This window comes from Rhipicephalus microplus, unplaced genomic scaffold (assembly GCF_043290135.1).
Source record: "Rhipicephalus microplus isolate Deutch F79 unplaced genomic scaffold, USDA_Rmic scaffold_36, whole genome shotgun sequence".
Classification (NCBI taxonomy): domain Eukaryota; kingdom Metazoa; phylum Arthropoda; class Arachnida; order Ixodida; family Ixodidae; genus Rhipicephalus; species Rhipicephalus microplus.
Window position 1 is genome coordinate 4,041,778 of NW_027464609.1, and position 72,089 is coordinate 4,113,866.

A 72,089-nucleotide genomic window follows, 5' to 3' on the forward strand; every position below is an offset into this window, starting at 1 on the left:
GCCACGTTAAAAAGAAAGGGGGATAGGACTAAGCCTTGCGGCATACCTCTGCTGCCCAGACTAAACTCTTGGGATTCTAATTCGCCTAGTATTATTCTTGCAGTCCGGTCAGTTAAAAAGTCTTTTATATAATCGTATACTCTTTTTCTTACCCCTAACGCTTGAAGATTGGCAAGGATGAGGCTACCTCGCTGAGCTAGCGGGACCTCTGTTCCCATTCAGCCTCTGTCACTTTTGAATTATCAAGTTTTTACTAACTCGAGAATGAGCAGAGTTATGCGTTTGTGTTAGCATGGAACCATACAAAAGCAGCATATACCAAGGTGAGAAGCAATATTGCATCTTCACCATTCTCAAAATAATCATTTCTTTTTGTGACTGATTTCTCCTGTCACTCTTCAGCATGTGGGTTTGCGAGGCAATCTTATGATGTAAAATAGTGCCAAAATATTCTGTGTAAAGATAGCGCTGTGTTTTTTGAGCACATTTAGCTAGTGTGTAGGCTGCATTGGATTGGATTAAGTTGTGCATTACTTGATGGAGAAGATATTTAACAGCGCCATAAAGAAAAGGTGCGTGAAAATGACAGACACAACATACGTGTCTTTAGCCTTCTATTTCATCTACTGTGTTTGATAACTTCCTAAAATCTGTATTCAGTAGTAAACTTGCAGTGTGGCTTGCCATGCACAGTCTAAACAAGTGCTCCACAAAATTTGGGATGGGAGAGTTATTCATTTCAGAGTACGAGGGGTAGATTGATTGATATGTGGACTTTAACGTCCCAAAACCACCACACGATTATGAGAGTCGCCGTAGTGGTGGGCTCCATAAATTTCGACCACATGCGGTTCTTTAACCTGCACTAAAATCTGAGCACACAGGCCCTACAACATTTCCACCTCCATTGGAAATGCAGCGGCCGCAGACGGGATTCGATCCCGCGACCCGCGGGTCAGCAGCCGAGTACCTTCCACTAGAACACCGCGGCAGGGAATTACGGGAGTTGAGGCACCACATCTGGCATGTATGAGTTATCTCATTGAAAAAGAAAATGAGTATACTACACTTGCGAGAAAGTTAAAATATTGTCAGCAATTCTAATCTTGGAAAGAAAGGACAAAGGTTCCCGTGCTATATATGCATTGGTGAGAAACATTAAACACACCTTTCTGAGAGAAACGGATTTTCGGGAACTGCAGGATTATAGGCACTTTTCAATTTGTACTACGGATGATCTGAAAGTATGGTACGTCACAAATATCTCGGCCGGTCTTTATATTGCGCATGCACATCTGCACTTCACATCAGAAGTTATTGCAATGAATTGAGCCAATGAAGTTTTTTTTAATAATTGTTGCAGCTTCAGTACCCCGGCTTGCCGGGTTTCCTGTTTGAGCCTAGAAATAAGTTACATAAGATGTAGACTCCCACTGCAAGTAAAACAAGTTGTGTCAAGTCATTATTGGCGTTCACGTGAACGCGTCAACGAAGACTGAACAACCATAGCTTCCAAGGCATACAGGCGATAACTCACAGCATAATATATTCCAAATCCCAGAGCCGGCCCACGTGAGAGCCACGACTGTAGTTTATAACAACCAAGGTAATTGTATAACTTTTATTATTGCTTTTGCTGCAAGAGCCGGGCGCGCTCATGGATGGATGGATGCTATGAGCGTCCCCTTTATAACGGGGTGGTGGCAAGTATGCCACCAAGCTCGAAAAAAAAAACCCTTTTTTCTTTTTTTTATGTTGGCCTAATGCCTCTACTTCGATAAATTCTATCTTAATGGAAAAAAGGTAAATTTTCAGCTTAAGTTATCTGCCATTTACGGCACACTGTCCATATTTTATTTTTCCAATATTTATTTTTGTCCTTCCTCTCTAATTTTCTGCCACCAATACTCTAACCGTCTCTTACTTATTTCAATCGCGGATGTGTTCAGCTTTCCATTGTTGTCCCTAAAACCCAAGGCTTCCTGTAGGCTCGTGCCCAAACGTACACCTGGGTGGATATCTCCACATTCAATCAGAACATGCTCCGCCGTTTCCTTATCTTTCCCGCAGCATGTGCATTGTTCTTCTTCTTTACTGAATCTTGCTTTATAACTACGCGTTCTAAGGCAACCCGATCTCGCTTCAAACAGTAAAGCGCTTCCCCTTGAATTATCGTAAAATGCCTCCCTCCTTATTTTTAGGCCTTTGACCGCCATGGCCGTACCAGAATCTTTGAGAAACTTCTACTAAATTGTTTTAGACTATTTGCGCCCACGGCACGGCTAGTCTAAGCATGAGCCTCCGCGATAAGGACGTGTATTCCATAGGGTCCCAACCAGTCAACTTTGTTGACTAGGGATTGTATGAAACATTGTACTGTGAGTGGACGCGTTGGCAGGCTAGCTTGTTTATCATACTTATATGTGCAATAGATCGAGGTAACGACGTTATCATACTTATATGTGCAATAGATCGAGGTAACGACGTCACATCACCACAAATTTGTTTTCTAAAGATAACGCTGACTGATCTAGGGGCTGGAGTCAAAACTACACTAATTTGACCCGAGGTGAAAGCGGCGAATACGAAAGTATGTGCGTTACTTAGCCTTAAACTGTCCTGTTTCAATCCGACGGAGTGCTGTACATGCAACTATCTTTATGTGGATTCACACTTGAATAAGCACATGAAAATATCACTTTGATGAAAATCTCAATCATTTTTCCTCGAATTTATTAAAAAATTCACTTATTGTCACAATGTTTCACAATTAATTTTGAATGTGCACAGATACATGCATAATTAGAATTTGTAATTGTGCACATATATATAATTTTTGTTCACTAGCACAGTGGTGCTGTGCACTTATTATTTTAATTAATGGGTATATATGATCTATATATCATATTAACCCAACATATGTGTGCATCAGTTCGGTTTATCAGAGTACTCTTTCATTTCCATATAGAAATTATCAAGTTTTTTTTGCGTATATCCGCGCACCTTTTTATCCTCCTGCACATGTTACCTTTGTTGTTCTAATTGATACTCTAAGGATCAACACTGACTTTTGTCTCGACGTCGTCATGTTAAAATTACCTATATTATTTCTTGCCATTCCTTGGTAGAGGAACTGTCATGTCAATCACCTGTGGCACATATAACCGCATACCTGCAATGTGTGCCACACATCTGTAAGAAAGGCCTTGATGACATACACGATGAGACTGCGGCATTATTCACGACCTGGCGGGCAATCATATTCGTCAAACCATCTTACCGTCCCGAGTGATCACGAGAGCAACCAGACGTAGGCGGCTCGGGAGATAGACCATTGAAGTCAATTCTTTCTTCTTAGTCAATTGAATTCTTTATAACGTTGTCTACTCACTGTCGAGCCCTGATTGGTTATAGGTGTACATATAAATTAATAAAACAGCAGTCATCATTTAGGCGCTGAAAGGTGCAAACGTAAAATATCTCTTAATTCAAAATAAACTTCCCTTATCGAGATAGAAAACGAAGCTGGAGCGACAGATGTCACAATCATAGAATACCACCGTGGTCATTACAAACATACATATCCACACATGGGGAAGGGCCGATCGTACATGCGTTCAAAGACAACGTAGCATTTGTTTGGCTTCACTGCAGGATGAATTTGTCACACGGTGAAGCATATTTGATTTGCGGTAAAGCATATTATTTGTGAGCATACCGAAAGCGGCGCTCTCTGATGTATACAACTTGTAGGAGCTTCTTGAGCAAGCTCCCACTAAGTTTGAACAGCACGATTGAATGCGGACAGAAGAGAACAAGCACATACACCCACACAGAATAAACATCCTTGCTGCACGATCATTGATTGAAGGTGTGCCTGTCGAAAGTCTTGCTATATATGTAGCGAAAGGCATTGGACCTCTTGGGTTGCTCATAGCAAGGACACTAATAAGAGTTAACATCTCTTGCGCATCAAATTGATATCTACATGCGCTTTCAGAGGTTTGAATACACAGATGCACGGATTGTAACCTGACAATTCAGAGCTAAGTAACGCACATGTTTTCAGTTTCCACCGTTTTCAACTCTAGTCACAACGGTGCAATTTTGACTCGAACGAGTAGATCAAAGTCAACATTATCTCTGGAGCCCAGATTCGTAACGAAATGACGTGATTACCTCAAGCTATTGCGCGTACAAGTATGATGAACAAACTAGCCCGCCTACGCACTTCAGCTAGCTCACATGTATGATGTAGATGTACATCATTTGCCAGAAATTCAGAACCGCTTCTCATCTGACGATCTAACTCGTGCAGTATCGATTGTCATGTGTGTTAATGACGACACTCCGTTTTATAAGAAAGGTGGCCATATCAGCTAGCTAGAAGAAACGAGCGTTATCACGGAGGCTCACGTTGGGAGCACTGCTATAAAAACTCAGTATGTATGCTCTGTTCTTTCTCCAAATAACCCAAATAGCAATTAGTCACTAAATCCATACTCGTTCCTGGGACGAACTTATAGTGTAGAGAACAAAGTGTTTTTCTTTGCTGTGGCTACAGCAGTACAAGGGCAATGCATACACCCTTCGCATCAACAAAGCCAGAAAAAACCAGGGTATCAATATTGTTTTATTTTAAACGCACAAGATTATAATATCCTATTACATATGAGTACTAGGCCTTCCGAATCATTTGTCCTTTCTTGATCTTTAGAATTTCTGGCATGTTTGCAACTTCCTGCAAGAGTGGTATACTCATTTCCTGTTTTTTTGTTATAGAACCTATGCATACCAAAGTCGAGCTTCTGCTCCTATACTAGACTCTGAAACGAATAACTCTCTCATTTATTGTGTGGAGCACTTTTTCACTATGTGCTTCATAGCAAATACTGAGGGTGTACTACTGAATATGTCTTTTTTAGGGGAGAATCTTGCAGCACTGTGGATAATTTAGAGAGAAGGCAACACACACAACATGAGTCTGCCATTTTCACCTTATCTTTTAATTATGGCGCTGTTTGATTTCTTTCTCATAAAGAAACTGCATGGCAGAATTCAGTCTTGGCAAATGCAGCCCAGTCCCATCTTGAAACAGGCAACTGTACAGAATTTTTGTAGAACAGGCAGTGCTGTAAAAAAAAAGCTTGATTGAAGCTGAAGATGCAGGATGTTTTTGCCCCAGTGTGTATCAGAAGATGCTCAGCATAGACACATAATAAAAAATGACTGGAGAATTTAGTTATACCAATAGAAAATAAGTATACTCTGCAGGGCATAAATGCAGTATTGTATATTACTTTGGAACTGGTTTTTATCCGTTTCTTTATTGATGCAATTACGTAATTCTGTATAACGTGGAAAAAGCATCGCTAGCAAATTGTCACCTATGTTATAATTCGCACAGAGATTGCTTCATCGAACATTTACCATACAGCAGAAAGTTTGTTTTTATTTGCTGCATTGCATAAAACATGAATAGAACTGTACATAGACTGTGCATGCATGTGCAGCATCGACAAAACCGCACACAGAATCAAGAACGTCAATTTGTTTTGAGGCACGCAAAATGTCACATTCTTCTATGGTACTGACAAGAGATGGAACATGGTAATCATATGAAATAAGACACACTGATTAGAGGCTCGTTACAAGCCATTTCATGGTTGTTTACCAGGAACACATGTTTTCTTAGCCGCTTTGCCATAGCAAGAATGCAGTTCCAGACAAGGCACCCAACAAGTGAGGCTTTAAATGTACGAGTGTTTTTTGGGTGCATTGAAGACCACTTTATACAGAAGTGGGCAATAAATCTATCTGCAGTAGAATACAGTGTATACCATTGTATAAATGAGAATGCACCTTCTCCTGCTCCCTGTAGCAATGTGAAGCACGATAAAAATAAGGCACATCTTTCCTTTAAAGTTGAATACACAATAAATCTTTCAGAATTGAGACATTGTTAGGCACTGATTTCATACAATAAGCACCCTCTTGCAAAGCAAATAGTATGTACCGGAGCAAAGCAGTACCATCTATGTGCCAGTGTGAAAGAAGACGATGTTCGTGTTGTTCGTACTTGCAAAGTTTCTGCCTGAACCAGATCGCTGTGGCTAACACTTTGTGAATAATAATAACTCTTCGTAGGCGTACCTGCTTGTTGCATTGTAACAAGTTGTAGAGATGTAACTGCCGTGGCCGGTATCAAACTCCCGAACTTTGGGTCGGCAGGTGAGCACCGTAGCCCCTGATTCGCCGTGGGGGACGCAACTTTAAGTATACGTGTGACTCTGGGGTAGAAAAATTGGCTACTTCACAAAATGCCTGGGTTCACTTTTGGCTTCAACTGTGATTTTTATTCTGTATGGTCTAGAAATATTTTACTCTCCGGCATTGCCACTGAAACAGACAGCAGTTTTTTTTACATAATCTTTTAAAAGTTATCATGGTAAGATTTCCAATGTCTGTTTTAGCAATACTTGAGAATAAAGCCTTACTGTGGGCTTAGAACCTGCAGGACACGACCTAATTTCATGGGTCATGGGTATGCACGAGATGTGTACAAGAAAAGGTTTCATGGTTTACCCGACAGGTATTTCACGTCGTTCAAGCCACAACGCGTCAGTCATGTTTGTCTTACACTCATACTGTTATATGCCAGTTTTGGAATGTACTAGTAAAGGAGGTGATCACCCGAGCACCCTGACACAGGCAGCTAGATAGATGAACAGATCGAAACGGTCAAAATACTTTCATTTCGCTAAAAAATGCGTTGATATTGAGGATGTGCACACACACTTAAAACAAATTGGAAGATCATTTGGAACATAGTAAAAGATTGGGCATGTGAAAACTTCTTTCAGATATTAACAATGAAGCTATTTCAGCAGAGAATTGGTTTGCAATGGGAGAACAGAAGTAACTATCACCATAAATGGGCACATGCTCTCTTTGGCCTCTTGTTCATTTTTGTACTGCTGTGCTTCGCTCCCAAAACACATGCGCCGATACGTCTGGCATGGGATGCATTAAGACTGATGGACTTGAGAATGAGTGCAAAGAGAACGAAATGTTGGCATAAAAAAAATCTCAACGAGACGGCATTCAAACCTATGTACTGACAATCTACGTACTGACAATAAACAGTCTAGAGCAGTTGCAGTTATTTCCGGAGTTCCCCAGGGGAGCGTGCTGGTTCCCCTTTTATTTTTGTTATATATAAATGACCTACCAAACCAGGTTACGGTCCCGATAAGGTTGTTTGCCGACGACTGTGTTGTTTATAGCAGAATCGAGACTGAACATGACCAAGTTAATCTAAACAACAATCTTCAAAGAATAAAGGATTGGTGCAAAGAATGGCAAATGAGTTTGAACACAGAAAAACAGTCTTTATGACTATAACTAGAAAGAAAGCACTTCTAGATTACAACTACCAGATTGGCAATGCTTTCCTTAAGCGTGTACAAAACTATAAATATCTTGGGTTATAGTTCATGCCCGACCTCCGGTGGAACACTCATATTGATAATGTATGCTCCAGGGCTACACCAAGGCACTGTATAGCCTTAGACGTAACCTTTATACCGCCCCATCTGATATAAAGTGTCTTGCTTACAAAGCCCTTGTCAGACCTATTATCGAATATTCTAAAATTGTCTGGGACCCTTACACAAAGACAAACTGCAATAAAATAGCAAAATTACAGCGACTTCGTGCGAGATTTATTTTTAATAAATATCGCCGATATCATTCTCCTGCTGAACTTTAGTAAAAAGCTGGACTGGATAGTCTTGAACTTAGGACGACGATTGAGCGTCTGAAATTCCTCTTCCAGTTAATTCATAATCATTTTAAACTAAATTATTCAGATTGCTTTCAGGTCAACACACAAGAACACTCCAGACATCGCCATAATATGTACATACCACCCCTAGTCCCACGTAACGATTGCTTCAAATTTAGTTACTTTCCACGTGCTATTGAAGATTGGAATATGCTGCCAGAGTCTATAATTGGTTGCTCCTCGCTTACATCATTTGAACAGAATCTAAAACGTTTATTTTCTGAATAACAGTGGTGTGAGTGTGTACTTTTTGTTGGTTGCATGAGACTGTAGTAGTTGTCTTTCAAATCTTCAGCGCAGTGCAAAAGTGCCGCCTCAAATGCGTCATGTGCTGTTTTGCGCGTATGTATTGCATTGCATGTGTGTTCCATTTCTTGTTATGTATAACTTCGAGTTGCTGCTCACAATAATACCGAGAAATTATCTCGAGACCTGTATGGTACTTCTTTTTCGCAAATTGTTTTTACTTCCACCCTGTAACGGCCCACTTCTGGGCTAACAGTATAAATAAATGAAATGAAATGGAATGAAATGAAAATCTGAAAACAACCACTCAGCTATCCAGGCACGCTAGCAACATTTATCATAGCTTTTTATAGTATAGAGTGCAGAGAGGTTGGAAAGATAAGCGAGAGTGAGGAAAAGGGAAAAAGTTGGAGAGGAGGTGTCCCATAGCAAGAATGAGGAAGGAACAAAATAAAAAAAGTGAGGGAGAAAGGTGAAAAAGAGAAATAGAATAGAATCTAAAATAAGACAAAAATAAATTGTAGGAAAGAAGACAGAAATAACACATAAAAAGAATAAGAGGAAGAAAGAAGACTAATAACACAAAAACAAAGAAGTTTGTTCAGTATCATTTCTTTGAAACTTGGCACCACTATTGCAAATCTGCCTCAATTTTTTTGTCCCATTGCTATCACGAGAGAACAACACTCAGCACTTGTTGCAGATTAAATCAAAAGCCTGAAAAACGTGTCCCACCGACCTTTCTTGAGTGACCAAGCTTGCACAGAACACTCGGAAGCCGATATTCTTACCCTAATGATGAGGCCCTGCGATCGACCATGAGGATCGTCTCTGCAGAAGAATACAAACATTTCTCTCTTGTCGCTGCTAAATTTCGCAAGGCATCAAGCGAGCATGTTCAGAAGTTCTGCTGCTGTTTTGTACTTTACAAGGAAGAAAGTTGGGTCATTTTGCTAAATAGCACTCGCACTTATTTCTTGCCTCTTGCTCTTGATAACGTGTTCAGGCAAATCACACAGATGTAATTAATCTCACGCTTTTGTTCCACAAGCACCCCATGCAGCCAGAACATACCAACGAAGTAAATGTTCTTTATTTTGTAATCAGCACCCATATTTTAGTGATTGTGAATGTCGGTATCATCATCTCTCTCGAATTTTAACGGCAAATCTCTCTAGGAAACGTCCCATATATAAGATACGGTAAAAGGCTTTTTAAATTGCATTACTTGACGTTCTTCATGCCCTCCTCCACATCAAATTTCTGCACCATGCTAGCCTTTTCAGGACTAAACTTTTCAGGGCTAAACTAAAAAAGACAGATAGGAAATATGGAAACACAGTCACAGGAGTCCAAAGACGGGGCTTGCGAAAGCTCTTGTCCTCTTGTCGGCGACAGGAGATGGCGTAGGGCTAGACGTTGTCTAGCTCTACGCTAATCCAGTCGGCCAGAGCTGCGCTGTTGTCGGAGATCGCGAGGGCACAACCGGTAGGCATGAAATCCAGCGAGCGAGTCTGACTATGTCGATTTCAACATGCATACAATGAATCTGTGCAGAGATTTGAAAATGGTCAACACAACTGCAGATAAAGCAACACTAGTGACAGGAGGACAAGCACAGGCTTCCAATTGAAATTTTATAGAACATAGAATCTATAGTCCACATCTAAAATATCAACATGCTCATGGTAAGAAGAAATGACTTAAGTGAAATTGCACTGAAAGAAACTAAAAAAAAAACTAAGGCAAAATAGCACATGACGATGAATACAGGTAAGCCAGTTCTTTAGCAGATAGGCACCAGCTTCCTTTAGCTGTTCGTGCAGCCTCAATGATAATCCTGGTGCTATCATAAGGATGAGCTGCAATACTTTTGTTTTCTCAAACAGAGTCTGGCAACCACATTCTCAACAATCAGAAGCCAAAGAACCATCTCTATCTATAGTTTTTACCTTCAGACAGTATTCTTGCAACCATATACTTAGGCACCCGTCTCTTTGACCCACATAACTGTGTCCACAGAACCAAGGTATGCTGTAATCGATGCCTCCTGCACGGTCAACACAGTTTTGCCGTGCATAGATTGGCTATGGTTCAAAGCTCTTTTAACATGACAAGTTACATTACATGAATGAGATTGCTTATTCAGTGCATTGGAAAAACGGGAAAGTACTAAAACATATGGTTGCAGGGAAATTAGCAAGAAGTAAAATTAGTGCGCAGAGACGTTTCCTTGGGTTCGCATAATTAGACATACGACTGCCAGGGCCTGTTTGAGAAAACAAGAGTTCTCGTAACTCATCCTTATGATGGCACCTAGAACCTTCAATACTTTTCTTTATTATGGCACCTAGAACCTTCAATACTTTTGACTGCAAAGAACTGGCTTACCTGGATTTATTGGCATGTTCAATGTCACCACTTTTTTTTTGTGGTCTCTGTGATTTTATGCTTCACTTCGATTATTTTTTTCAGCCTAAGCATGTTATCTCGGATGTAGGCAACACATTTGGGAGTTGAGATAAATTTCAATTGGATGTCGACGCTGATTCTCGTCTTACGTGTGCTGCTGTGTTTACCGCTGAGCAGTTGGTATGAAATACCAACTAATCCGCAGCCACATATGTTGCTCCATGCGCAGAAACCCTGGGGTGCTCGCCGCACGCTTGGAGTCTAATGTTTTTTCATCGCTCGTGCAGCCATGGAAGCAAATAGCGAGGCTTGGTTGAACATGCGGGTGTCACATGGACACTTTCTATAGAAAGTTAATTTATAGACCATGATTGACTCATCTCCGCATCTAACGCAATCAAGAAACTTTAAATGGATAGAAATCGAAATTATATCGTGCGATGCCTGTACTTAGAAATGAGATATGGTCGGCAGCTTTTCTGAATGATGTAGTGGTTAAAGTACCGCGCATTTAACAGCTCAGCTAATACAAGTTTGATGCTACTACGCATGTAAAATGAAGTATTCAACGAACAGGCGCAAGAATCTGAGCAGGCAGCCGAGCGGCTGCGCAAACCACAAAACTACAAGCGCATCCAGTAAAACTGGCAACACGTACGGACTACCACACCGTCTCCACCGCACACACACAACAGAAGTAATGGATGTGAAAGAGCACTGAAACAGGTTGAAGAGCCCTTGACATCGTGGCCTTCACGCAAGCTAAGGCGAACCACAAAATTCAGCGGTTCTAAATGCGAACACAATCTTAACTATTCACGTTCACAAAGCACTTTGCAAAGACAAACACAATCACAGTGTGCGCCAACGGCGTGAACACCGAGCAGACCATAAACACGACAAAAGAATAGCGTCCATAAGTTGCCTGAATCATAAGTTGCCTGAATCGGCGTTGTAAACTTTGACGAAAAGCCACAATGTTCCACAAATCCGCCTAGATGCAAGCCGAGTTCTGTGAAAATAGCGTTTTTGTTATTTTGACCAGATGAATTGCAGTGTACTAGAAGAGGCCAGTGGGCTTACTCCACAGCTACTTTGACGCTTTTGGCGTCACATAAGAGAGATGGCGCCACAGGCATCTTCAATGGAAGCTTCACCTGCAGAAGCTGCTCACCGATGGCCGCTCGTAAAAGTTGGAACGTGCATTTATTCGATATTTGTAATAAACTTGCATGCTTTGACTGCCCTCTGATTATTATAAGAGCTTCTGGTGCTCGCGCTTCATAGTGTTTTCCTTTTCTTTTGCGATACAGCTTCCCGAAAATTAATCCGATGGCAGCTGGCACAGTCTGTGCATTCTCCTTTTTAGTGCGACGCAGCTAACGCTTTTTGTGTGTGTGTGCGTGGGTTTCGGAGGGTGTGTGCTTGAGTTAGAAGAGTATTCCTGATAAGCACTTTATTTATTTATAACCTTGCCAACAAAACTTACTCTTCCATAGACCTGAGTATCGCATCTCCTTTACTTGTACCATTGCTTCAGTGGAAAATCATAAAAAATCTATACGGAAGTGACCATTTTCCTTTAGTTTTGAGTACACCAATAATATACCCCCTGTGTAATGCCCTACGGGCCCTGAGGGTATTCTAATAAATAAATAAATAAAATACGAATGTCCTCCACATGTTCCCAAGTGGCTGGTAAACAAAGCCGACTGGGAACAATTTCAAAAGCTTACTCACTTAAATTGGACTGACATATGCGGATTAGGCATAGATGAAGCTGTGCAGTACTTCACGGCCTTTCTTACTGACACAGCAGCCAAGTGCATTCCACAAACGTCTGGACTGCCCGGCAAACGACATGTCCCGTGGTGGAACACCGAGTGTCAGAATGCGCGAAAGGAACAGAACAGGGCATGGAGGTCGCTGCGGAACTCGCCGACGGCGGAAAACCTTGAGAGCTTTAAGAAAATAAAATCTCGAGGCAGGAGAACGCGTCGGCAGGCCAGAAGAGAAAGTTGCACAAGTTTTTATTAGGGATAAATTCATATACACAAGAGGCCAAAGTCTGGAACATGGTTCGTAGGGTAGCAGGAAGAAAAGTACGCTCACTCCCACTCGTAAACACTCAGGGTGATACCTTGGAAGATCAGGCAAACTTCCTCGGTGCACACTTTGAACGGGTATCCAGCTCGTCCCACTATACTGACACTTTCCAAAAATACAGAACAAAAATAGAAAAGCAGAAACTCGAACACAAAACCACTAGATACGAGGCATATAACCAAGCTTTCAGTGTAGCTGAGCTCCGAACATCTTTAAACTCCTGCAGTACTTCTGCCCCAGGTTCTGACCGTGTGGTGTATGAAATGTTAAAAAACCTACCAGGAGAAACAAGAAAAACCCTACTCTGTTTGTACAATGCTATCTGGTTTTCTGACACTATCCCTATCTCCTGGAAAGAGGCTATTATTATTCCCGTTTTGAAAGAGGGCAAGGACCCTTCTTTAGCTTCAAGTTATAGGCCTATTGCACTTACAAGCTGCTTGTGCAAAGTCTTCGAAAAAATGATAAACTGCCGACTTGTACATATCCTTGAAACAAACAATTTGCTCGACCCATTTCAGTGCAGGTTTCAGGAAAGTAGATCCACCACAGACCACCTTGTTCGTATCGAGGCACAGATCAGAGACGCCTTCGTCCATAAACAATATTTTCTCACTGTGTTCCTCGATATCGAAAAAGCTTATGATACAACATGGCGTTTTGGAATTCTAAAAGACCTGTCTCACCTTGGTGTGCGCGGAAGAATGTTTCACATAATCGAAAGTTACCTGTCAAACCGGACATTCCGTGTCCGTGTGGGCAGTGTTCTCTCCCAAACATTTGTCCAGGAAACAGGCATGCCACAAGGTGGTGTACTTAGTTGCACACTTTTTATTATCAAAATGAATTCCTTGCACTTGTCCATCCCCAGCAATATGTTCTATTGTACATATGTCGACGACGTTCAGCTTGGCTTCAAGTCATGCAACTCGGCAATGTGTGAGCGGCAGGTCCAGCTGGGTTTAAACAAGGTCTCCAAATGGGCAGATGAAAATGGATTTCGACTTAACCCAGAAAAAAGCATGTGTGTCTTGTTCTCTCGAAAGAGAGGCATGCACTCAGAACCCGACATTGAACTGAACGGTCAACGTCTGTCTGTTAATACGGAGCATAAATTCTTAGGATTAATCTTGGACAACAAGTTGACCTTCGTACCGCACATCAAGTATTTAAAAACGAAATGTTTAAAGGCCATGAATGTTATAAAAGTATTGTCACGTACTACTTGGGGTAGTGATAGGCAATGCCTCATGAATCTGTATCGAAGCCTCATTCGCACCCGCTTATATTATGGGGCCGTTGTTTATCAGTCTGCAGCTCAAAGTGCTTTGAAGATGCTGGACCCCGTGCACCCTTTGGGCATCCACCTTTCTACGGGTGCTTTTCGCACCAGCCCCGTAGAAAGTCTTTACGTTGAGTCAAATGAGTGGTCTGTTCATCTGCAGAGAACTTACATGTCCTTTGTTGATTTCCTTAAGGTGAAAGCAGACAAGAAGCACCCCTCATACTCTACTATTAATGATTTGTCGAGCTCAATTCTGTTTCAAAACAGGCCTTCGATGAGGCAGCCCTTCTCAGTTCGCCTGAAGGGTCTAGCTGAGGAAACTGGAGTCTCATTTGAACACAGTTTAATGGCTCCTGTAGCATACCCGCCACCGTGGCAATGGCAGACTATAGACTGTGATGTGTCTTTTCTAGAAGTTACAAAGCATGTGCCTATTGCCCATATTCGAACATACTTCCTCGAACTTCAACACAAATACTCGAGCTTTTTACAGATGCCTCCAAGTCTAACTCTTCTGTGTCCTACGCTGCTGTCGGCCCATCCTTTTCGGATGCTGGCCCTCTACATCCAGGCACAAGTATCTTCACAGCGGAAGCCTAAGCAATACTTGTGGCGGCTAAACACATCAAACAATTACAAATACAAAAAGCAGTAATTTATACAGACTCCCTTAGTGTGGTAACGGCTCTGCACAGTCTTAAAAAACAAGAAAACCCGGTCCTTGTCTCACTTAACTCCATTTTGTGCACACTCTACACACTCAAACATGTTGTAGTGTGCTGGGTGCCAGGGCACGGTGAGATTCAAGGCAACGTGAGGGCGGATCAGCTCGCTGCATCCGTTCACAAAAGCACTGTCACTACACCCATATTAATCACGGCCCTTGATCTTAAGCCGTCTCTCAAAAAAAAACCTCAGGGTATACTGGCAGAGCAAGTGGGATACACATACACAAAACAAACTACACGTTATTAAACCATACCTTGGTCATTGGCTGCCCGTATCGAAATCGCGTCATACAGAGGTAATACTAACGAGACTTAGGATAGGACACACATACACGACACACACATGTCTTTTGTCCGGTGGCGATCCACCATTGTGCGACAGATGTGGTGAAGCATTAACAGTCCTTCGCACGTTAATCCAGTGCAAACACCTAGAAACTCTAAGAAAACAACATTTTCTATTACCCTACCGACAACATATACTTTTACACCCTGCAATGTTCGTCGGTAGGGAACCGCTTTTTAGTCATAAATCCTTGTTAGCGTTTTTAAAAGCACTTCATAGTTTTCATATCATATACCCGGGCATTCCGTAGCACAACCTCTCCAGAGAAGTTTTTGCTGCGGTGGCTACCCAAGAAAGCACTTGCCTCACAGTCCTTGGACGCAAGGGTACGAACGCGTGAGGCACTTGTGCTAATGCCAGACACGTCCGCCATCGTTTTTCATTATCACCAACTTTTGTCACCTATTCACACCACACACATTTTTCACGGCATGGTCATGATTTTATTACTTGTATGTTTTTACCCGCCTTGTTGCGAGGAATTTTATGGCGCTTATACAGCCGCTAATCACAATCATTGCCCACATTCTTTGTCCCATGAACTGGCGCTCTTTGCTCATCAAATGGCCCTTGCGCCAAAAAACACCATATATCATCAAGAGGCCTCCTAGGTCACAAAAGTTGGTCAGCCGAACAAGTTGAAAACAGCCTCGGCGTGGATAATGGGTGAAATATGCGCACTTTTTTTCTATCGATAATATGCACAGATGCGGTTGCAAGTGGAGTTCGCAAACTGCGTTGGTGTCTTCCAGAAGCTTGTCCGCTCTGTGCTGGTTCTTCTCGCATTCTTTCGGCCTGTTTTCGTCCTTCAGGACGCCAAACAATGACAGGTCCTGCTTACTCTTCACGAACACGTTGCCTGTTAGACACCCAAGCGCCTAACAGTGGTTTTGCCGTTGTCGCGGCATGGTTACAGTATGCACTGTAAAGCATACTGTCATCTTGCGTGGTGCATAATGCTCAAAGCTGACGGCAAAACTTCGGCGCAACAATGTCCACAGCCACACAACGTGGCTCAAACTCTGTTGCTCTGCAGGGCTTAACCAGCTCACAACCGGCTCACCTACAACGTCCCTCGCGAAATTCTTCCATGGATGGATCGATGGATATGGCTGTACCCTTTAGATCGGGCGGTGGCTAGCACCACCAAGCCGTAATACCTAATGAACAGAAAACTAGATTTTCATTTTCCATTTAAAAAGTGAGGTTGAGGATTCATACTGTGCAGTGAAGGGTTTAATTTTCACTCGTGCCTTGACTTTAGGCACCAGTCAGATAACCTCCTAGTTAATTCTACCCGCTTTAAGTCTATTTTGCCCTCCCTGTCCCTAAACCCAACTGCTTTGAAAAACTCTGCGCCATCATTCCGAACTATAGGGCGAAGCCCTTTACAGAACATTATCAAGTGTTCCGCAGTTTCTTCTTCCTCTCCACACGCACCGCATACCGTGTCTACCCCTTCGTATTTGGCCCGATATGTCTTTGTTCGAAATACTCCCGTCCTGGCCTCCAACAGTACAGTCCTGGCCTCCCACAGTACAGAACTACCCCGAGTATTATCATAGATCCTTTCTTCGGCAATTTCCTGCTTAATAGTACGATATACCTCTAGTAATCATGCCAATTCTCCACATGTCAGTCTCCGTTTCCTTCACTTTCTTTTTAACCGATAGTTATTTTTGGTTTGGCCATCTGCCGTTTTCTAAGTATTTACCAGTCAATTTTCTGGTTCGCTTCCTTCATTTTGTATCGACATTCTTCATGTAAAAGTAGCTGAAAACCTTCCTAGCCCAACCGTCTGCTCCCATTTCTCTTAATCGCTTTACAAATTTTATCTTGCTGCTAGCTTCTCTGCCCTCAAACGATGTCCATCCCATATCACCTTGTACTCCCTGATTTGGTATATTCCCGTGAGCTCCTAAGGCAAGCTTACCTATTCCACGTTGCTTAATTTCAAATCTTGCTTGAACTTCTGATCTCATGCACAAGACCGCATTGCCGAACGTCAGAGCAGGAACCATGACCATTTTCCATATTCCTCTGACAACATCATACCTATTGTAATTCCACAGTGCCCTGTTTATCATTACCACTGCATTCCTGTTACCTTTAGTCGCCACTTATATTTCGTGTTCCCTTAGGTACTCGGCCCCATTGCTTATTCATAAGCACAGATATTTGTATTTATCTGTTATCTCTAGCGTGACCTCCTGTATTCTAAGCTCACTACCTTCATTGTCATTAAAAATCATGACTGCTGATTTTTCCTTACAGAATCTGAAATCTAACCTATCTCCCTCATTACCGCAGATGTCCACCAATCTCTGCAAATCTTCCTTGTTGTCGGCCATTAGCACTATATCATCTGCATACATCAATGCTAGTAGTGCCTGTTCAATGAGTTTTCCTTGTTTGACGAAAGAAAGGTTGAAACCCAGTCTACTTCCCTCTAATTTGGCCTCTAATCCTTGTAGGTACATCTTGAAATAATAAGGGTGACAAGGGACACCCCTGCCTAAGCCCCCGTTTTACCTCTGCAGGCTTAGATACCTGTTTTCTGCACTGTATAACTACCTCGTTATTTTTATAGATATCCTTTAAAAGATTAGTGACATGTTCCACGCCTAGTGTGTCCAGTATTCCCTGCAATTCCTCTTGAACCACGCTATCGTACGCTCCCTTGATATCCAAAAATGCTAGCCACAGGGGCCTGAGTTCCTTTTCTGCTATTTCGATGCACTGCGTCAGTGAGAACAGATTGTCTTCCAACCTCCTGGCTTTCCGAGACCAATTCTGCAGTTCCCCCAGCACCCCCTCATCCTCTATCTATGCCTGCAGTTTTTCCTTTATAATCTGCATCGCCAGCCTGTAGACCACAGATGTCACTGTTATATGACGGTAGTTGTTTAGTGTCGTCTTCGTCCCCCTTTCCTTTATAGATCATGCTCACCCTGCTAAGTTTCCATTCATCGGGACTTCACCATCGATTATTGTTCTGCTCACTGCCTCTCTCAAACTCTGTTTAGACTTCGGACCCAATGTCTTTATCAGCATAATTGGAATGCCATCTTGGCCTGTTGATATACTACTTGGAACCCTCTTCGCAGCCCTTTCCCACTCTCGTGAAAATGGAGCCATTGTGCCACTTGATCCATCCCTGTCTATTGTGGTGCATAAAGCACTTCTTTGTTGAAATTTTTCTGTCACCCTTGTTCTTATATATTCAATAGCTTCGTCCCCTTCCAGTCAAGCACCTTGAGCTGTAGTTATAAACCTCTGCTCTAGGTTTGTTTCATTTCTTAGGGAGTTTAGATGGTTCCAAAATTTTGCAGCTGCCTTTCTGTCCTTTTTATGTACTTCTGCCAGCTACTGAGCACCCTTTCTTCTAAACTTTTCATGGATAAGGAGGGATGCTTCCCTCCTAGAGCTTATTTCATTTCATTTCGTTTCATTTATTGATACTGTCTGCCCTTTGCGGGCTAGTGGAGTTGACAGAGAAGTTAGCGAGAAATAAGAAAAAAGAGCATCACTGCTGAAATACACATATTTTGCGCATATTAAAACACATAATAATTATCATAGCCTAGTTACAAAGCACGTAATTAACACATATTCACAATCTTAGCACATAGTATCAGAGTGCACTATATCTTTTATTGCTTATAAAAAGTCTGTGAGCACTGATTTTTACAACCGAATCTGGTAACGAATTCCACTGCTGAATCGCTCAGGGGAAGAAGCTGTACCTGAAACAGTCATTATGAACTTTGGGGGGCGGTATGTACATACTGTGTCTGTGTCTTGACGTTTCTTGTGTTTTGATTTCAAAGTACCTGTCGTAGCTTATTTTAACGTGATTATGAACTATCATGAAAAGGAATTTCAGCGTTTCTTATTCGGTGCGTTTTTGGAGAGGTAGAAGCTCTGCAAGTTTGCAGAATTCGGTAGGTGAATGTAAACGATAGTATTTATTTAATATAAACCTAGAACTAAGTCGCTGTATTTTGTCAAGTCTCAAACAGTTAGTTTGGGTATAAGGATCCCACACTACTTTAGGATATTCGATTATGGGTCTTAAAAAAGTTTTATAAGCTAAAGTTTTAACTTCGGGAGAGGCACAGTGGAGGTTACGTCTCAGGCCCCATGACACCTTGTTAGCTTTAAAACAAAGTTCCTCAACATGAAGATTCGAACGGAAGTCGGATGTAAATATGAGACCCAGGTATTTATATTGCTTAGCCTGAGCAAGTTCGTGACCGTTTATACTGTACAGATAACTAAGAATGTTTTTTTTAAGGAATGGACATGAAACCATTTTTGTTGGGTTAAGCTGCATTTGCCACTGATCACACCAGTTTTTAATTCTCCCTAGGTTAAGATTAAGTTCGGCCTGGTCGCTCGGTGACTGTACATTCTTAGCAAACATTCTTATTTGGGTAGTAATATTTTTTGGCAGATTGTTTATAAACACCAGGAACAAGAGGGGCCCCAAGACACTACCCTAGGGCACCCCAGATACCACAGGCGATAAACCGGATTGGTGGTGCCCTAGTTGGACATATTGTTCTCGGCGTGCAAGATAGGAACTGAACCACCGGGTAGGGCAGAATTTTTAAAGGTACTATCAATTTCAAGTAAGAGCTTATGGTGCGACACCTTATCAAAAGCCTTTGCGAAGTCTAAAAATATGTCAGTTTGACCACGGGCATTAACTGTGCTAGATAAATGCTAGATAAGTCGTGTACAAGCTCAATAAGCTGAGTAACGGGGAATAACCCTTTCGAAAACCATGCTGACAGGAAACTATGAAATTATGTTCCATCGAGATAGGTTAGCAAGTGTTCTGATACAATGTGCTCTAATATTTTTGAACAGGTGCTTGTAAGCGATATAGGTCGGTAGTTGCTAGCGTGAGATGCGGAACCCCCTTTGTGTATGGGCACGATTTTCGCACGTTTCCAAGCACTGGGAAAAGAGCCACTATTAACGAATGATTGAAAAATAATGTTAAAAATTTAGATGACCATCTGGCATATCTATAAAAAAATTCATTGGGAATATTGTCAGGGCCAGGGCTTTTTTTGGTATTTATATGAAGCAAGACGTTTAGAACGCCCTCTTCAGTGTTGCTTATATCCTGGATAGGTATCCTATCTAAGGAATCGCTGATGTTGGGTGCAGTACCATTATGGATTGTAAAAACTGACGAGAAGAAGGAATTAAACGTCTCTGCCTGATCCTTGCTTCTTCTATGATTAGGCATACTACTCGGCCTGGTCGAAGGGTTCATGTACCTCCAAAATTCGTCTGGGGATTTTTCGAGAAATTGTTTCCACGTTGAGTTATGAAACTTATTTTTAGAAGTCTTCACACTTTGCAGGAGGCTGTTACCTAAAACCTGGATGTTCTTCTTTTTTTCAGTGCTTGGATTGACAGAGCACGCCTTTCGCTTGCGTTTAAGCTTTCTTTTAGCCTGTATTATATCGTGCGTAATTCAAGCATTGCATTTTCTCACATTTTTACGACGTTTGGGAATAAATTGTTGGATGCAAAACATTATCCTAGAATGAAAAAACCGCCACAGTTCTTCTGTTGTACGAGATGTTCGGTACATTTCCAGAAATGAATAATATGACTGCTCCAGATGTTCTAGTATGGCTAAGTCGTTTGTGGCACTAAAATTTGGTATCGTAAGTTTTTCATCATTGTGCATGACATTGACATACAGATCTAAAGACAATAAAACCATTTTATGACCAGAAAGACTGCCCTCGATTTCGCACATACCAAGAAACGGGAGCAGTGATCCAGATAAGAACATCAAATCAAGCACTGAAGAAGCGGTTGGTCCCACACGCGTACAAGATGAGACGACCTGAGTCAGATCGTAGCAGAAAGCGAGCTCTAGCAGCTTATCACCTTTAATGACTTCGCTTCCCTCTGAAGTGAGCGTCGACCAATTAATTCCAGGGAGATTAGTCTCCTATAAGAATAATATTATCATCATGCTTCAGGTGGGAATCCGCAAAGCTTCTTAAGTTATCAAGTGCATTCACTGGAGAGTTCGGAGGTCTATACATAGCACCAATGTATACCGAGCGATTACTGAGCGTGGTTTTAATCCAAAGAGCTTCGACGTCAATAACATACGGAAGAACACTAACTAATATATTATCTTTCATTAAAATGGCCACACCTCCTCCTTTTGTTTCACGGTCTCTTCTCACGATTTTGTATCCAAGAGGAGTAACCTCGGCAACCAGTACATCTTTCTTCAACCATGTTTCGGTCACTATAGTCGGGATCGTGTTCCAGTACCACAGCCTCGATTTTATTCATAATACTTCTGACATTAGTATTTATTAACTTTAACCGGTTAAATCTACTCTGACTCCGTCAGTTGCCATCACGACACCTGTCAGGTGTTTCGGGAGGTGTCTTACATATGTACCTCATATTAGTATCCACATTACCATGCAGTAATGTGCATTACCATGCACATTACTATCCATTAGTACACCACATCATTTATTTTCATTTTGTCAAAAATAAGCTTAACCTTGGCCCCCGTTTTACTCTCCTCAGCACCAGACTTCCACAGCCTTCTGCGTGTTTCAACAACTCGTTTAGAAAAATCTTCGTTTATGCTGACCTCCTTACCGCACAGTTTAAAGCACTTTCGTAGGATACTAGTCGTATCTCTGAAATCTGAAACTCTCAAGATAACAGGCCTATTGTTGCCCCTCTGTTTTGCTCCTAAGCGATAAATTCGTTCAACTGAGTTAATTTTAAGGTTTAGCAGCTTATCAAAAACGTCAACATTAACCTCCTCACGTAAAACATCTTCAGTTTCATTCATGTCTTCTTTTATCCCTCTGATAATAAGATTATTCCGCCGAGAGCGGTTTTCGAGATCGTCAAGTCGCTTGAGTAGGGCATTCCTGTCGGGGCACAACTTAGTAATGAACTCATCAACTTTTTGACTAACAGTTGCTATTGAGGTTTCGGCTTCACTGGCAAACTTATCAAGGCTAACAAGCCTGAGTGGGGCTTCGCCCAGAATTTCTAGCCTTCCCTTTATTGCTATTGAGGTTTCGGCTTCACTGGCAAACTTATCAAGGCTAGCAAGCCTGAGTGGGGCTTTGCCCAGAGTTTCTAGCCTTTCCTTTATTTTCGAAAACCTGCCTTCTACTCGAGCCTCAAAAGATGCTTGGTTTTTCTATTTTGGTTACTTTCTCCAGGACCATCTTTTGTGTCTTAATTATTTCGTTAAGCTTTTCTTCAGTGATAGGCCCGGGATTTTCTTAAACATCACCCGAAAGTGACACTAGCAAGCTGGCAACGGCAAAACATTCAGATGAGCAACAAAGAAGAGTATGTGGACACGGCAACACCACTAAGCACAGGTAATCACTACGAAAACAGTATTTTCGATCACCAACCTGCACAAGAAACGGGAAAGTCGGTGACATTGTCACTGCGGTGCCGCAGAGTCCACTGATGCTCACAGAAGCGAGCGTCCCTTTTAAAGCATGAAAGCCAGCGGGTCCGGGATGTGCTGGTAACTTCACGGTGCGTGAAGAAGATGCGCTGAAGCCATACTCCACGTGTGGCAGCCGCCGCAGAAGATTGTCATCCAAGATTGCGCCTAGGACGTCGTTTGGCAGAAGCGAAGGTGATGCAGGTTGGCAGCTTTCATTTGCCGTGAAAGTTTCAGCAGCGCTGATCCAAAAGCACCCAGCTAGAGCAAGCGAGCATCTCTTTTAAAGCATGAAAGCCAGCGGGTCCGGGATGGGCTGGTGACAACACGGTGCGTGAAGAAGATGCGCTGTAGCTATACTCCACGTGTGGCAGCCACCGCAGAAGATTGTCATCCAAGATTGCGCCTAGGACGTCGTTTGGCAGAAGCGAAGGTGATGCTGGCTGGCAGCTTCCGTTTGCCGTGAAAGTTTCAGCACCGCTGATCCAAAAGCACCCAGCTAGAGCCTGTACAAGGAACGGGAAGTCGGTGACATTGTCACGGTGGTGCCGCCAAGTCCACTGTCCCTTAACACCTCTAAATGCAAGTTAATCTTGTTCACTCGAACGCATACCAATTCAGCATTTCACTATAGGATTAATAACGCCGTTCTGTCAGCTACTCCATCTTACAAATATTTAGGCATTGACCTTACATCGGATCTATCCTGGACTACGCATATAGCAGCTGTCTCATCGAAAGCCTCTCGATTTCTCGGATATCTCCGCAGAAACTTGCGCAACGCTCCTTCTAACGTACGCACATTCTCATATATTACTTATGTTCACCCACAGCTAGAGTGTGCATCATCCACATGTTCACCATATCAAGATTACCTGGTACGTATATTGGAAGCCGTCTAGAATAGGGCAGCAAGATTCATCTCCGGAAATGACGACTGTCATTCAAGCATTACCGTAATAAAACAAGACCTTGCGTTTCAGTCACTAAAAATATGCCGCAACATTCCTCTTTTATGTCTGTTTCATAGGTACATTTATGGTAACGATATTCACTGTTTGCCACTTTGTTCTCTTGCGTGCACTTCCCAGTGCATTCACAATGCACGTAGTTTTATGCGCATTCATGGTCACACGCAGGCATTTAACTGATCATCACTACCTCGAACCATTGCATATTGGAACAGTCTTCCGGATCATGTTGTATCCATTTGTAACCGTGAAATTTTTCGTAATAACCTGATTTTGATGCACTCTAATATTGTATAACGTTGATGCACCTTGATTTTTGTAATCCTTTATGAATATTTTTTTCTTCGTCTGCTTTTCTTCTTTATTGTTATTTCGTTTGTATACTGATGCCCCCTTACTATATGCCCTTCAATGGGCCTGTAAAGTATTTTGAATAAATAAATATGTATGTGGGAGGTAGTGGCCAGATACTGCACCAGGGTGACCAATCCTTCTCTGTTGCTACCTACCCCCCCCCCCCCCCACTCACCCCTTAGCTCGGGTCCGTGGTGTCGTTACACACCAAACGCCTGCTTACCCAGACGCCCCAGCGGATGCTCGTTGAAGTACGACAACAAAAAAACCACAATTATTCCCTTTCAACATCATACACAGCAACAGATGACCAGCCCGCAAAAAACCGCCCTGCAGCCCGTGAACTTCCGTAGGTACCCAGGTATTGCGGGGGAGGGCGACAACGGTGGAAGGTACATCACATGAACACTATGTATAAAGGAAAGACTGCAGGCATGAATGGAGGATGAGAAGGTGCTGGGGGAACTATGATGATGATGTGTGGGGTTTAACGTCCTAAGACCACCATATGATTATGAGAGATGCCATAGTGGAGGGCTCCGGAAATTTCGACCACCTAGGGTTCCTCAACGTGCACCCAAATCTGAGCACACGGGCCTACAACATTTCCGTCTTAATCGGAAATGCAGCCGCCGCAGCCGAGATTCGATCCCGCGACCTGCGGGTCAGCAGCCGACTAGTGCTGGGGAAACTGCAGAATGTGTTTCGAAAACACAGAAGGTTGGAAGACAATCTGTTCTCACCGACGCAGTGCATAGAAATAGGAGAAAAGGAACACAGGCCCCTGTAATATCAAGGGAGCTTATGATAGCGTTCTTCGAAAGGACCTGTGGGGAATACTGGACACACTACGGGTGGAAGATGGAGTCAGTATTCTGTTAAAGTATATCTATAAAAGTAACAAGGTAGTGATAAAGTCAGTCACTGCGTCAATCAGCTGCACGATTACGTATCCTATTGGGCCCATACTCTGTCATCGAGCCCGTGGCAGCCGTAGTGGTAGTAGGCATACTGTCCCCTCACACATGCCACGCGATTCGCTCGTTGTGGTTGCTCTAAACCCTCGTGGACGTCCTCTAGTAGCGCTGTCATCCTGCTCACACCTATATCGCCACAACGTGTCCATAGCTATGCTCTAAAAAACGCGCCATGCAACGTGTGCCTTCGAGCACGGCAGCCTGCATCCGGCACGCGCGGCGGTGTTTTTGCCCACGGAACACCTATACACTACGTTTCTCCGGCCGTTCCGTTCGGCGCGCGCACCATTGAAAAATTGTATCTGGAGAAGTTCTGCCATACGCCGCGACGCGGCCCTCTTCTCCAATGCTTTTAAGCAGGAAATTGCCAAGGAAAGGATCTGTGATAATACTCGGAGTAGTTCTCTACTGTTTGAGGCAAGGACGGGAGTACTGCGAACCAAGACATATCGGGCCAAATACGAAGGGGTAGACACAGTATGCAGCACGTGTGGAGAGGAATAAGAAACTGCCGAACATTTGATAACGTTCTGTAAAGGGCTTCGCACTATAGTTCAGGATGATGGCGCAGACATTTTCAAAGCACTGGGGTTCAGGGAGGGCAAAATAGACTTTAAGCGGGTAGAAATAACTAGAAGGAGGTTATATGATTGGTGGCTAAAGTCAAGGCACGAGTGAAAATGTAACGCTTCACTGCAAAGTACGAATCCTCAACTTCACTTTTTAAAAGGAAAAAAAAATATAGTTTTTGGTTCATTAAGTATTACGGCTAGGTGGCGATAGCCGCCACCAAATCTAAAGGGTGGGTGGGTGGGTCCGTTTGTTTGTCTGTCCGTCCGTCCGTCCGTCCGTCCGTCCGTACATCCATCCATCCATCCATCCATCCATCCATCCATCCATCCATCCATCCATCCATCCATCCATCCATCCATCGATCCATCCATCCATCCATCCATCGATCCATCCATCCATCCATCCATCCATCCATCCATCCATCGCGTAGACAAGGTATGCAGTGCGTGTGGAGAGGAAGAAGAAACTGCTGAACACTTGATACTGTTTTGTAAAGGGCATCGCCCTATAGTTCAAGATAATGGCACAGTTTTTCAAAGCACTGAAGTTTAGGGACAGTGGGGGCAAAATAGACTTTAATCGGGTAGAATTAACTAGAAGGAGGTTATCTGATTGGTGGCTAAAGTCAGGGTGCTAGGCTAGAAGGGGACGAAGCTGCTGAATATATAAGAACAAGGGTGACAGAAAAATTTCAACAAAGAAGCGCTTTATGTACCACAATAGACAAGGATGAATCAAGTGGCGCAATGGCTCCATTTTCACAACAAGAGTGGGAAAGGGCTGAGAAAAGGGTTCCTAGTAGTACATCAACAGGCCCAGAAGGGATTCCAATTATGCTGATAAACACATTAGGTCCGAAGTATAAGCAGGCTTCGAGAGAGCCACTGAGCAAAATAATAATCGATGGAGAAGTTCCCGATGAATAGAAACTTAGCACGAGTGAAAATAAACCCTTCACTGCAAAGTACGAATCCTCAACCTCACTATTTAAGGGAAACAAAAGAAATCTAGTTTTTGGTTCATTAAGTATTACGGCTTGGTGGTGCTAGCCACCGCCCGATCTAAATGGTACAGCCATATCCATTCATACAGATGGATGGAAAGGCGTGGTTTACAGATGGTCTCCCCCCTCTAGAGCTTCGCCCACTTATCATTCATTCCGTGGATATGGCATAATTTATTTTTACATTGCATAGTCACACTGAAGTTGTAAAGTGCCAACTTAAATCGCTGCTTTTGTTAATTAAGCCTTTGCAGCATGGCAATCACGTTATACCCTGTGTACCCAGCGCATCGACATCTGAGGAAGCTACATTGAGGAATTGAAGTACTCTCTGCAGATCAGATCGATAGCTTTCAAGAGCGGAGCCGTTTTTAAGCCAGCTGTGATCGTTCTTTTGTCAGCAACAGGTAGGTATTCACTACGGGAATCGGGCAAGCCCTCCCACTACCAAATACAGCACCGTACTTAAACATTGTTTAAACGAAAACTTATCAGCAAAGTGACAAGGTTCAAACAAAAATTGTTCCGCGAAGCACGTGAAATGTCACTGAAAGAAATAAAGAGATCAAGAAACAAAAAATAGAGTGGGAATACAGAAAACAGGAGAGGGAGAAGGTATGAAAGAGAAAATAGAGAAAAAAAGAAAGGAAAAGAAAATAAAATGAGAAAATTGAGAAATAAATGCGAAAATGAGAAAGTTGTAAGGGAATAATGGCAAAAATAAAGAAATATAGGAAGAGAAAAAGGTAGAAACAGACAATGAAAAGAAATGACAGAAAGGGGAAGAAATTGAGATGCAGAGATTGACAGGAAGAAAGAAAAGCGATAAGGAGAAACAAAAAAGAAAAGAAGATAGCTTTAGAAAGAGAAAGAGAGAAATCAAGGGAATAACGACAAGTCATTGAAGATTTTATCTTATCGAAAAACTTCGGCAAACCAAGGTACGTATTTTTCATCTAGCTCTTGAATTCAGTTGTTTGATTTAGCCTTTTGCTCAACGTCTGTGTTTACCTAATTGAACTGTGAAGTCCTCGACACTTCTATTGGAAGCAATCACCCAATCGCTGTCACCAAGGTATCTCCCAAATAACTACCCTTCATCAACACTAGACCCTGTCGCTAGTTGCTACAGTGTGCCAACTGGAGTACGCTTATGGAAAATGATGAGCTAGAAATTGTGGAGACGTCTATAAATAGCGCAGTCCCATCAAAAAAATTTGAGCAGCTAAGGAAGTTCAGAGGTCTTACGCAATGCATTTACGTACAAATGCTGACATCCAGACATCAATATAAGAGCAAGAGACATACAGAATGAACACTTTTACAACGTTTCTAGTTCAGCCAACTACCGTATTTACTCGCGTAATGGACCCGCTCGCATATTGAACACCCCCCCCCACCTTGTTCCTTGAAGAAAGAAAAAAGAAAAAAAAAAAACCGTTGACCTATCTGTATATTTTGGTATGATAGCTAGTGCCGTTAGCGATTGAAACAATGTTAAGTCAAACCAATATATCGCAAAGTAACAGCGAAATAAAAGTAAAAAAGTTTCGCTATCATGCCAAACAGTCGCTATCAGCGCGAGCGCGGACGACGTAAGTAAAAAAGTTTGAAAGTCGCGCCTTTTATGGCAAAGCGCCATCTGTCAAATGCAGGAAAAACCTTTTTTGCTGATAGCGCCACGAAAGCACAGTGGCACAAAAACAAAGGGCGTGGCCACCAAAAGGACGGGCGCATGGCAACCACACCACACTGCGTGGATGGCGCCTTGTGCACCTGCAATGTCTACCGCAACAATTGTGCGCCGCCATCCAAAGCTGCGTTTCTGTGTTCTGTTGTTTGGTTTGTCGTTGTGAAATTAAGACACCTGCCGCGCCAGGCGCGTTCGGCCGATAACGCAAGCTAACAGGTTACCAACAGCTTGCGCAGGAGCGTTGGAACCGAGCGGCTGGACGACACTCGGCGTCGATCCTTGCGTTTTCGTTACGGGAGAAAACACACACAAAAAAATGTTTTGTCGCGCATTTCGCGGGCCAGAACAAGCAAAGCCGTTGCGCGAAGTTTTCGCTGTTATAATTCCCGTGACATCTTTCTCCCGCGTAATGACCCCCCCCCCCCCCCCAAATTGGTGTACACTTTTCTGAAAAAAAAAAGGTGGGTTCATTACGCGAGTAAACACGTCATTCTGATGCATTCCTGAAACGAAGACTGCCGAAAAACAGAGGCTACCCACCCCAAGTTTTTCTCACGAAGCTTGCAATAGCCCGCTCACACTGCATAAACTATGGAGCACTCTTGAATGATTTAAAAAAAAACAGCGCTGGCCCCGTATTTATTTTTTAATGCTGGCACACTTATCACTACATCAACAAAGGCCCTTGATTTTTTTTTCAGAATATGGAAATCCGGGGAGATGTCACAATGGGAAAATGCATTAATAGTTTTATTCCTAAAGTCTGGTAAAGCCACTACGACTCTCAGTAGCTATAAGACGAACGGCTCTGCCAAATCACTTGGCGAAATCGTACGAAATCATGGTAAACGTGAGGTTGTTTTTTATACTTGAATCAAGGTACCCAGCTCAGTCTTGCAGCTCTGTCTGCAGTTTCCATTGTTCTAGAGATGGCCTATGATACCACATGGAGATATTCAATTGAAAGAGACCTTGCTTTCTTGGGAGTTTGGCGTAAAATGCCAGACTGTCGGGCCAATTTCGTAAGTAACCAAACGTTTCAGCTATGTCTTGGTACAATACTCTCAGTCATTTGTCCAGGAAAATGTAGTGCCACAAGGATGCATCCTTTTTCGCAACTCTCGTCATATTGAAAATAAAGTCTTTAACAAAGTCATACTGCCAACAGTTTGCACTTCACGTATCTAGATGACCTACAAACAGCCTGTCGTGCCTCGATTCTTCGATTCTATCAACCTGCGAGAGGCAACTTCAAATCCCAGTGAACCAATCGACGCAATGCACTGATCAAAATGGTTTCTGCTTTTCTACACTAAAGTGTGTGGCTGTGCTGCTTACGCAAAAAAAGGGGGCATTGCCTGATCCAGTCCTGTGAATGAACAACACCCCAACGCCAGTAAAACGAGAACAGAAATATTTCAGACCAAACAAAAATTAGCCTCCAAGCCCACATGCGTAGGTCACTACAGGTGTAGTTAACATTATGCACATGTAGTTCTGTGCGGGCAGCATTGAATGTACACATGATGAAACTCGCGAGACAGTGCACATCACAGTGTGTACAGGGTTCGTGCTTTGAAGAAATAGCGCTTCTGATTTTTAATGAAGAAACACTGCTGCAACAGGACGGAGAGGAGAGGACACAAGCTGTCTGTGTTTACAAGCTGTCTGTATGTGGTGCCTGTGCACGTTCATATATACAAAAAAACAGTATAAGCAAACATAGGGGAACAAAATATCCCTCTAAATATGCTGACTCGCACTTTTGACACATACATTATTTCATGTTTGCGAAGCGATATTGAAGCTACGCTGCACAAAGGCAGCTTCATTAGTATTCGCATTCTTGCAAGTGCAAGCTAACACTACCGAGCACTTCGACCAGTTGTCCCAAGCAATCGCCCTAAGCAATTTCTCGCGCAGAGTGATGTACACTGGAATTTCGTGAAACGATACTTAAGGTTCACGGGGCTATAGGGCTCGATTTGCATTTTGGCGTGCAGCAGTGAGGCATAATCAGGGCAGTCTCCGAGAGAAACAACCGCGAATGCTTCGCATTTAGAAGCGCAAGAACAGATGGCCTGAATCGCCGCGTCATTCAAAACGCCAAGTCCGGCGGTGAAGTACGTCTGCCAACTGAGAACGACGCCAATGTAACAAGTCTTTCAGTTTGGGCTATATTGGCATAACACGGAGAGAATTATAGCACGAGCTTAATAAGGTACCTCAACATTTCGTCCCACAAATCGATGTGTCATCTTCCCTTGCAATATTTAAACACAAAAAATGCAGGGGAGCCTGGTTGCCTGCTCCGAAGTGCGCAACGCGCCTACCGCGTCGGCCGAAATCGTCTGCTCCGTGACAGTGCCGCCGCGCGCCACGTCTGCCACCTCTGAGACAAAAAAAAAAAACACGTTATGGTGAGGCTTTGTTAAAGAAACATATAATATAGTGCATCTGCCCGTACCGCTAACGCATAATCGGGGGCGGATCCAGTCACTCAATTCAGGGAGGGGAGGGGGAGTCACTTGAAGTAACACCGGAGAGGGGGGTGTCTTTACTCTGTTTTTACTAGCCCAAGGACCCCTTACAGAGGAGAGGACACAAGCTGTCTGTGTCCACGAACTGTCTGTATGTGATGCCTGTGCACATTCATATATACAAAAAAAAAAACAGTATACGCAAACATAGGGGAACAAAATATCCCTCTAACAATGCTGACTCGCACTTTTGAAACATACATTATTTCATGTTTGCGAAGCAATATTGAAGCTACGCTGCACAAAGGCAGCTTCATTAGTATTCGAATACTTGCAAGTGCAAGCTAAGACTACCGAGCACTTCGACCAGTTGTCCCAAGCAATCACCCTAAGCAATTTCTCGCGCAGATTGATGTACACTGGAATTTCGTGAAACGATACTTCATGTTCACGGGGTATAAATACTGTTTATTATGTGTTCACAGTGTTCCTACTCATTAGTCCTAATTGGTGATAAATGTTGGACAGCAGACTCAAGAGGAGGAGGAGGGGAAATGGCGTGTGACGCTGGCCTTGGGGTCGGAACGATCGCCCGTACCGCCACTCCCCTCTGGATTCGTCACAGCATCTAACAGGCTTAATACAATTAAAATAAAATTATTATAACTTGCACGAAACTTCTTTTGCTTTGAAAGAAAAAAAGTGAAAAATTCCTACCACTCAGCACCACCTCAGCCACGGGAACGTGCCCAGACAGAGAGGATTTATTGTTTTTGTCATTTTCATGATTTAAATATTTCTGTCAATTCTTGGCTGACACCACCTCCGAGACAGTAACAAGTGACAGTAATAAGGCAGCAACAACATTAAAAAACACAAATTGGTTTACGCGGAGAATACCTACAAAATTCGGCTGTGCCGCAATGCAGTTTTTTTTTTTTCTTCTGAAAGAATGGCTTCACAGCACGTAGATTCATACCGCAGCGAAGCCACTTTTACAAAAAGCGGCGTTGCGCGCGTTGAAGTTATGCGTCAACAGTCATTGGTTTCGAATACTCCCAACGTTTCGGGAACGGGAATTGCATTAGTGAAGAGTAACTTCGAATGCAGTAGTATTTCAATGGAAAATTTCGGAATGCTCCAATACTCGCTCGTGCCTTTTTTTTACCTTTTTCCTTACAATGAGAGGCTGAAAGGCCAGCTGTAATCAAGAAGCAACACAAAATGAAAAGTAGTAATTTTCTTAATCGAAACTTCGCTTAACTGGAGTCACGAATTGTTGGTGGTGGCACACACACATTACTCGTGAACGCATTCCTATCAGTCCGCAAAGTTTTCTTTCTTCGTTTATTATTATCATCATCATCATCATCGTCATCATCATCACCATTATTATTATTATTATTATTATTATTATTATTATTATTATTATTATTATTATTATTATTATTATTATTATTATTATTATTATTATTCAAGTAAAACGACATTTTTGTTCTAAATTTTGAAGTTTTACGCTCAACCACAAGCTACGCACGAGTTACACACGAGTTAACTCGAGGTTTTCCTAATGGAAGCCACCTTGCTCAATAATATAGCAAGAACTAAATTGTCACCCCAGACAACGCAACAAGTAAAACAATTTTAGCGTTTCGGCTATATCCTGACCGGAGCCCTGTTCAGAGTTCACTGCGAAGATTTGGAACCATCGCTGAACAAGGCTCCCGACAAGACCGAAACGTTTTTTTTTTTTTTTGCTCACCCTTGAAGGGTGGGCGCCTTTCATAATTTTTTTTTTAGACGGACGATTTTGAATAAAGAAATGCGTTAAAAAATGGTAATCACGTCGCCGCGAGCAGCCGCTGCTCCTCCATGAGGCTAAAATATCACGTCAAAGCCATACGCACGTGCACTTATTTAGAACAAAAGGACGAGTTTATGCTAACTATATATACGCAGCCAGCAAATGCTTTGAATGCCAACTGCCCTACCCACAGAAAAGTCACATACAGACAGTCTACCAGAATGACACAGTGCAAAGACTGCAAATGGTACTTAAGTCTTTCCGAAACTCTTTGCGAACGGGGCACGCGGAAAGTGACTACTATAGCTATCAAAGCCGGCCCGCAGCCTGAAGTGTGGGAGGAGGGTTTTAGTTCCCCTCCTCCCTTGAAGTCCCGATGAAGGTTGATGTTTTTTACCAAAAAATAAATTTATAGAAAGCTATTTTTCTGCAACATTCTAGGCCTTCAGCAAGCAACCCCGTTCCCTGAAAAAGATTGCTGGCTGCGAGTCTATAGTAGAGGTTTAATGCTCTTTGGACTCAATGCTCTTTGGGACGAAAAAGTTGCGTGTAATTAATTAAAATTTTAGGTTTGTACGAGCCTCGATTTCAACTATAAAATCAAAGTCTATAACAAAACTTAGCCGCTATTTATAACCGCCTGGATTCATAAAAAGTGACTACAGCACATGGAATAAATACTGTTAAATATGGTTATCAACCTAGCCAGCTAACCAGAAAAAAAAATCCTTCCTCCACCCCATCACAAGTAGATGACTACTAGTTCGTAAAAATTACACAGTAAGGAGTCAAGACAACGCGCAACAAATGCAGTTAGTAAGTGTGAAGATAAACAGCCGAGCAGCAAGTTCGAGGTCAGAGTTAACCCTAACATTCGCCTTAACTCGGGGTTCGCGGAGTTTAGTACTCGACTTACATTCGGACACGCAAAATGGAGGCAAGATCAGAACAGCCTTCGCAAGGCACATCTACGAATGGTTCACATTTAGAAGCACGAGAACTGCTAGCGCGAGTCACCGCGGCATTCAAGATGGCGGACGCCAATTGTACAACGTCTGCTTTCAGTTTTTCGCATTATGGCAAAACACGAGAGAATTTTCGAATTATGGCAAACACGAGCAAAAGCAACTTGTACCCCTGCATTTCTTTCCACAAATTGATGTTTCCTTTTTTATCGCTATATTCAAAAAACAAAAAATGCCGCAGAGCCTGGTCGTCTGCTCAGAAGCGCGCAACCCGCGTCGGACACAATCGTCTGTTCCGTGACCGTTCAGGCGCGCCACGTCTGGCACCTCCGACACAGTAGCAGCTTTGAAAAACTAATCAATTCACGCGCAGATTACCTGCAAAATGTGGCTGCGCCACAGCGAGATTTCTTTTTCTGAAAGAATGGCTTACAGCACGCACCGTAACGTTGCAGCAGCGAAGCCACTTTTTCGTAGCTACGTTACGCGCTGAAATTTGCTTATTTGTTGGTTTCGAATACTACCGAAGTTTCGGGAACAAACATTACAATAGTGCAGAAGCGTTAATTTCTAATACAGTAATAGTTTATCGAAAATTTCAAAACGCTCAAATATTCGCTTATGCATATTTTTTTCGTTACATTAAAATACAACGATGAAAAGGCCAACTGCAGTCACGAAGAAGCAACACTACATTTAAAGTAGAAAGTTATTTGGGGGTGAAGCTCCCAAAACCGTTGGTTTGCCCGTCCCTTGTATATGTCTCGTGGTACGTTACCACCTATAGCTATATGACTTACCCAACAGACAGACGAAAAGACAGACGAGCAGACGGATTGACGGACGCTTCGTCATACACTCCGTGAAAATGAATTTTTTTAGTCCTAACTCTTAGAAACGGCGCTTAGCTGTAGGGTCATGAATTGGCGTCGGAAGCACACCCACATTACTCCTGAACGCATTCCCAAACCTAACCAGAAAATCTGCAATAAAAAAAAAACCGACTAGTGGACGTCTCTGCTAAGTAGTAAAAATTGCCTACACAGTAAGCACTCATGAACACGCGACACAGGTGCAACTAGCAATTAAGTCAGCTATGTAAATGAGAAAATGTCTCTTGCTCACCTTCGATGCGTGGATGATCGCAGAGCTCCCGTCCGCGGCGTAGGATACACGAGTCATGTCTACTCACAAGCACACACCCGCGAGAAAAGATTCACAAAACGCGCAAAACGTCAAAAAGTGTCCCGTCACTGGAAGCAAAAAAAAAAAAAAAATCGCGCATGAAAAACCTTGCATTGGTTGCAAATCGACGTGATGCTTCCTTTTGAAGAACGTCGATAACGTTGACGTAAGACCAGCCCGTACGGCCTCTTAAGACCACGACCTCCCAACAGACGAACGCGACCAAGCCCTGCGCGGAGTTCCAGACGAGATCTCGGAACAAAGAAATCAATCGAAGCGCAGCATTTTGGCAAAAAGCGGACTCACCTAAAGAACGTCCTTTAGCCGCTGCGACCTCCAAGGTCAGAACCACAACCTGCGCAAGTACCCGTAACCCCAAACCTCAGAACAAAGAGATCCAAGGATAACGGTCAGCGCAATCTGAACTCACCGACTATACGTCCTTCATTTCCCGAGTCTCCAGGGAAAAGAAGTTTTCCCGCCCGTCCCGCCTTTTTTATACCTTCTGTGTGACGTCACTATTTGTCCCTATGGAAATACTGATAGCTACCCGAGCTTTAGCACTGTGGAGGCGCGGGGACGAAAAAGTAGGGGAAAGAATTTCTTTGAATTTTCCCCATTTGTCTCGGTGCGGGCTTTCGCCGCCGAGATAATGGCGGCGGGAGTTCGCCAGACGGCCGAACGGCTTGCATAATCTCAATTTCTCGTCACAACAAAGCGATGAAGCCGATTTCTGACCGACTTAAAGGCACTAGGATACCCTCGGACGTCCAGTGATTGTGTTACGGAGGGTCTTCGACGTGAAAATCGCAATAATTTGAGGGGTTCCCTGTCGGCTACCTCGCCGCTGAGACATTGAAGTTAGCGTTCAATTCAAAACCGGAGACGTATAAAAATCGTCTCCGGTCTTCAATAAGCGTCGTTCGACAGTGCCGTGATCGTAGGTGAACGCTTTCCGCGCACATTTGGAAAAATTACGCGCTTTTTTACGCTAGGGAACGGTGTAACATGCACAGGTGCTACGAACAGACGTAGCAGACTGCAAATAAAAAAAACAAACAAAAACTACGCGTTGTAATCGGGGAGAAAGCTCGATAGACGACCTGTACGTGGACCGTTAAGTCCCATAGTTCGTGTTGTGTGTCGGATGCGAACGCTGAGAACTGGGAAGCACGCGTAGATACGTTCAAATTGTCCTCGCGTGTTCAAGAAACAGCGTTGGAAGAGAAACAGGGCGACCTCGACCTGCTCATTTAATAACTACGGCCAGCGTGAACTCTCTGAATCAACGCGGCTAGTTCGGCAGCGTTAAGGCATGTTAGGCAACGCTGCTTGTTAAGCGGGATGATGACGGCCGGCCCTCGGGCCACTCTATATGGCCGGACACTGCTTCGCTTCGGCGACCCCTCTGGCCCGGCTCACTATCAGGAGCTGTAACCCCGGTTGCGAGCTGCGCAGAGCAGCCTCCTATCGCTCCCGGTGTTCTGACTCGTGCTATGGGGCCTTGGGTTTGTTCGGACAATTCGTAATTGCGTCACTGAAGTCAATTCTGGTTCTAGAATAAATTGCAACACTCGTTTCTTTTTTTTTTTACACGCAAGTTAGTAAGTCGCCGTTTGTGCTCTCGACTTCACGTCAGTGTGTCGAGTACATGTTCAACTTATTAAAAACTACGAGAGAAGTACTGGATATATTCTATTGAGATTTTTCACATTTAAATAAATGCAATAGACAAGAACATGTGCAAATTTTCATAGACTATCGTGAGGTTTTGCACAAGTTATGGCCCCGTACTTTAGAGTGTGCCATGGGCCCTCGAGATAGCGATAGGAAAGCTTCATGCAGGAATGAAGAGTACGCTAGGCCCTTGCCAAACGAGTAGCAAAGTCATCTTGACCCAATGTAGCTTATTGAAGCACCATCTCTTTATGTAAAGCGTAACGCCACGCTTCTTGCAACACTATTTTGTTGTATTGTGGCATACCTGCATTTTTTTTACTAAGCATTTTGTGAAAGCTTCGGTATGGATAGAGTATAATAGCAATCTCAGTTGTCGCTAGAGACTTCCTGACACTTCTGTTCGGTACAACAGTGCCTAGTGAGTGTCTTGCCATTGTGCGACTGAAGGACAATAGTCAACACGTAGGGGGTCTGCCGAAACATACAGTGCAGTTGCAGAACCCGCATTCGTTGTCTGCGGCTATTTATGTCATCTGGGCCTGCAGCACTTCGTCTCGGATATCAAATCTCTGTAATTCTCAGCACTGTAGTACAGCTCAGCCCGTTCTATTCCATTGTTACAGCTGCTGAGAAGAGTTGGCAAATGCACTACGTTTTTTTTTTAAATTTTATTTTCAGTGGATAGGCACCTGGTTACACAACATAAAAACTGCCGTGTTTTCGTTTGGCAGCATAGCAACTATGCCTATGTTTTGGCCTCTACGAAACGCAGTTATTTTCGGTATCAAAACAGAAATCGTGCTCCCGACGTTCCTTTCTTTCCTAGATAATTTTATTGTTGGCAGAGAGCGCGCTTCGTACCGTCGTCATTCCTTTCTTCTCCTAAGTGTGGATGTTAGGGTCAAAAGCGACAATGAAAATCTCAATGGGCTCTCGCATGTTCACATCGGCACATGTCGCAGCCTCGTGGCTCTCGAATAACAGAAAAAAGAAAAAAAAAACAAAAAGGCTATATTTTTAAAAGAAAATAACTGGCTCTATTTCTGAGGCCCCACAAAACATATTAAGTACGTGTATGCTGCCACGAAGTAAACTCAGATTTCATTTCACGTACGAGAAAAAACTACGAAACTATGCACTCTACACGCTCCTCACGCAGTGCAGAGATTATTATGTTCTTGCTGAAGCACAATAAATCCGTTTTTTTTTCTCTTATAAACGTATAAATTGTGAAACACGAAACAAACGTAGAAAACGCAGTACTGACCAGCAGGCCCGTACCCAGTTTTTTTTTTTCAGGAAGGGGGGGGGGGGATTGAAATGGTCTTTTTTCGTTCCCTATGCCACGGTGAAAAAAAATTCGTGAGGGGGGGGGGGCAGGGGCCCAAAGTGCCACCCCCTGGCTACGCCCCAGCTCACCAGGTGTGTTTGACGTGCTCTGGTTTTTCTAAAGTTTAACAACTCGTAGAACAGAAAAAAAAATATGTGACAGAATCGATAAGCTTGGCATTTAAAATTCCAGCTAACGAAACCAAAATATTGGGCTGTGTTTTTTTTTTATTCCCGAATAAGGAAGTGTACTTTGTAAAGCACACCAGTACCTTAATGTGTTATTCAAAGAGTCAGCGAATGCGGCAGGCAGTAAAACAACTAAAAAAAGGAAACAAAAAATTAACGATCGCGATCTCAGATACAAGTGGCATATGTTTATTTCTCTTCCAGAAAGAAAATCTTGGCTTGACAGTCTCTCATTCCGAGGACGTCAGAAAACGCCAACGCTTCAGCTTCCCGCACACCACACCACGCGTATACAGGTTGAGTTCGACTCTCTTTTTTCATTTCTCGATCTCCGGTGTAACTTCCATGCGACACGGTTGACCTCACGAGAGCTCCATTCTCGATCACCATTGACCGCGCGGTGTCAAAATAATCGAAGTTTAATCACAGCGAAATCCTACGACAAACCAGCGGTGATCGCTGCAAAATTACTCGTCGCCTCAACGTCTACCGTTGAACCGCTTCGACTTCGAGCAAAGCGAACGCAACCCTTCGCTCCAAGGCCGACTCTCTCTCACGCGCGCGGATTCACAAGTATCTCCCGGGCAAGGCTCTTCGGCTGGCTGAACGCTTCCAACCAGTTCAAACCGCCTCCTTCCGACAAGCTAGCGACTCCCTAGGTACGAATTTCAAACGGATAAGATGAGACGCAGGGAAGAGTCGAGTCCGCGATTTCCCGGAATTTGTACGTTGCAACTCAAATTTGAATCTTCGCTGGCTGTTCGTTCGACCGTTATGACGCCCTGTTGTCCTCATGATACATGGTCAGCTTTGCTCACCAACGGGGCGTCTTTTCGTGCGTTTTCCCACCTCTATAGCATGCGAATTGAGTCGTGGGATGGAAGGAAAGTAAAAATCGAACTGTGCGATGGGCTAAGAAAGCTTTTGAGCTGATCTAGTGAGCTTTTCTTGCAGGGGCGCGAGCCGTACGTATGATCTTGCGGTTGGGGAAATTGGGCATGTTTGGACCTTGATCGCGCTCAGCTTTGCGGGCTGCTTGCTGGTCGAGCGCGTTGAATTTCTCGTTTGCTTTCGGGCGGTTCGCGCCTTATTGGAAATTGGAATAGTTTTGGTTCTCTTCAGGGACGATTCGACAAGTATCGATGCACTGTGAACGTGGCCGGCTGTCTGATGCCCAGGCTCGTAGAAATTGGAAATGCGCAATACCACATTTACAAGAATGCGTGTTTACTCAAATTAGGTGTATTCGATACGGCTAACTGTTGGTTGTACAACATGCGGCTATATGATAAACGAAGCTGTGTGAAGGGATGGGAGGAGTACGCCTATCTACATACTTCCGAGTTTGAATGCATATTGGCTTATGTGGAGCGAACCTAATGAGAGTTCGAACGTTATTATTCTAGTTGCAGTCGTACACAATTATTACAAAGAACTACGCCTACGAGCAACGCTTGGCCGATGGAAGATGGTTGTACGGCATCTTAAATCAGCTATACCGATTGCGTTAGAAGCAAAACTGAATTGCAAACGCAGGCTACATAACAGCGCTGCTCCACTGTGCTTTGCTGATCGCGACGAAGGCCAATTGGGGGTGGGGGTTATATAAACAGCGTTGAACTTCCTTTTTAAGCTTGCGTGAGCGAAACGAATCATGATCGAGAGATTTGATTCAGATCGGATCTGATCGCGATTAAAAGTGGCCGTGCGACACCGGTTTGATCACCTGAAAGAGCTACGCGAGGCCGACAAGGCCCCGACCCAATCACCTCTCTGTAACTGAATAATGGTTATTAAATGTTTCACCACCACCGGCAAAACATTTTTCACCTACTGCTGTTTCGTTATCAGAATGCCGGGAACCACCGGGGTGGAGTAGTGAGAGAGGGCGCGGCTAACTCCTTGTAGTATAATTATCGCTTGTACTCTGTGATGTGCGCCGCGGAGGTTCGACGATTGCAGAGCTCAGCTGTCAAACCGAAGGTCGCGGCTCTTTTAAGCGGCCGCGGCAGTCCCATTTCGATGCAGCCGAAATTTTACAGGGGCCCGTCCTCTGCGTGACGTTAGTGCACGTTAAAGAACAGGTGGTCGCAATTTTTGAGATTCCCGTACGCTACGGGGTGTCGCACAATCATGCGTGATTTTTTGCAGGTAAGCATAGGTGTGTGCGTAAAGGAAGGAGCAGCTTCCCCCCCCCCCCCCCCGTGCCCTCCCACTAACCCAGGAGTGAGGCGCGAAGTCAGCCCCATACTTTACATGATAGGGAGGGGGGGGGGGGGGCGATGCGACTAACTAATCCATGCACAAAAGCAGAATACGGAGCGTAAAAAACGGCAGTGCTATTGAAATGCAGTTCCTACAGTATAAAAAAAAATAGTGGGAAGGTAGAATAAATCATTATTATTGGTATTCGCTGATAGTATTTGTGAAAGGAAAAAAAAAACTACTGGCGTTGTTCTCTTGAGCCGTGTTTGTAGTTTTCTATGTACAAGTTTGTAGATGAGTGCTTGTCCCGGGTGAAGTAACTTTAACTGCAACGAAAGAAAAGGCAGAAACATGTTAACAAATATTTTGTCTTCGTCGCCAAAACACATAATTGGATTTGTAAAGCATTACATGACCGAGACGGGTCATCTAATGCGAAGGACAGAATACGGTTATTGGAGTGCCGGAGTGCATACCAAGATATAAAAAACTTGCTCGTGGGCAGCGAAAAAATTAGAAGGCCCTCACAGGACAGAGCGAGTGAGAGATAATTCGAAGTGGTTTTATTGCGGCATTTGCACATCAGACTTTAACTTAGAATCCTGATGTGGAGCACGGAAGTCATATTTGTCATTCATACTAGTTGTTATCTTTTTATTCAAACAAAATTGTGTGTATCCGAGGAAGCACGCGCGCTTCAAGCAAACACGCTTCAGCAACACTGTAGCGTGGTTTGTTACACAAAAACAGGAGTATCTCCTTTGAGGCTTTTACAAAAAAAAAAAAAAACTTAATTCCATACGAACTCAAATAAATGCACATTAGGTTTTTCAAGCGGTTATTTCTGATATCAATAACGGATAAGTATTATCTCTAGGTCACTATATCATTCTCACCGGGCTGAGCAGACGACTGGAAACGCCTCGGCGAATAAGCCGCCAAATGCCGAGCAGGCGGAATGAATCTCTGCTTATCCGAAGGTGTAAAAGATTAGCCGTAATAAGGCATTAGCGATGAAGCATAGACTAATATGGACTCTATGAGCAAATACATTTACTGCCCTTAAATGCAATCAATACGCACTTTTTTTTTTTTAGTTTGAAGCTATGACACCAAAACGTTAGGTAGAAATAACAGTACAGCTCGTTTCATAAACGCTATAGCATGTATAGGCGAGCGAAAAGTTCTTCCTGTTGCTCCATGTTTACATTATTCAGACATTTAGACTTTGTAAAGTTACAAAGTATGTGTTTCAGGTACATGCGTTAAACTGGCTGGCACCTGAATTAAAGCCGTTCGCAAATGGATTAAACATGGTGACACTTGGATTAAACTCACTGGCACGCGGCCTAACTCAGTTGGCGCTTGGAATAAATATGTTGGCGCTTCGACTAAATGTTTACCACATGAATTGAATAGCGTGACGCTCAGATTATTTCAATGGCGTGTGGATTATTTAGGCTGGCACTTGGATTAAAGTGAGCGGGAAGACCTGCAGTGCTGGCTATTTTACTTTATATACGTATGCACCGCTACGGTACAGCTGTCATCACGCCAGGTTAACGTCAATTGCAGTTAAACGTCATCCGCTGAACTTGATTTATGCCGCAGTATCCGGGACTACCATCCTCGTGATCACCAGAGCTTCGTATCAGCTTACCCCTTCTGGTGTTGCTGTAATATCCTTGTTTTAGTTGTCATCGTTGCACACCTGTAAACAACTGGTTATATAACGCATATTCGGCTGTCAAACATTTGTCTGCGACGTGCAATTGTACAGATCTTTAACTTCACGCCGTAACGTATCGCTCAAAAAAAAAAAAAAAAGAGAACTACAGCACAGTTACTTCCCATGCACATCCTTCGCATAACATTGATTCCCAAGGTACGGGGGTCCTTCCTAATTTGTTTTTTTTTCTCTGACAGGTTCAGCCGCGTCCCTTGCGTTCCTCCTGCACTGTTGAGAAGCCTGGACAGTACCCACAATAGAAGGCCGACATTCGGGACAGGATCGAAGTTCATGCTCTCTCTCTCTCTGTCTGGCCGCTCTAACCATGAAGGCATCAGTTGGTTGAATGTCCCAACTGTGAAATGTGAAAAGTCATACAGCTCGCTGCACTGCTATGTGGTTCCCACGCGACATATACACCTGTTACATTCGACACAGCTCACGTTGCGTGTTGCCCTATGAACATATAGCGTGTGCGTGCGTGTGATATGCGTGCGTGTGCTAGAGAGAGTGAATAAGAGAATTTTTGTGTGTTTTGCTATACCTAATTTACGCCCAGCGAGCACCCTCACCTGCGCTCTCCGTATTCATTATTGACTCGGCCGCTCTCGGCTGTGCCCATGCTTGAGAACCTGGCTAAATTGTATCTATTGTAGGTAAAGTATACAGTGGGTCGCAGTGGTAAATGTGCACTGCCATGCCTCGACTTGGGTAAACCTCGTCACTCGGGCGCGGTAATTGCGCTTGCTTCATGTTCAACATATGCACACACGCACATAGACGCATGTCCGCGCACACAGACAAATAGTGAGACAATAGACTGACGATCGTCTGTGCCAAAGCACCCAGAATATTTTTGCTCCTTGCTGTCTTTTCTCATTCGTGTTTTCGTTCAAGAATGGAATCTTCGTGTCCGCCATCATTCCGTACTTTCATTTTATTTTGTCACCTGCCGCGCGAGCTGGGCGCCGAAGTTGTGCTGCAGCTCGAGCGCTCGGGTTCGGATCCCGGTCACCGCATTTGCCATGGAGCCAGAATCCAAGTACTCCCTTACACAGTGAAATCACGTTGATGCGATTTGGCGTAACGCGCTCGGTGGCCTAATACGTTTTCCTTTACGTTCTTGGCCAAAATCCCCTGGCTGAAATGCATTTTTGTGCGTTTAATACCATCACATTTTCTGCCGAAATTGCGTAACACAATAACAATACCTTGGTTTTGGGCGAGGTGGTACATCATCAGAGGAAAGTTGAAAAGTGTGTACGATGAAGACAAGACACATCGAACAAGACTGGTGTTTCACTTTATTTCACAAATCCAGTTGAAGAAAAAAAAAAGAAGGGCAGAGCAGCAAACAGAACTCGAAATAGTCGATGCTTACCTGATAATGAAAGCATGTGATAAGTGTGTAAGCTGGCCATCTTTTGTGTTGAAATAAAAGGAAGTGGCTTTATCTTTCGACGCATTTTGATACTCGATTATTTGTTTTCAAATGTGGTGTTCGAAGGCCAGGAATGGGGGCCAGGAATAGGGGCCAGGATTTCTTCACGGGGTGGGGGGGGGGGGGGGCGGGGGAGCATCACGCATGGCAAGTGAGTTCGTCTAGGGGGGCGCCCCGCCGCGGTGGTCTAGGGGCTAAGGTACTCGGCTGCTGACCCGCAGGCCGCGGGTTCGAATCCCGGCTGCGGCGGCTGCATTTCCGATAGAGGCGGAAATGTTGTAGGCCTGTGTGCTCAGATTTGGGTGCAGGTTAAAGAACCCCAGGTGGTCGAAATTTCCGGAGCCCTCCACTACGGCGTCTGTCATAATCATATGGGGGTTTTGGGACGTTAAACCCCAAATACCAATCCATTCGTCCAGGGGGGCACATGCAGATCGGTAATTTATGCATTTTCGTTGGAATATGTTTGCTTTAGGCGGGGGTGAGGGGTGTGGTTGCAGACGAAAATTTTGGGGTCCCCTCCCTCTTGTAGCCCCGCTCGTCCTTGTCGAAGACTTATCCATACGCCGTTTGTTGCGATACGATGTGTGCGTAGGTATGAGCTTGATGCGCAGGTATGTCGTGATTTATGTTTCAAATAGACGCCAGTTGCAAGTGAACCACTGGTCCTGTTATGCGTGTTTCGTCTTCGTTTGCGCTTGTCAAGTTTTTTCCTATATAGCGGAATGTGGAACCGAGAAATGTGATATTGACCGATATAGCTTGAAATCCTACGTTTACACGTATGCTGGCTTAAGCCGCGCTACAACAATCCGCGATCCGCACGTTGCAAAGGCGTCGAGGCCACAGAAGAGTCGCGTTTGCGGCGAAAAGAGTGCGGCTGTATATTGGCGTGGCCGTTATGTCCAATGGCGAAATGATTAGTTGAAGCCACACTTTATTTGTGAGAAACGCCGAATGGAAGAGCTCGCAAAATTTAAACCATCTGATGTGCTTTGACGTGCACTGCCATCTATCCTTGGGCCTCTAGCAAATTCGCATCTATCGAAATGCTACCGCTGTGGCAGCGATGAAACCCACTTCCACGGCGATAGGAGAAGTTTTCTTACCACGCAGAGGAAGTATCGCAGGGTCCCTTTAAGCTTCTGAATAATGTACATGTGTTATGAGGGTATGAAAACGTGAACATCGTAAGAGTTATGCCTAAGATTGGTTTGTGATACCGTGGTCTGCTTTGCTTATCAAACGCGCTAGAGGCTCAAACGAGATATGAAAATCGCGAAATAAGGTTGGTTTGTGAATACGGGCCTGAGACTGTGGTTAGCATGTAGTGTGGCTGACCTTTTTATCGCGTTGAATTCCGGGCAGCGTCATCATGCGATTCAGGAGCGAACTTCTCGGGGAAATCGCGGGGTGACGGGAAGGCAGTTGTAGCGTAGGCTCTTTATCGGACTTTACACCGTTAACCAATGCCATTGGTTAACTTAAGCCTGTTTCACATGCGAGCGATTTTGCTCCAAGAGCGGAGCGGCAGCCACCGCGCGAGGCCAAAACAGGTTTCTACCACGACTACTGTTCGCTCTAGTGAAATTCGCCAGGGTTGGAAAAATTCACTCGCGGCAGAAACGGCAGAGCGAATAGTGACGTCGTTTGACACGTGATGCTAGTGTAGCGAAACGTCGGGGTTGTTCAAGTTAGGCGCATCGGACGACCAGGGAGACGAATAAGTGTGGGTGAAACTCCGCGGAGGCAATCGAAGAGACGTCAACACGATGATTTCGGGGAGCACTCATTGGGGGTTTATTTAGCTAACACAACTTCAATTCACAAAATGCACTGGGTCACAAAGACAAAACATAGAAAATGGTGGCATACCCCTCGTCCTGCATAGCTGGTCTCCGGTGGTGAGATCCGCTGTTGACCCCGACTCCGCTCACTTTTCAAGTTCAAACATCCTCTTTTTAACCCTTGGTCGAACAAAGAGTCTTCACAAAAACCAATCACATGTTGGGACTCGCAGCATCACAACCAATCACAGAAACACTTTCATAAAAGGCACTACATTTGTAAAAACCTCCTTACCAAATGAAACACGCAAAGGGATAGGTTCTCCGCACGGGACACTCTCTCCCATACCAGGCCGTGCTGCCCAACATTACTCGTGCTGCCTCCTTCGGCCGACTACTGTCGGCGGCCATTCCCACGCTCGGGCCCCGTCAGTTCTTTCATTAACTGTTGCTTCCTAGAAGCGTCCTTAAGAGCGATGGGTACACCATTGCTTACCAGGTGTACATGCGACAGCGAGGCGCCCCGACATCCTAACAACAGCGCGGGAGAATATGGTCGGTTACCTGCCGCCACTACGTCTCGGTCAGGCTAAGTGGTCGCGTCCCCATGTCATTCTCAATGACACGCCTGCCTGTTAACAATGGCTTAGACTCAGACGGTGGCGCCGGACCTGCCTCTTGCTAGACGTTTTTCCGAGTAAGCTTTCCCCTTCTAATCCCGAACGGGGGCGACCTTGACTGCTCCGTTTGTAAGCCGTAAAAGAACAGGATTCTCCGCGAAACCTTGCTCTCGCGACACTAGGGGCCGAGTCGAGGAGTGAGCGCGCGCGCTGCGGGGAACTCGCTTCGCAGAACTCGCTCCGACTGAGTAGCAGACGACATCCGTCCTCTCCCCGGCTCACAAATGTCTCGCGCTGCTTTCAATGAGTTGCTCATTGCAGAAGTTGCGAAACGACCTCTTTTTAGGACGTCAAGATGGAAGATTTCTGCAAGAAGCACGAGAATTCTTTGGGGAAAATTAGCCGAGCTCCTCAAGAAGTCGCATACTTTTGTGAAGTAAAAGTCGTCGCTTGAACTGGCCATGTTCACTGGTGAAGTCGAACTGCAACTGTTTTCCTTTTATTGCTCTGGAAGATGCTTCCAGCGGAGTGACAATCGTGTGCGGTACCTTTTTTTATAATAATATTATTACTACTTTCTTTTTTGCAGTTTCATCGAATGTTACTCCCACGTATAGGAGCCGCATGACACGCCGTGCTTCTGTGTCGCAGCAAATATTGCTGGTTTAACAAATGATGAATTTTGTTGACGGTGCATAGATGAAAGGGTTCACACGCACGAGAGAGCAAAGGCGGGTGCTATGGCAGTCGACTTGAGAAGTAGCATTCCACACAGGTAACTGAAAAGGAATTTTGTGGTGTAACTCAATAAAGAGAGGGCGCGAAGCAAAAGTGTGTTGCGTGAAATGATGTGATACCTCGGCTTTCCTGCTCACCACCGCAGCATTTGCGGACGCGAATTTCCGCTTAAGCAAAACTCGCTGCGTAGTCCCTGACCTGGGCCGCGCACAAGTGTATATACAGCCGCCAAAGAACCAGGACAACGAGCGTATCACGTATACCATGCTACCTGCCGTTGGTGAAACTCTTCCTGGGGTGCTTTACTGAATCACTGAAAAACCTAAGAGGCTTACTATTTATGGTGGAAGCATGCGGATTCGGTTGCCAGAATAAATGTAGACCATTCGAAAAACACCGAGGAAGAGTGTGTTCGCATATGCCACAGGGTGACCACAAACAAGACCGAAGCTTACCACTGAGAGTTTTTATATAAAATTTTATTTTGACTCAAGCAGACAGGTACTGGGCTGACAGAAACCTCGTTCGGTGTCCCAAAGTTAAATCGCTGAAAGCAAGAGCAATGAATCGGAGAAATATTGGAAGTGCTGCGCAGATCACGCTCGCAGTTCTTAAGCATTCACCTTGCTGGAACAGTTGTCTAATAAAATCATGCCAGCAAACTCTTTCATTTGCTTCTCCATATGAGCGCGCAACGAAAACCATACGTTAAAGAGCCAGGACAAAACAGAAAAGCAACTGCAAATGTTGCTTGTTTGTTATAAGATTCATGTTACACTTAGTTCAGTCAGTGTACAGACGCGTAAACGCCGAGCGGCTATTAATGATGAACCTCGCAGCACACGGGTGCGAAAGGATGAACACTTGGAGGAGAGCACGGCTTTTAGATACCACTGAAAACAGTGGTTAACCAGCGCCTTCCGCGGACAACACTGCCCGCTAGAGCGGCGGGCGTCGCGCAACAGCATCGGCGCATGTGAAACTAACGCGCGTCCTCCCGCCGCTTATCGCCGCCGCTCCGTCGCTCGCATGTGAAACAGGCTTTAGAGTCTACCGCAGACGAGCCGTTATAGACACGCCTTGTAATGGCCCCCTCCCTTCTCCCTCCGATTTCCTTAAGAGTGTGACGGAGGTATGTTCTAATATTAGTCGTGGTTTTACGTCCAAAAACCCACGATATATTTAGTTAAGAGGGACGCCGTAATGGAGAGCTTCGTAAATGTCGACCACCAATCGGTTCTTGTACTCTGGCAAGTCGCCCCCACCGAAGATGCGTTTCTTCGCGCTCTGTTCCTCGTCAGTTCGCTACGCCTCCTTCGTAACGACTTCGTCGCCGTCTCTCATCGGCTAGCATATCTCCTGAACGGGGGGATATATGCCAGCCAAGACCTCGCCCGTGATGAGTCGCATTATGTCCGGTCTTTCACCTCGAGTGCTGCGCAGTAAGCGGTATACTTGTACACGTTCGGTTTCGTGGCAGGGCAAATGGTAGTAAGAGAAGACCGCAGTATTTTTATTTATTTATTTATTTATTTATTTATTTATTTATTTATTTATTTATTTATTTATTCCGTCGTCGATGCCCGAATCTGACAAGGTCAAAAACATCCTGAAGGGCATCGACGACGGCGCATTTCAAATGCTCTTGGCAAGAAATCCAAGCACAGTTTCTGAAGTCGTCAGCTTGTGTCAGAGCTACGACGAGTTGAAGAAGCAACGCACTCTGACTAGGCAGCCTCAGCCTGGTGGTGAGTCGCTGTCCAGTTTCGACTCCATGCCCGACAATTCACCATTGCTTCAGCAAGTCCGAGCCTTCGTCCGTGAGGAAGTCGCCCGCCAACTTTCCCTAGTGCCTCTGTTACCTCGACGATGTCGTGGTTTTCTCCCATGACTTTCCTACGCACCTCCTTCGCCTCAAACACGTTTTGAGTTGTCTGACCAACGCTGGCCTGCAGCTTAACCTGCAAAAATGCCGCTTCACTGCACGCGAGCTCGTCATCCTAGGCCACATCGTGTCCAAGCACGGCGTATTACCAGACCCAGCAAAACTTCGAGCAGTCGCAGAATTTCCCAAGCCGACGACCATGAAAGAACTTCGCAGTTTTGTAGGCCTATGCTCCTATTTCCGGCGCTTTGTTCGCAATTTTGCATCTATCATGTCACCGTTAACCAAGCTTCTTCGCGGTGACGTGAACCTCACCTCCTGGTCCCCTGCATGTGACGTTGCCTTCACTACTCTGCGTCGTCTGCTCACTTCCCCACCTATTCTTCGCCACTTCGACCCGACGGCTCCTACCGAAGTGCACACCGACGCCAGCGGCGTCGCGCTAGGCGCGGTCCTCGCTCAACGAAAGCCCGGCTATTCAGAATACGTTGTAGCCTACGCTAGCCGAACTCTGACGAAAGCCGAAACTATTTACAGCGTGACAGAAAAAAAGTGTTTGGCCCTGGTGTGGGCACTTGGAAAGTTCCGGCCGTACTTATACGGCCGCCCGTTCGATCTAGTAACTGATCACCACGCGCTTTGCTGGCTCTCCACGTTGAAAGACCCTTCAGGCCGCCTTGCGCGATGGGCACTCCGCATCCAGGAGTACGACATTCGCGTCGTATACCGCTGCGGACGCAAACACTCTGACGCTGATGCTCTGTCCCGCTCACCTTTACCACCAGATCAGACGTGCGGAAACACTTGCCTCTAGACCTTGTCATCGCTAGATCTCGACTCGATTGCCACCGAACAACGTCGTGACCCGTGGATCGCCTCTCTTATCGAATATTTATCTGGTACGCCCAAACTTCCAGTATCTCGATCCCTCCGACGTCAAGCTTTCCATTTCGCCATCCGCGATCAACTTCTTCATCGACGCAACTACGCTCCCGATGGCCGCCGGTGGTTGCTGGTCATTCCACGCACTTTACGATCGCAAGTATGCGCCTCCCTTCACGACGATCCGCAATGTGGCCACGCCGGAGTGTTCAAAACATATGAACGCCTTCGCCATCGCTATTACTGGCGCGGCATGTACAATTTTGCACGTAAATTCGTGCAGTGCTGTCCTGACTGCCAGCGACGTAAATCAACACTGCCACGTGCGACTGGCGCATTGCAGCCACTTCCATGCCCTGCCAAGCCATTTGATCGCGTCGGCGTTGACCTCTACGGTCCCCTTCCATTGACACCAGATGGTAATCGGTGGGTTATAGTGGCGGTTGACCACCTGACATGCTACGCCGAAACATCCGCTTTGCTGAGCGCTACAGCTCAGGATGTCGCCTCTTTCATTTTGCAACGCTTTATCCTTCGACATGGTGCACTTCGAGAGCTCCTTAGTGACAGAGGCCGCGCTTTCCTTTCCGAGGTCGTCGAAACTCTGCTTTCGGAATGCCACGTCATTCATCGGAAAACGACAGCATACCACCCGCAGACTAACGGACTAACGGAACGGTTCAACCGCACGCTAGGTGATATGCTCTCAATGTACGTGGCATCTGATCATAGCAACTGGGACCGTGTTCTCCCATACATCACGTTCGCATATAACACCGCAATACAAACCACCACGGGATTCTCACCTTTCTTTCTTCTTTACGGACGTGAGCCTTTCCATACAATTGATACCCTACTTCCTTACCGTCCTGATGCTTCCGAGTGTCCACCTATCTCCGATGCTGCTAGACAAGCCGAAGAGTGCCGCCAGCTCGCCCGTGCGTTCACCTCGCAAGAGCAACAACGCCAGAAAGAAACCCGTAGCACCTCTCTTCCGGATCCCAGCTATGCCCCAGGGTCTCTTGTGTGGCTTGCCATCCCATACCAAACACCGGGACTCTCCTCGAAACTTGTCCTCCGGTACAAGGGGCCTTACACCGTTTTGGAGAAAACCTCTCCGGTTAATTTCCTAATTGAACCAGTTTCCCGATCGGACGACATGCGCTGGCGTGCACGTGACATCGTCCAGGTTTCCCGACTGAAACCGTACCATGAGCCTTTGCCTGAAACTTCTTAAGCCGCCAGGATGGCTCCTTTTTCAGCGGGGGCGATTGTGAAGAAGAAGATGTGCCTGGAGCGAGCAGCATCGCCAACGCCCGGCTCTCTCGGCTCGTGCTTCGGTTCGTTGCTGTGCCGATCGCTGGACGGTTCTTCACGCTGTCTCGTCGCTGTCTTTAACGGCTAATAAACCTCCTCACAATTTATTTATTTCTAATACTTCAACTTTCTTTCCGAGACCTTAACAGGTGGGCATAGAAGTTTTGGCAAGCAGGTACAACACCAAACAAAAAAACAAAGCAGAACAAATTTAGCAGGAATCCAGCACACTGTGAACACAAAGGTGCACAATGTAAGGTGTTAAAAATAACTGTCAATCAGGGTCGAAATGTGCATACAGAAGTCACAAAGAAATGTTCAAATCAGTATAGAACAGACAAGTATACAATATTTGAATATACACATGATTTACAAATATTACGAAATGCAAGCATGAAATAGAAGTGCGGCTCGTACAAGTTACAGAAAACGAGCAAACACTGCACTATACAGTTGGTTCTGCATTGCAAGCGGTTGCGCTATTAGTATTCCAAGCTGTACGTACTCGTATATATAATATTAGCGAATTATAGCTCTGCATTGTTCAGCCGCTTTAATTGTCAAAAGTCAGTTGTTCCACTCGTAAATGTGCATTCAGCGGATGCGAGATACTTTATTCCTGCCTGCTCTAAAATATAATTTTGGTTCCTCCAACAGCCCCCCCCCCCCCCCCACACACACACACAATTTTCTCCCTTCTCTGGAATGGTTCCAGGCAATCGCATCACTGCTGCTTTCTTTTTAACGCGTTTCCGATAATAAGGGGCTTGTTTCACAGAAATTCCGGCTCCGGCATCGTTGGTTGTGAGCGAAAAATGGTCATAACTGAATGTAGGAACAGCGCAACCTAGAAGTAGTTACTTCGTAACTACGGAAGTGAAAGGACAGAAAAGACCGCTGAATTTCAACCATGTTTTTTCGCTTCCGTAGTTACGAAGTAACTACCTCTAGGTTGCGCTGTTCCTACATTCAGTTATGTCCTACCAACTTGCCCAAATTTCCACGCTTCAGAAAAATGGTCGTCTTGAGCGTGACCGAAAAATCGAGAAGGATGCAAAATCATAAATTTTAAAAAACCAGAGTGCAAGGAGGGGTCGAACTCGGGTCGTTTGCTTCTCAACCAAGCGTTTCACCACAAAGCCATGCCTCTTTTTTTTTTCGTGGTATTTATACGGATCTGCTTGTGATTACAGTTATACATGCCGGTGCCAACATCCTCCGCTTTGAAACGCAGTGAAAGTAACTTTCACGCTTGCTATACCAAAGACACGTGTACTGAATACTTGCTTCGCAATGCAACGCGAAATGTTGTTGTTGTTGTTGTTGTTCTCCTATCGTTAGTGGCGCATACCCACTGTGGGGGATTGGCCAAGAATCGAGTGGCTTTAAAATTTACTGTTCAGATTTAGAATGATGGAGCTATAACAGAAAGATTACCGATAGCCTATAGGCAAGTGTGGTGCTTAATGTAATGCATAGAAATATTTACATAAACAAATTTATTCTTAGAATAGAGCATTAGTCTGATTTTATACGTATATAATTAGGTGAACATGTTAAGATAATGAAACTGGTTAATTAGTCAACCTATTAGTTTCATCAATATAGTCCCGGACGGCCGCGCATACTGTGCCATTACAGAAACCAGAAATGGAAGCTCCAAAAGACAAAATGACAGGCAGAGATAAGTCCATACCAATGCCACGCAAAGGTATTTCTAATAGGGTTTTTCGTAATGTGTTAAACCGCCTGCAGGTCAAAAAGAAATGGTCTATTGTTTCCAGTTCATCACAGAATGCACACAGTGGCGAAGGTGCCTGAGCAGACCTGTGTTTATAGAAATTTAGATTTGGTACCCGGCAACGCAGCCTTGTGATAGCTACTTCTTGTTTTCGAGTGCGGCAAAAGTCTCTTCGCCAGGGATATAATAAATGGCGATATTCTGTAGAGTTTGTTAGTGCTGAACCTTTAAAGACTTGCATAAGCGTACGTCTGCGGAATCGAGCAGCAGTCACATAAGCGGAAGATGGACAGAGCGGTAGAATTGGTTCGCTGATTGACAACTTAGCTAAGGAATCCGCTATTTCATTAAGAAACAAACCTTTATGTCCAGGCACCCAAACTAATCGCACTTTTCTTAAATGCGCAGGTACTAATGCACGGAACGCCTTTGTTACGTGATTATCAGCACCAACAGAAAGTGCCGCACAAAGAGATAGAGAATCTGTTATTATGACAGCTGATGTAATTGCTGTATCTAACTTGCGTAAGGCGAGCACTACTGCCAGAAACTCAGCCACAAAAACGGGTATGAAATCGGGTAGTCGAAGGGAATAAATCCAATTTAAAATAGGGCTGAAAATACCAACCCCTGACTTTTCGTCGTATTGCGATGCGTCTGTAGCAATAATAACGTTCGTTGTAATACGGCGCAGGTGATCTTGGAGTAAACCATCCAAAATATTATGGGGAAGTAATTTGGCATTATTAGGAAAAATGTCGTCGAATTGAATTTCTACCGGGGCTGAATTATAACGACTCGGCATGATGTCGCATATACGTACGTTTAGAGGCTCCAGTAAATTTTGCACAAATATAATTTGTGGCATGTGAAATCGCGGCCATCTGGCAGCAAAAAATGATTCCGGGGTGGAAATAAAGGCTGTTTCTGAATGTCGTAATGGTGATTCATAAATTCTTAAGAATGTCTGAACAGTCAGAAGGCGAATTCGACAAGAAAGCGGAGGGACCCTCGATTCGAGATATAACACATTGTTGGCGACTGTTTTGGGAAGGCCAAGGCATAAGCGTAAAGCTTCTCTTTCCAGAAGAATTAGAGGCCGCAACTTGTAAGCTGGAACTCCAGAGAAAAGCACACAACCGAATTCCAAAATGGGACGAACATACATGCGATATATCATTAATAATGTGTCTCTTCTCATACCTATGCGGTAGTTACTTAGCCTACGTAATATGCCAATGGCCCGCACACCTTTTCCGGCGATATATTCGATATGAGATCGCCAGTTGAGCGATGTGTGATAAATTACTCCAAGGTATTTAACAGATTCCACCTGTGGTATATCCTCATGATGGTAAGACAGAGAGATGTTCACAGGGTATTGCAGCGGGAAAACAAGGAGGGCACATTTACTTGGATTAAGTAAAAAGCTGTTGCCATCGAGCCAGCTCTCCAATATATTAAGGTAAGTCTGCAGCCGTTCATATAAGGTCTGAATGTTATCTGCCATTGCAAAAAATGCGATATCGTCTGCATAAACATAAGTTGTTATATCCTGTTTACGTGGGATGGTGCTCATTAGTAAATTAAATAGCACCGGGGAAAGCACCGAGCCTTGCGGTACTCCCCTCGTTTGGGTATGAGTAGATGATGAAAATCCATCTTTAAAACAATAAAATTTCCTGTCTGCGAGAAAATTGTGAACCCACGCTACTATGTATGATGGAAAATCAAGGTATTCTAATCGATCTATCAAAATACAGTGCTCCACGGTATCATATGCTTTAGCGATGTCTAAGGTAACTAAAGCAGCATATTTTTTATGTAGCCGAGCTAATTGAAGCCTACTTTCTAAGTCAACGTGGGCATCCCAAATTGAACAACCAGCCCTGAACCCAATTTGACAGGGACTTAGAATAGACCTCATTGTAATAAGTTCATTAATTCGTATATTGATGATTCTCTCAACCAATTTCACTAAGTTTGATGTCAGTGCGATCGGCCTTATGTTATACAACGTGTATGCATCATTTTCATTTTTTAGCAACAATACAATTTTGGCAAGTTTCCATTCTGGAGGTATCCATGCATTCCCCAAAGAGTAATTCACTAGTTCTAGCAAAAGATTAGGCGATTCCTGGAGTAAACATTTCAACATAGAGTTCGTAATGCCATCTGGTCCGGGAGCCGTCCTCGGTAAGCATAATACTGTCTGATTCAATTCAGCTAAAGAAACTTCTGGAAATTCATGCAAGTTTACCAGAATGGACTGAATAGCCGAAAAATTCGCAGTGAAGCGGCGTTCTAAACCTTGCGCTATGTCTTCCAGAGAGGTGTTCATTTCTACCGGCGTCAAGACACATGACTGCAACGTTAAAAGTGCTGGTAGTACTTTTCTTGTCCGAAGATAAGCGAACAAAGCACGCTTATTCTTTGATTTAGAAAGATAATCAAAATGTCTACTCTCGTATTCTTCTTTCGCGCGGTTCACTGTACGCTTAAATACGCCAGCAAGGAATTGATAGTCTTTCCAGTTTGTTGGGCTCTGATTAAGAAGAAGTTTTTTCCAAGCGGCTTTTCGTCTTCTATGTTGATGTTGATGTTGCAGTAATAACGCGTGGCACGAGCGCACGTGGCCATGGGGCGTCAGAAGTTTGGATTTTCGTGGCTCCATCGTTCAAAGCCAGTCGCCCACTACGAAATGCGCACACGTCACTGCGCCTATTCTCCTAAGACCCAGTAGCGGGAGCATAGCAAGTTCAGAAGTATACGCACTATGAACACGATGTCGCTATCGCGTTCAACGGCGAAAACTTGGGGTCCCCATTTTTCTTTTCCTGCACCGTCAACAGATCACATTCTTATGTATGCTTCCGTTTAGTTCTCATAGGGTGGGCATGGATGCTCGGGGTTATGTTCACGACACCTGTTTTCGGATGGGAGAGGTACCCGGTTTCAGGCATGGTGACCCCATGCCTAAAGAGAAAATTTGTTAAGTTGTATTCATTATTTCTTTGGTAGCTGTGGTTGAGGAGGTTTTTTTTTTTTTTTGATCATCACCAGCTACGCAGGTCAATCAGTACAAACTTCGCTTGAAAAAAAAAAAACTCATTTGTGGCTAACGCGTTTTTGTTTTTTTTTTTTTAGCGATTGCTTCAGCTGAAAATTATTCTCCTCGTTGTCGAGGACAGCTTATCTCCGAGTTTGGCACAACCGGATGTAAGCTGCCTGATACCCCTAAACAGGCGGCGGCGGCACCTTTTTTCTTTTCTACCCGCCGATCGAATTCAGAGATCCGTCGCAAGAAACGCGCCTCGCCGGAGACGGTTCGTTTCCTGTAGGATCGCTTGCGAGATAACCGAAAGATCGTTGCGCTACGAAAGATCGTTGAGCGACGGCGCCTAAACCGCGACTCGTGACCGACACTTGGTAAGCACCCGCGGAAAGGGTCATGGTGCAACTCGAACGGGGACTAAAAGGTCCGAGCACACGTACGCGTTCCAGCGAGTGAATTGGAAGACTCGGCGCCACGCGCGCTCCCCATGGAGAAAGAGAACACTTAATTTCGGGTAGCAGCTTGGCCAGGTTGTATTTGACGCGTAGTTATAAAGCGAGGTTCTTCAAAGAGAGATAATCATTCAATGGGAAGCTGGAGAGGTTTGCCTGGTTTTTCACCTGACAGGCTACTCCAGTTGCCGGGTGATTGATTGATATGTGGGGTTTAACGTCCCAAAACAACCATATGATTATGAGAGACGCCGTAGTGGAGGGCTCCGGCAATTTCGACCACCTGGGGTTCTTTAACGTGTACCCTAATCTGAGCACATGGGCCTACAGCATTTCAGCCTCCATCGGAAATGCAGCCGCCGCAGCCGGGATTCAAGCCCGCGACCTGCGGGTCAGCAGCCGAGTACCTTAGCCACTACACCACCGCTGTGGGGCCCAGTTGCCAGGTGATGACATTGATATATACACTGATAAACACACAACACGTACAGTTACATACACGCAATTACAATCACATAACACATACACTCACTCACACACATTGCGCTATTTACAACGTTTCGTTCAAGCCTGTTGCCCGTAAGAATGTCAATAGAGCTTTTGTAGAGTCTAGCGCATTGGAGGTGTTCTCCAATGGGAATAGAATATTTTTTAACTCACAAGTTTGTGTCCTGTTGCATTTTAGGGGCGAAGCTCCTTAGGGCGTGGGCTGTGCGTCCCCTGTAGCCTGTATGTAGCCACCTCTAGTTTAGTTCTTGCAGTGTTCACTAGATTGCGGTACCGTCTCCTGTATGTAGTTCAGTTCAGGCTGTCAAGGTGGATGGACGTGTTTTTTGAGCGCTCCGGATCGACTGCGCAGATAAGTGTTGTTGCATGTTTTGAGCTTGTCTCTATAATTATAAGGCAGCGGTTGAAATCTTCGTAGCACTTATTTTATGGTACGGCTTTTTCGGGACCAGTTACCAGGTATTTATTAGTTAGTGCGGGTGTGTGTGTTTGAATTTTGTTGTTGTTTTTTTTTCTTTTGCCACCCCATTGGGGAGGTGCGCGTACATTGAACACGCAAATTTTTGTAGTAGAGCTTGGACTTTCTTTTTTTTTCGTAGTGCAGGGCTCGAGTTTAGTAATTATCGAGTATAGGGACAATTGGTGTCAGAAAGGCATGGTTAAAAAGTCTGTAAAGTGTTCAAGATGTGGAGTGGGTTTGAAAGTGGACCCAAGCGTAGAAGCGGATGGAGAAGAGGCTGACGCGAAGTGTAGGCAATGTGAGGTCGAGGAAAAAATGGAGAAAATGATGGTTGCCCAGAGTGAACTGCTGATGAGAATCGCCAAACTCGAGACTGCGTTGGCGACAGAGCAAGAAAAAACAAGGGCAATGGGAGAAAGACTGAAGTCCGCCGAGGAAGTGCTAGCGAAGCTGAACAAAGAAGCGACCTACCGAGAGAACAGTAGGGAACCGGCAACCAGAACGGTGGAGAAGGAAAAGCAAGCAAGCTTCGAAAAAACAGGTTCAGCCGGTTCAATTGTCGCAAGACCCAGCTTCAGCGAGGTAGTGGTGGGGCAGGAAGGGAACAAAAGAGCCGGCGTCACAGGTGCAAGTAGCCCCCAGGTGCAGAACGCTCCAGCGGAAAAGTCACAGCATGTGATAATCGCCGGGGACTCAAATTGAAATCGATGCACAAAAGCCATCAAAGAGAGGGTAAGAGGTGACAAGAGGGTTGCAGTTGGGGCGTTCCCAGGACGCAAGCTGGAAGCAGTCATGAAGCAAGCGAGCGCAAAGCTCAAAACGACAGCTGATAGACGCAACCTCGTGATAATTTCAGGCAGTTTAAACGATGTCCTAAATGAAGATGCAGCAGGACTAGCAGCCACACTGGCGAAAGGCGTCGATGACGTGCGCGCCGCTTCTCCTAAGGTGCAGGTAGTGATATGCACGATACCGGAGGTACCGGTGCGAGATAGCAACCTGCAAAGAGCGGTGGTCAAGGCAAACCAAGAGATATGGCGGATGAGTCGAGAGAAAGGCTTTGAGGTGGTGGAAATAAACAGAGAGGTGCATAGGTGGGGGGGTTTTCAACGAGACAGAATTCACTTCGATGGGCGGCTAGGTCATGAGGTGCGTTGGCGACTTGCAGGACGCGCAGTAGCTTTTTTGGGGGGCAAGCGAGCCCTTCGGGGTGCAGGATAGCTAGTAACGAGGATAACAACCAGGGAGACTCTTCGACAGGTGGTATGGACAGATACGATTCCAAAGTGGCACCAATATCTAAGATGCGTAGAGTCCGGGGCATAAATAGACGTAGCCACGAGTGCCGAGCCAATTCAGACATAGGGTATATTAACATGCAGGGTGGTAGGAACAGGCTGAAGTGGGAAGAGATAGAAGAACAGCTAAGGGAAGAGAGGCCGATGGTATACGGTTTTGTAGAAACACATCTCAGGGACATGGAACAACCTCCGAACAATCCGGACTACGCGTGGGAGTATTGTAATAGAACAGAAGGCAGCAGAAAGGGGGGTGGTATTGGGGCATTCATTCATAAAAGTACAGACTGGCAAAGGGTCAAGCAGGAGTGCAAGGAACATTTATGGCTAAAAGGGAAAGTGGCAGGTCAAATGACACTCCTTGGTTTCGTGTACTTGTGGACGGGAGCAAAGGCCAGAGAGGAAAACCAGGCAATGGTAGAGTGTATATCAAAGGACATTCAGTAGTTAGGAAGAGAGTGCGAGATAATTATACTAGGAGACATGAAAGCGCACATAGAAGATATAGATGGGTATACCGACCCGACAGGCAAAATGATCATGGATATGTGTGAAAGGCTTGATTTGATCATTTGCAACAGTACCGAGAAGTGTGAAGGGCAAATAACATGGGAGGTAGGAAGGCTTCAGTCGACGATAGATTATGCACTGATGTCACATAGGATGTATGATAAGCTCAGGGAAATGCACATAGATGAAGGTGGCTACAGAAGTCTGGGTAGCGATCACAAACGTATCAAGCTAAGTTTGGAAGAGCAGTGAAAGTGGGAAGGAGACAAGATGAGCAACTACAGGAAAATTTTTATCCAGAAAGGCAAATTGAAATAGCCACTAAACAAATTGAGAAAGTAATCACGGAGGATAATAAGACAGTGTGGACATACACGAATCTAATTAGACTCTTTGAGATAGAGATTGCTAAGACGCGTGACAAGTCACCCCGGAAAAGAAGACACAAACCAAAAGGTTGGTGGGATGAGGAAGTTAAGAGAGCCATAGCAAAACGTCAGGAAGCCTCTAGGGAACACAGACATGCTAAGCAGCAGGGTGAACCGCAGATGATGTGGAAAGAAAATGGGCAACCTTTCTAAGCTGTAGAAGGGATGCATCCCTTCTGATCAATGAAAAGATTAGAAGGAAGGGAGCTCAGTGGCTGGCAGAAGTACATAAAAAAGATAGAAAGGCAGCTGCGAAATTTTGGAACCATCTAAACTCCCTAAGAAATGAGACGAGCCTAGAGCAGAACTTTATAACTACAGCCCAAGGTGCTAGGCTAGAAAGGGACGAAGCTATTGAATATATAAGAACAAGGGTGACAGAAAAATTTCAACAAAGAAGTACTTTATGCACCACAATAGAGAAAGACCAATCAAGTGGTGCAATGGCTCCATTTTCACAACAAGAGTGGGAAAGGGCTGAGAAAAGGGTTCCTAGTAGTACATCAACAGGCCCAGATGGCATTCCAATTAGGCTGATAAAAACATTAGGTCCGAAGTCTAACCAGGCTTTGAGAGAGGCAGTGAGTACAATAATAATCGATGGTGAAGTTCCCGATGGATGGAAACTTAGCAGGATGAGCATGATCTATAAAGGAAAGGGGGACAAAGCTGACATAAACAACTACCGTCCTATAACAGTGACATCAGTGGTCTACAGGCTGGCGATGCATATTATAAAGGAAAGACTGCAGGCGTGGATAGAGGATGAGGGGGTGCTGGGGGAACTGCAGAATGGGTTTCGGAAACACAGGAGGTTGGAAGACAATCTGTTCTCACTGACGCAGTGCATCGAAATAGCAGAAAAAGAACACAGGCCCCTGTGGCTAGCATTTTCGGATATCAAGGGAGCGTACGATAGCGTGGTTCAAGAGGAATTGTGGGGAATACTGGACACACTAGGCGTGGAACATGTAGTCACTAATCTTTTAAAGGGTGTCTATAAAGGTAACAAGGTAGTTATAAAGTGGGAAAAACAGGTATCCAAGCCGGCAGAGGTAAAACGGGGGCTTAGGCAGGGGTGCCCCCTGTCACCCTTATTATTCATGATGTACCTACAAGGATTAGAGGCAAAATTAGAGGGAAGTGGACTGGGCTTCAACCTCTCTTTAGTAAAACAACGAAAACTTAATGATCAGGCACTACCAGCATTAATGTACGCAGATGATACAGTGCTAATGGCCAACAACAAGGAAGATTTGCAGAGATTGATGGACATCTGCGGTAATGAGGGAGATAGGTTAGATTTTAGATTCAGTAGGGAAAGTCAGCAGTCATGATTTTCAATGACAACGAAGGTAGTGAGCTTAGAATACAGGAGGTCACGCTAGAGATAACAGATAAATACAAATATCTGGGCGAATGGATAAGCAATGGGGCCGAGTATCTGAGGGAACACGAAATATACGTGACGAATAAAGGTAACAGGAATGCAGCAGTCATGAAAAATAGGGCACTGTGTAATTACAATAGGTATGATGTTGTGAGAGGAATATGGAAAGGGGTCATGGTTCCTGGGCTGACGTTCAGCAATGCGGTCTTGTGCATGTGATCAGAAGTTCAAGCAAGATTAGAAATTAAGCAACGTGGAATAGGTAGGCTTGCTTTAGGAGCTCAAGGGAATACACCAAATCAGGGAGTACAAGGTGATATGGGATGGACATCATTTGAGGGCAGGGAAGCTAGCAGCAAGATAAAATTTGAGAAGCGATTGAGAGAAATGGGGGAAGAGCGTTGGGCTAGGAAGGTTTTCAGCTACTTGTACATGAAGAATGTCGATACAAAATGGAGGAAGCGAACCAGGAAGTTGACTGGTAAATACTTAGAAAACAGCAGGTGGCCAAACCAAAAAGAACTATCGGTTAAGAAAAAAGTGAAGGAAACAGAGACTGACATGTGGAGAATGGGCATGATTAAGAAGTCCGCACTAGAGATCTATCGAACTTTTAAGCAGGAAATTGCCAAGGAAAGGATCTATGATAATACTCGGGGTAGTTCTCTACTGTTTGATGCCAGGACGGGAGTACTGCGAACCAAGACATATCGGGCCAAATACGAAGGGGTCGACACAGTATGCAGTGCGTGTGGAGAGGAAGAAGAAACTGCCGAACACTTGATAATGTTCTGTAAAGAGCTTCACCCTATAGTTCAGGATGATGGCGCAGAGTTTTTCAAAGCACTGGGATTTAGGGACAGCGAGGGCAAAATAGACTTTAAGCGGGTAGACTTAACTAGAAGGAGGTTATCTGATTGGTGGCTAAAGTCAAGGCACGAGTGAAAATTAAACCCTTCATTGCGAAGTACGAATCCTCAACTTGATTATTTAAAGGGAGAAAAAAGATAAATGTAATGGTTAGTTCACTAAGTATTACGGCTAGGTGGCGTTAGCCGCCGCCCGTTCTAAGGGGTACAGCCACATCCATCCATCCATCCATGTAGCCACCTCTCGTTTAGTTCTTGTAGTGTTTACTAAATGGTGGTACTTGTAGCTGATGATGAAAAGATGCAAGATGTTATAAACTAGAAAGCGGTACTTGTAGTTGATGAAAGACGCGAGATCTTATAAAATAGGAATGATGTCACATATGGCGCGTGTCATTGGTTGAAGGCAATCGTTCGATTCAGTGCGGCGACGTACGCTAGGGGGAGCGTTGTAATAAAATCCGTTCGCTGTTGGCGCGCGCTCGGAGTTGCCGGATGGATAAGGCTGCACAGCGGAGAGAGCGCAAGGCGGCAGCAGCGCGCGCTCGCAGACATCGCAAGCCATCCATCGTCTAAGAACAAATAAAAGTTGATTTGTGTATATACACACACAGCGCTTCTAACGTCTTTACATGATGATCGACTGGGCGAATTACACGGAAGATTCACAGTTTACCGATGAATCCCTCCGGAGCTTCGCCCATTCATCATCATTCACCCCGTGAATATGCCGTAATTTTTTTAAGGCCGTCTTCAGAGATTGTCTTTCTGATGCGTATTTAGTACACTCACAGAGGACACCAATGATGTCTTCAACGACGTAACATTGGGCACAAATTGAAGAAGAGCGATGCATATGCTGTGGGGGAGTTAAGGAAACGATGAAACATGATTGATTGATTAATATGTAATCATGTACACCTCGTGCGGATACGAGCCTGCATGACGCCTTGGGTGTTAAAGAACGCGTTGCAGCCCGCCAAAAAGCCACGAGCTTCTGCAACCATAGGCGTATCAGCCGGGGGGAGGGGCAGAGGGTGCGAGCCCCCCCCCCCTACTGTGAAAAGTTGGCCCCCCACTTTCTACAGTGCTCGGTCACTCTAGGCTGCACGATGGAGAAACCAACAAGTAAGGCGAAGGTTTCTATCGCATGTGTAATCACTCAATGTGTCCTTACGAGAGAACAAAGTAGTTACAAGGCTATGTTACAAGATAGAGAAAGTTTGCTAACATTGCCACTGTGTGAATTTTCTGTGTAGGGTTATATATATATATATATATATATATATATATATATATATATATATATATATATATATATATATATATATATATATATATATATATATTGTTATGGCGTTTATTAGCGGGCAGACAGCGAGTATACACAATGGCGACAGTAACGGCCAAGCACGGACTCTCAGCGCGAGCGGCGTTCTTGTTGGGTAGCCCCACTAGAAGGTACTTAAGAGTTCGACCCATTTCAGAGTTCGGAGGCTTCGCTACAATTACCCCGGGGTCGAAGAGGGAGCCGCCTGGCGACCTAACAGCTTGTTACTATGAGCGGGTCATAATAAGCCTTCAGGCGCTCCACGTTGACGATGTCTCGCCCACGGCGGCGCATGTCCGAAGATTGTTCAACGGGTTCAATCAGATAGTTGACGGGTGAGGTGCGCTCGATGACACGGTAGGGGCCTTCGTATTTGGGACGTAGTTTGGAAGAGAGGCCAGCTGCAGAGGTCGGGATCGAGAGCCATACAAGCGCACCAGGAAAGAACGTGGGCTCAGAAGTGGTGGAGCCATCACGAATACTCTTCTGCCGCTCTTGCTCTTGCGTCGTAAAAGTCTTGGCAAGCTCGCGACACTCTTCAGCAAGCCTGGCTGTCTCGGAAATAGGTGTACACTCAGATGGATCCGGCGTGTACGGGAGCATTGTGTCCATGGTGTGCGACGGGTGCCTTCCGTACAGCAAGTAGAAAGGTGAAAAACCAGTCGTGCTCTGAGGGGCGGTGTTGTAGGCGTAGGTGACGAAGGGCAGTATATTATCCCAATTATTGTGGTCGGCAGCGACGTACATAGAAAGCATGTCGCCGAGGGTGCGGTTAAAGCGTTCGGTGAGGCCATTCGTCTGTGGGTGGTAAGCAGTAGTTTTGCGGTGGACAGAATGGCACTCCGTCAGAATGGCTTCGACGACTTCCGACAAGAAGACACGGCCTCGATCGCTGAGAAGCTCCTGAGGTGGACCGTGGCGCAGTATAAATCGATGCAGTAGGAAGGACGCAACATCACGCGCAGTAGCCGCAGGGATAGCGGCGGTTTCGGCGTATCGCGTTAAATGATCTACGGCGACGATGGCCCAGCGATTATCAGCCGACGTCAGAGGAAGTGGTCCATACAAATCGATACCTATGCGCCCAAACGGACGCTCAGGGCAAGGTAACGGCTGCAGACTGGCTGGCGACATGTGTGCTGACGGTTTGCGGCGTTGGCAAGCGAGGCAGGAGCGAACGAACTGCTGCACATAGCGGTACATCCCGCGCCAGAAGTAGCGTTGTCGAATGCGACGGTAGGTTTTGAATACCCCAGAGTGCGCGCATTGCGGATCAGAATGGAAGGATTCACATATCTCTGACCGCAGACTGCGGGGTATCACGAGTAACCACTGCCGGCCATCGGCGTCATAATTGCGTCGGTGTAGAAGGCCGTCACGGATGGCGAAATGGCGAGCTTGACGACGCAAGGCACGCGTGGATGGCGTTGCGGATGGATCAGAGAGCAAGTCGATGAGCGGGCCGATCGAATTATCCTTTCGCTGTTCGGTAGCGATGATGTCAACATCAATGGCAGAAACAGCAGCCGAGGATACTGAGCAGAGCACATCACCTTCAGGCAGAGGGGAGCGCGAGAGGGCGTCGGCGTCAGCATGCTGGCGTCCGTTGCGGTACAGCACGCGGATGTCATAGTCTTGTAAGCGAAGAGCCCAACGGGCGAGACGGCCTGAGGGATCCTTCAAAGATGAAAGCCAGCATAGTGCATGATGGTCGGTGACGACATCGAATGGGCGACCATACAAATAAGGTCGAAACTTTGTAAGGGCCCAGACGATCGCCAGACACTCTTTCTCCGTGACGGTGTAGTTTGTCTCGGCTCTCGTGAGCGTACGGCTTGCATATGCTACGACATATTCAGAGAATCCGGGTTTGCGCTGCGCCAGGACAGCGCCAAGGCCTACACCACTGGCGTCTGTGTGCACCTCCGTCGGTGCCGTAGGGTCGTAGTGGCGTAGAATGGGAGGAGACGTCAGCAAATGGCGGAGCTTCGCGAACGCGTCGTCGCACTCAGACGACCACGAATTGAGGGGCCCGTTACTTCCAAGGAGCTTCGTCAGCGGTGATATAATCGTAGCAAAGTTTCGTATGAAGCGTCGGAAGTATGAGCACAGGCCCACGAAACTACGCAGTTCTTTGACGGACGCAGGTTTGGGGAATTCAGCCACGGCCCGAAGCTTGGCTGGGTCAGGAAGAATGCCATCCTTAGACACGACGTACCCTAGGATGGCGAGTTGCCGTGCTGCAAAGCGGCACTTCTTCAGATTAAGTTGCAAGCCGGCATTGCTCACACGTGCGAAAACTTCTTTCAGACGTTGGAGATGCGTGGAGAAATCTGGAGCGAACACAACAACGTCATCGAGGTAACACAAGCACGAGTGCCATTTCAAGTTGCGCAGAACGGTGTCCATCATGCGCTCAAAGGTCGCAGGTGCATTACATAGACCAAACGGCATGACGTTGAATTCGTACAAGCCGTCGGGTGTGATGAACGCAGTCTTCGGTCGAGCGTCATCAGCCATGGGTACTTGCCAGTACCCGGAGCGCAGATCGAGAGAAGAAAAAAATTCGGCTCCGTGAAGGCTGTCAATTGCGTCATCGATGCGCGGCAGTGGGTAAACATCCTTGCGAGTGATCTTATTGAGCCGTCTGTAGTCCACACAGAACCGCACAGAACCATCTTTCTTGGCGACAAGAACAACAGGAGACGCCCATGGACTGTCCGAGGGCCGAATAACGTCGCGTCTGAGCATATCATCAACCTGCTCGTTAATTTCCCGACGTTCAGCAGGCGACACGCGGTAGGGACGTTGCCGTAATGGTGGATGTGTACCAGTGTCGATACGATGTGTAACAGCGGACGTGCGACCGAGAGAACTTCGCCCAACATCGAAAGAAGAATGATATTCTCGCAGCAGGTCCAGAAGCTGGGAACGCTGTACCGACGTAAGATTGTCATCAATGTAAGGGCCAAATACATCAGGAGATGATGAATCATAAGTAGAAACAGCGCTGACGGTACACGAACTGGGACAACGCGAGTCATCAGGTACGTCCAGGACTTGTGCGTTATCCACTGGTTCCACTCTGCCGAGACATTCCCCTCGAACCAAGGTAACAGTGTACGGGGATGGGTTGGTCACAAAAATAGCCGCGTTGCTCTGGGTGATTTGCACGGTCGCGAAAGGTACTAGCAACCCTTTCCTTCGGCAAGCACGGTCGGATGGCGAAACGAGTGCAATTGTGTCGGAGAGTCCAGCGCAGTAGACAGATACACCCATTGCCGAACTTGGAGGCACTATGGTATCGTCTTTCACGAGAATCTTACTCAGTGTCGAGGGACTGTCTTCCGGCGTCAAATGCGAGAAGGGTGAGAGTTCAATTTCGGCAGCGGCACAATGGATGACGGCGTCGTTGCGGGACAGAAAATCCCACCCCAGGATGACGTCATGAGAGCATGCAGGAATGATGATGAATTGGCCGACATACAGAACGTCCTGAACGACAACGCGAGCGGTGCACTCTGCTGAAGGATGGATACGATGTGAACCGGCAGTACGAAGGGACAACCCAGAAATTGGCGTCGTCACTTTTCGAAGCAAGCGGCAGAAGTTTTCGTCCATAACGGATACTGCAGCTCCAGTGTCAATAAGAGCAGATGCATGAACACCGTCCACAAGCACGTCTATGACATTAGATGGGCGGCTCTGAGGGCTTTCACATCGCAATAGCATCGCAGTCCTTGCCTCGGGGACTGCGACGACTAGTTTTCCCGCTCATGATTAGCTGAACTTGGCCTCATGGGTGACAGGGAACGACGTCGTGGAGACGGCGACCTTCGAGGAGATGGACCTGGGCGAGACGGCGGTGGCATAGACGGTGGTTCGTCGTGATAGGGACGGCTGAGGTGGCCAGCAATAGGCGAAGAAATTGGAGCCGGCTGTACACGATGGCAATAACGGGCTACGTGACCGGCGTAACCGCAGGCAAAACAGATGGGCCGGTTGTCGGGTGTGCGCCATCGGTTCGCTGGGGTAGGTCTTGTCCATGACGTAAGAGCCGATGGACGGAACTGTGGCTGGAAAGGCTGCAGGGGGTGCTGGAGCTGAGTCTGCGAGGTCACGTCAACATACGTAGCCGGCATAGCCGCTGTAAAGGATGGAGGTCGTGCGGCAGCTTCGGCGTAAGTCAGTGGGGCGGGCGGTTGAACGACTGGAGGCGGCCTGGCGACCACTTGGGCGTAACTTGGGGGCGCAGGGGCCGGAAGCTGTTGTGGTTGGTACGCCGGCATGACCTCCGCTATTTCCTGCTCAATTGCTCGGCGGATGGGTGGAAGAATGGTAGTGGCCGATTGTTGAGCAGCCGGTGGGTGGGCAAAGGGCAGGAGAGAGAACTGCCGCGCGATTTCCTCACGTATGAAGGACTTGAGGTCTGCCAGCAGTGCCACCTGATCACAGCTCGCCTCCAAGCCTGCAAGCCCTGCATCTCGTGGTGTAGAGCGACGGGTCATCGAACGCTGCCGGCGGAGCTCCTCGTAGCTCTGGCACAGCGTGATGACCTCAGCTACTGTGCCTGGGTTTTTGGCAAGCAGCATCGTGAAGGCATCATCGTCAATGCCCTTCATGACGTTCCGGATCTTGTCTGATTCGGACATGCTGTCGTTGGATTTTTTGCAAAGGTCCAGGACATCTTCTATGTAACTGGTGAATGATTCACCGGCCTGTTGAGCGCGTTCGCGTAAGCGCTGCTCGGCTTGCAGCTTACGAACGGCAGGGCGGCCAAAAACGTTGGTAATAGCGGTCTTGAAATTGGACCAGGTTGCGAAATCGGACGCGTGGTTGTTGTACCACAAGCTTGCTACGCCCGCAAGGTAGAACACCAAGTTTGTCAACTTGCCGTCCTCGTCCCATTTGTTGGGGACGCTCACGCGCTCGTAGATAGCGAGCCAGTCCTCCACGTCAGTACCATCGGCGCCCGTGAAGATGGGTGGATCTCGGATCCTGGGGACACCGGCACAAGGGGGTGGCATGGGCGGAGGCGTTTGCTGCGAGGCGTCGTGGGACATTGTAGATTGCAGGGCACGTGAACGCAGTTCCCAGGGCATCAAAAGGGATCGTAGCACTCTCCACCAAATTGTTATGGCGTTTATTAGCGGGCAGACAGCGAGTATACACAATGGCGACAGTAACGGCCAAGCACGGACTCTCAGCGCGAGCGGCGTTCTTGTTGGGTAGCCCCACTAGAAGGTACTTAAGAGTTCGACCCATTTCAGAGTTCGGAGGCTTCGCTACAATATATATATATATATATATATATATATATATATATATATATATATATATATATATATATGTATATATATTTATATATATAGTGTGAGCGCTGACTATGTACTTCATCTTCATCTGTATGACCAAACCATTGTAGTGATCATCATCATAGTATGTCACGCGGGCTGGCTCTCTAGCTCGTGCGTCTGGATTAAAGAATAACCTGGTTGCTGCCGTACCGGACGTGACCTCATAATATATATATCCCGGCTAACGAGCGAGGTAGGTCAGCCCCCCCAACGTGCGAAAGAGTTGGTACGTTACTGGCTGAAACGCAGACGTGTGGTCGTGCCTTTAGGTGGTTCCAAGTCAGCGCGAGCGTGTTTCTAAATGCATTGCATTTATTGCGGTGGAAATTCAAGTTCAATCGTGGGGCGTTTCTATATACGGAGGGGTATTTACATAATGGAGGAATGACTGATAGAGCTGGAATTTGCGCAAATTTCTTCGGCTAGAGTTAATGTATATGCTACCTATAAGTAGCATATAAGGTAGCTTATACAGTGACTCTATGTTGGGCTTTTACGGCCGCTCGTTTCCCAACATGAAGAATCCGAGGAAGGCGGTAACCACTGCTCGCGCGAGTCAGGTGACTCGCTATCTCAGTGTCCTGCCCGCATGAGCGGGCGCAGAAATTGGGTCACTCGTTGATGAGGGGCATTGGCGAAATGTCCTATGGGGCGTACCACACGATGGTGTACCCTGCCTACGCCTCGAAGACTCTGATCTGTAACGCAAGGCGAGAAGATAGAGTCCGGAGAAGAGGGAAGTTGAGGCTCTGAGGATAAGATGGCCGATGAGATGAACATCGTTCGGAGTTAATGTCTGCATTCAAGTTCTGGCGCCGTGAGAACCACTACAGTAACGTTGTCTCATGCCATTGAAGCCCACTCAACAGAGAAAAGGGTCCTAGTAGCCCATCCACAGCGAACTGCCTGAACCGCCTGAAAAATGTCTGACAGCAGCTCACCAGTACACCGGCATGGAAACGCGGTGCTCTCTGCTCCAGATTAAGCGCCGATATCGGGCTGAAAGCATTCCGGCAGACAGGTTCACGCACAGTGGCGTCTGTCACGATGAACTCCCGAGCTAATTAAAAAGTAATGACTGAGGGAAAAATTTTGCTGTAGTGGACTTCGTTATAGCGAGAGTCAAACAACATATAACAAAGCCTGACATAATGAAATATCGGTTATAACAAAGGCAATGAGGACTAGTCTTGCTATAGATATGGTGTTAGGAATATATCTTTATAACAAACTTTCAGATAAAACAAACTTATTTTCGTGAACGATGCAACTTCGTTATAATGAGGTCTGAGTGTATTTGGTTCACATTTGCCTCAAACCTCAAACTTACTGTTCGCCTATCTGTATACTTGAATTTTTGCTTGAAAGTATTGAACTGCAACTTCTGCTTAAGTGACGAAACCAAAACTTATTATAATGCTCATGATTTCTTTCTCTCTCTCTGCAGGTAAACACGCAAAGAATTGCATAGAAGGTAGGGAAAAAATTAAAATGCCTGATGGCCTCCTTGCGCTGCTTCCGACGTAGTACCTCTGACAGGGACAACAAATTTCCTGCTTTTTTCTGTGCTTCTTATTTTTCATTGCGCTATTGTAGTGTACATAGTGAAGAGCATTAAGCTTACCTTATTCTGCACTTTGCAGACACTCGCCTGGTAGGAACGTGTTGTCTTAACCCTTAGGAGATTCCGGGTATGGAAAAGAATAAGCTAACAGAAAGACCACGCATGAGTAATCACAGCCAAGAGAAGCCAGAGACACACTGTGTATTTTTTCACGCAAAGGAATCTTGCTGAAAAAAAAAAACGTATGCACTTCTACGTGTAACTGTTGATTGCGCTTGAGGCCCACAAATGCAAACCACCACTGCGACTAAAACTGGAATCGTAACTGTGGTGTGCTGTAAATGTTTTGTGTAAATTTCTTTTTTGTGTGTGGTGCAACAAAAAGTTCCAGCACAAACATTTGTTCTGCTGTTTGCCTTGCTAGACAGTTTCCATTCATTCATTTGTTCTGTTTTTTTTTCAATATGGTATGTAATAAAAACTATTGGGGTTCAAGGGAACATGTGTCTGTCACGGACGGCCATTTTTTGGCGACACCGCGTCACGGCAATTAACGGGTGCCGTACTCCCTCACTGACCGTGAGAACGGCGGGCGCATGAAAGGGAGCCGAGAAGTGCAGAATGGGGTGCTCTTCTTAGAACGTCGCCGCCGACGGTTGATCCTTTTGTAACTGCGGCGGCGTCTGCAAGGTCGTAGAAGGCCGCGATGTACCCCGAACAAGGATTAGACTACGAGACGCACCGGCTGAGAGCCAAACGGTTTGACAGTTCCCACGGGGAAAAGCGTAGGAAAACCTCTGGTGGCCAAGCCGTATGACAACAACCCAACAGGTTGTCACTCTCGATAGTTGAGGGCCCTCTCCTAATTAAAAAGGGGAGGGGTCAAAATATTTTTGGGGCGGAGTTTCCATCAATTAAACGCGCATGATTGGACCCATGTAGAGGTCTCTTGTCCCCAAGAAAGAGAGCGAGGAGACACGAGGGGGATTTAAGCGCAGGATTTTGCCCTGCTAGGCAGACTAGTCGCTGACCAACATGGTGTAGAAACAGATCAACAAGCATCTCTTCTAGAAATTTTTAGTGTGGCTCTGTATCGGCTGGCCACCTTAACTTAGCCGTTCGTCTAGTTGTGACGCGATATTACCGTCTGCAACGTAGACATCGGGACTTCACCTCGAGTTAGCTCAACCTGCTCGAAGTCACCTGCAAGCACTAGACTCCCGGAGCCACCAGCGTTGCAACACCGCCGACATCGCAGTCGTGCCAAAACTCTCTTCGACTTCTCGCATCCGATCGTCGGGGACGCAACGCGGCCGGTCATCACACGTATGCGTTCACCTGTTTATATCTTCGAACTTTCTCCCCCGTAGTCTATTGGTGTTAGTTTGTGTAGTTTGTAATAGTTCTCTCGCGTAAGCTGATTTATTGTTTTTATATGTCTTTTTAGTTGTATCAAGTGTTTTTGTATTTTGTTAGTTGTATTGAAGGGTTGTATTAGATCCCGTGTGCTGCAATATCACCAGAGTAAAGTTTGTTTTGTTTTCTCACGTCTCTGCTTGCGTACGGAACTCACCAACCTGCTGTCATTCCCGTCGCCGACTTCGCGTTGGCGACGCTAGAGTGGCAGCTTGTAACATTGTTGAAAAACAGGGTTTTTCGAAAAATCATATTTTTTTGTTTTTTACTGATTGATTTGCGGGGTTTAACGTCCCAAAACCACGATTTGATTATGAGAGACGCCGTAGTGAAGGGTGTTGAAGATTTTCATCACCTGGGGTTCTTTATGGTGCGCCCATCTCTGAGCACACGGGCCTACAACATTACCGCCTCCATCGGAAATGCAGCCGCCGCAGCTTACTTGCTTTCAGAAGTATAATTTAGTTCCACAACAAGAAACTGAATATTGTAATTAAACTCAAACTGTTGGTTAAAGTCACTCTTACTAAAACTAAAAGAGCTTTTGTCTGCAGTTCCCTAGGAACTGACACCCGGCTGCTTACCATTTTATTTCGCATGAGAAGTTCACTAAAGGCACATGCTGAAAATCACAATGATTGTCAATCTCATTATAGAAGAAAAAAAAGATTTTAAAAACACACTTTTGCCGGAATAATGAGCTTTGACTCATGAAATACGTCTTAAAGGGCCCGCAAACCACCTCCGATATCTTTCAAAACATTTCAAGCAAACACGCGCATCGTGCGCAGAATTCCGAAGCGATCAACTATTCTACAAGTGGTAGGGCTACAATTCCTCTTTCCCTCTTTCAAGAAACAATCCCTCTTTCTCTCAAGGCCTTCGCGTGACGCGCCGTTCGATTGTCCACGCTAGCCACAATTACGTTGCGATTGGTCGAGCAAGAAGAGCCTACGACTTCCGCTTAGACTAATAGCAACTGTCCGTACTTCTTGATGTGGTCTTTGGGAAAAGATACCATGGAGGGAAGCGCAACAGAGAGCGAGAACTACGTTTATGTCGGCATTTTTATACAAAATCTGCAATAAAGAAAAGTTCATTTTCTTTGGGCCGATCGAATTTTACTTGTGTGGTTATACAAGGGAAAAGAAGAGAAAGGTGAGCCCGGTATCTGTCTGCATATGGTGCGACACCTCAACAGTAGCTCACAAGGGATGGGGTAAGGAGGAATTAAAAGGATAGGATTAGAAGGTATATAAATATATATATATATATAAATATATATATATATATATATATATATATATATATATATATATATATATATATATATATATATATATATATATATATATATATATATATATATATATATATATATATATATATATATATATATATATAATATTGTGATGAGTGAGACAGAAAACAAGAGACAACACCCGATACTGGGCCA